Source organism: Xenopus tropicalis, chromosome 4, assembly GCF_000004195.4.
Source record: "Xenopus tropicalis strain Nigerian chromosome 4, UCB_Xtro_10.0, whole genome shotgun sequence".
In the NCBI taxonomy this organism is placed as follows: domain Eukaryota; kingdom Metazoa; phylum Chordata; class Amphibia; order Anura; family Pipidae; genus Xenopus; species Xenopus tropicalis.
Window position 1 is genome coordinate 18,904,167 of NC_030680.2, and position 72,089 is coordinate 18,976,255.

The 72,089-nt window shown below is 42.3% G+C and overlaps 1 protein-coding gene across 4 annotated transcripts; it reads right to left on the reverse strand.

Moving 5' to 3' along the window:
- Nucleotides 1-33,460: 33,460 nt before the first annotated feature.
- On the reverse strand, nt 33,461-47,359 carry rcn1 (reticulocalbin 1). Of its 4 annotated transcripts, none has more exons than XM_012961125.3 (7): nt 47,269-47,343; nt 45,488-45,736; nt 42,224-42,417; nt 40,255-40,433; nt 40,028-40,088; nt 36,420-36,619; nt 33,461-35,709 (listed from the first exon to the last, which is right to left on the reverse strand). In XM_012961125.3, exons 2-7 carry the CDS (start codon nt 45,709-45,711, stop codon nt 35,602-35,604), a joined length of 966 nt encoding a protein of 321 aa, XP_012816579.2. In that variant the 5' UTR covers nt 45,712-45,736; nt 47,269-47,343; the 3' UTR covers nt 33,461-35,601.
- Between the last annotated feature and the right edge of the window lie 24,730 nt (nt 47,360-72,089).

Consider the following 72,089-nt stretch of genomic DNA (forward strand, 5'->3'; position numbering starts at 1 on the left):
TGTTGAAGTATCAACAATATTTCAACATGACTGTTCTGCCTTGCCAGCTGTCTGACTGTAATTACTTTAATCTCAGCTTGTTATCTAATTATCACTTTTGTAAAGGGAAAAGTAGTCTATAATGCAGAGCGATTGTTTCAGATGAGGATGAGGAGCGGAGAGCAGCTGTCAGCCATTTCAGGCCTGCTTATTTACCCCGCTGAATTCATTGTTAGGGCTGATTTGGACTGAACGCACTCAGTGAGGGCAGGGACGTGTAGGGAAGCAAAGCTCTGTCTGTATCTAACTGGCAACTGAATGGCCATCATGTAGTGAGGAGAAATATTTCCCTTAAGAAGAAGGTGAAATCAGTATTAGTTCACTTACTTCTATTGTCAGGGGGATAGTAACTAAAAAAATCATTTGTGGTGGGTTTTGGCGGTGCATTTTTGGGCTAATGAATTCTTAACCAACATATAATTTATATCGGAATAGGCCACCTAGAAAAGAATCTTATCAAATTGGCATATACATATCGGTGTATTCTCCTTGAACCACCATTTTATGATGCTCTGTGTGTGTGTGTCACTCAATGATCTGACCTGACAGGAAGTGAAGCTGGCTATACCTGTAACAGGAAGAACTGTGAGAATCAGAGACACAGGGGGTCATTCATAACATTTGTGCAGTGCAGAATTCTTTGCATAGTGAATGTATTTGCCCTACCCCTGTTTATATTTATAAAGCTGGACAAGACTGGTGCATTTAATGTGCAAACATAATTGCAAATGTTTATTCACAGTTTGAAAGTCCTTAAAAGCTTTTTAAATATGACATATTCACAAATTGCGAATATTTTCGCCACAATTTTGGTGGCGGAAAAAATATTCACAAATTGCAAACACGCACTGAGGAAATGCTAGTTTAAACCGCAAAACCATTTGCAAATTCGATGCCAAGTCGCATTTCACCGCGATTTGCAAAAAAAAAAAAAAAAAAAATGGGTACAGCAGTGTAAAATTTAATTGTTTTGGGAACAAAACAACATTTTGCAAAATAAAAATGCCCCCTCTCTTTGACAATTGGGACATGCATTATATGAATATGCCCCCCTCAGTCTCCCCTGCCAGATTTAGCTGCAAATATCTAATGGCAAGCAGGGGGGAATTTATTTTTTATTGTGCTGTATGGGCACTGTTACCCTGGTTATGCCACCTATCCAAGACAATACCCCCCAGCTTCCCCTAATCTATCAGGCCATGCCTGAATCCAAACCTGGTATAGAACACATTACATAAAAAATGAAAATCCAGCATGAAACTATTTCACTGCACTACCAACCTCGACACAGTAGGAGAAAAACATATAGGAGTTTTAAACACTGCTGCACTGCACTACTTAACACACTACTCAGTTGCTGCTGTACTACAAATCCTGGACCACCCAGAATATACGTTTTTGCCTAACAAAATAATTGACAGACCTGACTTACTGGAGGAGGCTGGCTTTTGCAACATTGTTTAAAAAGAAACAACCAGGAGTTCAGCAAATGCTGCTTTCTATAGCAATTACATTTACAAATAACTTTTAAAACACTGGAATAAATTCATATTGGAAAGTTGCTTAGAATTATGTTTTCTTTTATTAGGCAAAAACGTATTTTTGGGGTTGTAGCACGGTGGATTTTATTTGTTATTAATGTCAATTAATACAAATTATTAATAAAGGCTCACCCCCTTTATTACAGGGGTTGACATTTCCTTTAAAGGTACAGTATGCCCTTTGTTCAACATGAGTGAACATACTTTTTGCCTATTGTTTTAATTACAAAAAATTATATTTTTTTATATATTTATTAGCAAAACAAGGAAACTGAAGCTGCTCCATGTTTGGCCCTTGCAAGGCAGATAATTAGATTACCAATATACAACCAGTTTATCCTTTTTACCCAGTTATACTGTTTTTACCCAGGAGCCCATTATGCAAAGGGTTTTCTGCACTGGTAGTCTAATTACCTACCTCGCAAGGACCAAACATGGAGTAGCTTCAGTCTTCAAATTGTGTGCAAACCCTATTTATTGAACTTATTTTGAACAAGGGGGCTAAACTGACACTTTAAAATACAGATGTGCTGTTCTAAAATGTTTACTGCATCCCCCACACTATGAAAGATGCTGAGACCACTTGCTCTTTTATTTCTGACGCCTATGCTTAAATATATTGTCAAGGTTAAGACATGCTGACAGCTTTAGTACAAGGTACATCTGCCTTGTATTCTTAAAACTAGAGAGTTTGGAAAAAAGTTTGTTATGTGGTTTTGCTTTAAGAATCCATACCTGATGCTGGACTAGCCCTCCCAGCATGCTGTAACCATTGATAATATGCTTGAGCTTGCTACAGTTGCATTCAGATTCCATTAGAGGCCCCATACTATATTCCTTTTTCTGTCCTAAAACAGGTTGGAAATGAAGACAAGTTTTATATATTGTATGTCAACACAGATGTATTGGGTATGGTCAAAGCAAAAGGTTCCCATAGATACAGGGCAAGTTTTGCCCATGGTAGTACATAAAATCCAAAGCTTCTATGTTGACATTTTATAAACTGCAGAACTGAGATGGGTCAGAAAGTCAGTTTTTAAAATGACAACACTATTGTCCCTCTCTGCACCCTGTAGAGTTTTAACTAAACTCATGGCAGACCAAGACCCATACCCCCTATATTTGTATGGTTTCCAAAGCAGATTTTATGCACCACAATATCATTTTAGGGTACCCCAAACCTAATTTTCACAAATGTAAAATAACGCATCAGTCAGGACCCTACTAGGCACTTTATATTCCTGGGCCCTCTGCAGCAGCTGGGTCTACTTTTATTATACCCTTCGACCTTTGGTTCTTTTAAACCACAAAAAAAGTTTCAAGCTTGATACAGGTCTAGTAACCCATAGCAACCAATCCCCAGATACCTTTTACTGGTCAGCTGTTTAAAATCAAGGATGTAACGGGTTTATATGGGTTACTAGACCTGTGCAATCTACTTTTATTGTAGTATGGCCCTATATTTATTGCCTTTCAAAATCCCCTGTTTCCAAACTCCAACTCTTCATGGCAACCTCCTGCATTGAAATTGACTTTTGAAGGAAAACTATACCTCCAGAATGAATACTTAACCAACAGATAGTTTATATCATATAAAGTGGCCTATTATATATCAGTAAATATTGCCTTTTTACATCTTTTCCCTTGAGCCGCCATTTTGTGATGTGCTGTGCGCTCCTTCAGAGATCAGCTGACAGGAAATAATGCAGCTCTAACTGTAACAGGAAGTAGTGTGGGAGTAAAAGATAGAACTTTGTCCATTCATTGGTTGACATGACCAATGTACGTGTGCCCTTGGTTTGTTTGTGTGCCCTGTGAATCCTATGATCCCAGGGGGCGGCCCTTAATTCTTAAAATGGCTATTTTCTATTTAGGATTACCCAATGGCACATACTACTAAAAAAGTATATATTTATGAAAATGGTTTATTTAGATGAACAAGGGTCTTAAATATGAGCTGTTTTATGCCATATATATTTATAGAGACCTACATTGTTTAGGGGTATAGTTTTCCTTTACTGCGGTATCCAGCCTATAAGGTAACTACAAGTTGCACAGGAGCTGATACAATAGCTTTATAGAAAAAGAATACTACTGGCTATTTAAACCATATAAATATCTTGATGACATAATATTCCTTAACAAAGGAAACTTTTATTTTGGATATGGCTTTTACAATCTTTAAAGAGTCAGTCTCTTAAAAAAAAATACATTTTACAAATCTGTATAAAGAGAACAGAAGGACAAAGTCCATATTAACCTATACAAAGAGGAACATTCTGAAACCAATCATGTTTTATCATACGTTTCTTTCCTCCAAAGAGCACATAATCTTCTCAGTATCAAGATTCATAGGTGGTTTCTGTTTCTGCTGGTGTTTCTATTAATTGGAATGTGCTACTTAAGGTCTTTATTGTCCTCTGAATTATGGGAATAAAGGCTACAATCACTGGCCCTGTGGAAGTGACAGTTATTAGTGTTTCCTCCGTCAATGCTCCATAGGGAGATTTTACAAACACATTTAAGGTAATGGCATCATTTCATGTAAACAGTCCAATAGGGTCGATTGAAAACAAGCACTCTGTAAGTCTGACCCACCCCATGAAGGTAAATGCTGGTTTGTGCAGTCTATTAAATGAGCCTGCATGGCGAACAGAGGGGAATCCACAAATGATTACAACCTCCCGTTCTATCTCGCGAGGGAGGGATTCCACTATAGCCGAGAGCAATGAAGACAGAGCTGTTTCCTGATTGGTTAAAATTCAAATATTTGAATAAAAAAATATTAAAAGATTGTTAAATAGCTATATAAATAAATAAAAATAGGTATATATTTCTATTTAAACCAGCAACTTTTTTTAATCAGTAAAAAAAATCCAAATAATCTAAAATGATAATTTTATATAATATAAACAAAACATATTTTTTTATATGTAAAAATGGCAAATAAAGTTTTTATTGCTAACAGTTTAGTTTGAAACTGACCAAATAAAAAAAAAAGCTGCGGCCCAATTTTCCGAAGGCTTTTCGGATTTTTTTTTTTTTTTTTACCGGCATTCCTGGCACCCTGTTTGTAAAATTACTCTCTTTTGTGAAACAGATTCAACCTCTTGTGCTCAGTAGCAAAATAGTCTTTTTCCCGGCGGTTACAACAAACGCCAACAAAACGATAATGAGTCCATAAATATTATGATTTGGGCAAAGTTCTCCGATAATGATATTCATTAACTCGCTAGGGGTGTGTTTTGTTTATGTAAATAAGTGCGCAATGATGATACTGATTTATTGTTAATTGTCTTTCTTTGCCCCTTAGATTGCTCTTTTCAAGAACCGTCTTGAAAAGACGTTATTTTACTTGTTCCTTGAATTAAATTTAAAGTGACTTGTGTTTAGGGCCGATTCGTGCATTTAAATACACAGCCGACTCCTAGTTCTTATCCGGGGGGATACAAAGGAACTATGAAGACTATAAATGTACTTCTTTTAAGTTTATTTTTCAGTGGAAGCAGATGGATTTATATTTAGGTGGCATGGCTACTATAATATTGCTATTAATATTTATTACTATGCAAGTAAAAAAATATCACTACAAGTAAAAAAAAAAATACAGGCCTCAATATCAGTGGTTTTACACAAAAGGCATTGTCCTGGTCTGGACTGGGAACAACCAATATAGGCCCTGGCATTTCAGGCACAGAGAGGCCCAAAGAGCCCATTCACCAGCCCACCAAATATTGAATGTCTATGGCATCTTACACACTGTTCCCATTTGTATTGCATAGTCCTAGTTGTAGGCCTGCATTCTGGCTGTTTGGAGAACCTGGAATTAACCATGGAGTCATTTAGAGCATTTATAACCTTTTAGCAAATGGAAAGGGTCTTGTTGCTTGATCCGTTCATGTTCAATAGTTGTGGTTCTAGCTCCATATGAGCCAATTGTTTGTTTGAAACTTGTTGCATTTAGACAGTCTCAGCTTGAATTGGAACATTGTATGTTTTATAGGTTAACTCTAAAATAATCAGTTTATAGATATTTAGTCATGTCTGGTTTGAAGTGGAGGGGAATGAACCCACATGTGGCCAATCAGGACATTCGAAAGTCACAGGGCTAGATAGAAATGCAGCCAATCAATGAACTAGAATGTCACAGGGCTATATAGAAAAGTAGCCAATCAAAGAATTAGAATGTCACAGGGCTAGATAGAAAAGTAGCCAATCAAAAATTAGAATGTCACAGGGCTAGATAGAAAAGTAGGCAATCAAAGAACTAGAATGTCACAGGGCTATATAGAAAAGTAGCCAATCAAAGAATTAGAATGTCACAGGGCTATATAGAAAAGTAGCCAATCAAAGAATTAGAATGTCACAGGGCTATATAGAAAAGTAGCCAATCAAAGAATTAGAATGTCACAGGGCTATATAGAAAAGTAGCCAATCAAAGAATTAGAATGTCACAGGGCTATATAGAAAAGTAGCCAATCAAAAAAATAGAATGTCACAGGGCTAAACAAACAAATAGCCAAGCAAAAAGTTAGAATGTCACATAGCTAGCTCATAATTAGCCAATCACAACACTCCAGAACATTCAAAAGGAGTCATCAGCAATAGGAATAGCAGCAAAATATGGACTAAATACTCATCTGCGGCCATACACAGTAATATCTGCTCATTTGGCGAGGTTGGCAGATGAGCAAATCATTCCCCCAATATGCCTACCTGGGGTGGGCGGTATTGTGCGAATGAGATCATTTGGCCATATGAAAAGTTGGAGCATCAGTGAGCCTATGTGGTCCCTGAGGCCTGTCGGAGGGCCCCATCCACAGGTAGATAAGCTGCTGAGTTGGTCCCCGAATCAGCAGCTGAAATCTGCCCTTGTATGGCCAACATCAGAACCCACACAGCACAAGCCACAGATTTGCACAAAATGACTACCAACCAGTTTAGGAAATGTTAACATTTCTATTGTGACATCAGAGTTTTGACTTTATTATCAGAAAACGCTTTCCTGTTCAAGTGCAACTTGCAATATTTCATGACAAAGTGAAAACATTCCTTATAGATGCCAGGGAAGCCCTCTAATAGTAATAGAAGTAAGAAGAGTTTGTACTTCCCAGAATGTACAGAATGGAATCTGTTATGGAACTTTCCAATATACAAGTATTTCATGTTTTGGAACATTATCTGTAAAAGTAATTGCTACTGAAAGTAGTATACAGTCGCCTTGATTCTGTGTAGTGACAAAAATATATCTCCTAATTTAGCTCTAACTGTAACAGGAAGTGTGGGAGTAAAAGACAGAACTCTGTCCATTCATTGGCTGATGGGACCTAGCATGTATGTGTGTCCTTGGTTTGTTTGTGTGCACTGTGAATAGTATGACCCCAGGGGGCGGCCCTTAATTATTAAAATGTCAATTTTCTATTTAGGATTACCCAATAGCACATACTACTAAAAAAAATATATTTTTATGAAAATGGTTTATTTAGGTGAACAAGGGTCTTACATATGAGCTGTTTTATGCAATATATATATATTCCATATTGTGAGGAAAAACTTATCTCCTGAATAAAGTCAAGATTTCTCTGCAGGCATCTATATTGAGTTTTTATGAGATAAAACCATGAGATACATTTTCCTTATCAAATTAAATCAGGCCCAATATGTCTGCAATTTGGTATTCCCTGCACTGATGGTACTTAGTAGAGAACTCAAGTACCATTGAAACAGTGTTGCAGTACCACTTTTACACATACGCCTGTACATTTTGTAACATGTTCTCCCACAGTAGAAACAACACACAACTTTTTCTAAATATCTTAATACCCCAGAATGAAACCGGCTGGCCACCTTGCCCACCCTGCCCCACTGTATGTTCACATGCACGTGCTGCTGAGGGGACACACATGCACATTGATGTTGCAGATGGAGCAGGGAGTGCGGGGAAAGGAACTCTGAGGGTCACATTCTAACAATTCTCCGCATGCAGGCCTCAAGCATTAAAAACGTCATTTAAGTCTGACTACAAGCATTTCATAGCACAGTCTGACTACAAGCATTTCATAGCACAGTCTGACTACAAGCATTGCATTGCACAGTCTGACTACAAGCATTTCATGGCACAGTCTGACTACAAGCATTTCATAGCACAGTCTGACTACAAGCATTGCATTGCACAGTCTGACTACAAGCATTGCATGGCACAGTCTGACTACAAGCATTTCATGGCACAGTCTGACTACAAGCATTTCATGGCACAGTCTGACTACAAGCATTTCATGGCACAGTCTGACTACAAGCATTTCATGGCACAGTCTGACTACAAGCATTTCATGGCACAGTCTGACTACAAGCATTTCATGGCACAGTCTGACTACAAGCATTGCATGGCACAGTCTGACTACAAGCATTGCATGGCACAGTCAGCCACAAGCATTTCATGGCACAGTCTGACTACAAGCATTTCATGGCACAGTCTGACTACAAGCATTTCATGGCAAAATCTGACTACAAGCATTGCATGGCACAGTCTGACTACAAGCATTGCATGGCACAGTCAGCCACAAGCATTTCATGGCACAGTCTGACTACAAGCATTTCATGGCACAGTCTGACTACAAGCATTTCATGGCAAAATCTGACTACAAGCATTTCATGGCACAGTCTGACTACAAGCATTTCATGGCACAGTCTGACTACAAGCATTGCATGGCACAGTCTGACTACAAGCATTGCATGGCACAGTCTGACTACAAGCATTGCATGGCACAGTCTGACTACAAGCATTTCATGGCACAGTCTGACTACAAGCATTTCATGGCACAATCTGACTACCAGCATTTCATGGCACAGTCTGACTACAAGCATTTCATGGCACAGTCTGACTACAAGCATTTCATGGCACAATCTGACTACCAGCATTTCATGGCACAGTCTGACTACAAGCATTTCATGGCACAGTCTGACTACAAGCATTTCATGGCACAGTCTGACTACAAGCATTTCATGGCACAGTCTGACTACAAGCATTGCATGGCACAGTCTGACTACAAGCATTGCATGGCACAGTCTGACTACAAGCATTGCATGGCACAGTCTGACTACAAGCATTGCATGGCACAGTCTGACTACAAGCATTGCATGGCAAAGTCTGACTACAAGCATTGCATGGCACAGTCTGACTACAAGCATTTCATGGCACAGTCTGACTACAAGCATTTCATGGCACAGTCTGACTACAAGCATTTCATGGCACAGTCTGACTACAAGCATTGCATGGCACAGTCTGACTACAAGCATTTCATGGCACAGTTTTACTACAAGCATTTCATGGCACAGTCTGACTACAAGCATTTCATGGAACAGTCTGACTACAAGCATTGCATGGCACAGTCTGACTACAAGCATTTCATGGCACAGTCAGCCACAAGCATTTCATGGCACAGTCTGACTACAAGCATTTCATGGCACAGTCTGACTACAAGCATTTCATGGCACAGTCTGACTACAAGCATTTCATGGCACAGTCTGACTACAAGCATTGCATGGCACAGTCTGACTACAAGCATTTCATGGCACAATCTGACTACAAGCATTTCATGGCACAGTCTGACTACAAGCATTGCATGGCATAGTCTGACTACAAGCATTGCATGGCACAGTCTGACTACAAGCATTTCATGGCACAATCTGACTACAAGCATTTCATGGCACAATCTGACTACAAGCATTGCATGGCACAGTCTGACTACAAGCATTTCATGGCACAGTCAGCCACAAGCATTTCATGGCACAGTCTTACTACAAGCATTTCATGGCACAGTCTGACTACAAGCATTTCATGGCACAGTCTGACTACAAGCATTGCATGGCACAGTCTGACTACAAGCATTTCATGGCACAGTCTGACTACAAGCATTGCATGGCACAGTCTGACTACAAGCGTTTCATGGCACAGTCTGACTACAAGCATTGCATGGCACAGTCTGACTACAAACATTGCATGGCACAGTCTGACTACAAGCATTTCATGGCACAGTCTGACTACAAGCATTGCATGGCACAGTCTGACTACAAGCATTTCATGGCACAGTCTGACTACAAGTATTGCATGGCACAGTCTGACTACAAGCGTTGCATGGCACAGTCTGACTACAAGCATTTCATGGCACAGTCAGCCACAAGCATTGCATGGCACAGTCTGACTACAAGCATTGCATGGCACAGTCTGACTACAAGCATTGCATGGCACAGTCTGACTACAAGCATTTAATGGCACAGTCAGCCACAAGCATTGCATGGCACAGTCTGACTACAAGCATTGCATGGCACAGTCTGACTACAAGCGTTGCATGGCACAGTCTGACTACAAGCATTGCATGACACAGTCTGACTACAAGCATTTCATGGCACAGTCAGCCACAAGCTTTGCATGGCACAGTCTGACTACAAGCATTTCATGGCACAGTCTGACTACAAGCATTTCATGGCACAGTCAGCCACAAGCATTTCATGGCACAGTCTGACTACAAGCATTGCATGGCACAGTTTTACTACAAGCATTTCATGGCACAGTCTGACTACAAGCATTTCATGGCACAGTCAGCCACAAGCATTGCATGGCACAGTCTGACTACAAGCATTGCATGGCACAGTCTGACTACAAGCATTTGATGGCACAGTCTGACTACAAGCATTGCATGGCACAGTCTGACTACAAGCATTTCATGGCACAGTCTCACTGCAAGCATTTCATGGCACAGTCTGACTACAAGCATTGCATGGCACAGTCTGACTACAAGCATTGCATGGCACAGTCTGACTACAAGCGTTTCATGGCACAGTCTGACTACAAGCATTGCATGGCACAGTCTGACTACAAGCATTTCATGGCACAGTCTGACTACAAGCATTGCATGGCACAGTCTGACTACAAGCATTTCATGGCACAGTCTGACTACAAGTATTGCATGGCACAGTCTGACTACAAGCGTTGCATGGCACAGTCTGACTACAAGCATTTCATGGCACAGTCAGCCACAAGCATTGCATGGCACAGTCTGACTACAAGCATTGCATGGCACAGTCTGACTACAAGCATTGCATGGCACAGTCTGACTACAAGCATTTCATGGCACAGTCAGCCACAAGCATTGCATGGCACAGACTGACTACAAGCATTGCATGGCACAGTCTGACTACAAGCGTTGCATGGCACAGTCTGACTACAAGCATTGCATGACACAGTCTGACTACAAGCATTTCATGGCACAGTCAGCCACAAGCATTGCATGGCACAGTCTGACTACAAGCATTTCATGGCACAGTCAGCCACAAGCATTTCATGGCACAGTCTGACTACAAGCATTTCATGGCACAGTCAGCCACAAGCATTTCATGGCACAGTCTGACTACAAGCATTGCATTGCACAGTCAGCCACAAGCATTGCATGGCACAGTCTGACTACAAGCATTTAATGGCACAGTCTGACTACAAGCATTGCATGGCACAGTCAGCCACAAGCATTGCATGGCACAGTCTGACTACAAGCATTTCATGGCACAGTCTGACTACAAGCATTGCATGGCACAGTCTGACTACAAGCATTGCATGGCACAGTCTGACTACAAGCATTTCATGGCACAGTCTCACTGAAAGCATTTCATGGCACAGTCTGACTACAAGCATTGCATGGCACAGTCTGACTACAAGCATTTCATGGCACAGTCTGACTATAAGCATTTCATGCCACAGTCTGAGTACAAGCATTTCATGCCACAGTCTGACTACAAGCATTTCATTGCACAGTCTGACTACAAGCATTTCATGCCACAGTCTGACTACAAGCGTTTCATGCACAGTCTGACTACAAGCATTTCATGGCACAGTTTGACTACAAGCGTTTCATGCACAGTCTGACTACAAGCATTTCATGGCACAGTCTGACTACAAGCGTTTCATGCACAGTCTGACTACAAGCATTTTATGGCACAGTCTGACTACAAACATTGCATGGCACAGTCTGACTACAAGCATTGCATGGCACAGTCTGACTACAAGCATTTCATGGCACAGTCTGACTACAAACATTGCATGGCACAGTCTGACTACAAGCATTTCATGCACAGTCTGACTACAAGCATTTCATGGCACAGTCTGACTACAAGCATTTCATGGCACAGTCTGACTACAAACATTGCATGGCACAGTCTGACTACAAACATTGCATGGCACAGTCTGACTACAAGCATTGCATGGCACAGTCTGACTACAAGCATTTCATGGCACAGTCTGACTACAAACATTGCATGGCACAGTCTGACTACAAGCGTTTCATGCACAGTCTGACTACAAGCATTTCATGGCACAGTCTGACTACAAGCATTTCATGGCACAGTCTGACTACAAACATTGCATGGCACAGTCTGACTACAAACATTGCATGGGACAGTCTGAGTACAAGCATTTCATGGCACAGTCTGACTACAAGCATTGCATGGCACAGTCTGACTACAAGCGTTTCATGCACAGTCTGACTACAAGCATTTCATGGCACAGTCTGACTACAAACATTGCATGGCACAGTCTGACTACAAGCATTGCATGGCACAGTCTGACTACAAGCATTTCATGGCACAGTCTGACTACAAGCATTGCATGGCACAGTCTGAGTACAAGCATTTCATGGCACAGTCTGAGTACAAGCATTTCATGGCACAGTCTGACTACAAGCATTTCATGGCTCAGTCTGCAGCAAGCATTTCATGGCACAGTTTGACTACAAGCATTTCATGGCTCAGTCTGCAGCAAGCATTTCATGGCACAGTCTGACTACAAGCATTTCATGGCTCAGTCTGACTACAAGCATTTCATGGCACAGTCTGACTACAAGCATTTCATGGCTCAGTCTGCAGGAAGCATTTCATGGCACAGCCTAGTCCCAGAGCATTTAGACTGTAATAGGATCGCCAATTCCTTTATTTAGAACTTTTACTATTCAAAAAGGAAGACAGGAAGTGATGGAAACACATTAGCAGGGAGTGCACATTACATAGAATATTATTATCAGTGCACCCTAGTCTCCCAGTAGATGTATGGTTTTATTTGGAAAACATTCTGATTTATACATAATTTAAACCACATTCTTATATTGCTTCTGTCTTAATGCGTGCAAGTCCATGAGGCTAGTGAGTGATCTATGGATGTGCTGCAGATTCCAGCATCATTATAATGCAATACATTCAAGTTAGTGATATTCCCTGCTCTGTAATGCGGGCTCAGTGCAGCCGCCAATAACAAAGTGCCCTGGCTTAGCAGTTCATTGTGCGGTTAGGAAATTACATTCCAGTAAAGGATGGTAATGGCGAGAGTGGAATCAGCGCAGCACCTCAAACAGACAAATTAAGCCTGCGTATGATGGGCCGTATTTGACTACACAGCAGAAATTCTAATACTGAGGAGAGAAAAACAAAATGCCTGTGAAGGGACGACTTAATGAAATGCCATTACCGGGAACTTCTTAATTTAAAGAAAAAAATTACCTTTTGCTGAAATTAATTTTACTGCTTTAATCAAAAAGGGACTCAGCGAAAGAACATCCCTTTCCAAATTGCCCCGGACTAAAATTCATAATATTTTGTAAGCGCAGTGCTGTGTCAGCATCTCCAGATTTACTGTGTGTGCTTTGTGCTTGGCAATCGCTCTCGGTCACTCGGCGAGCACTTGGGGTGAGGTGTACTAGGGATGGTGGCCATCGCTCTTCTAATGCAAATATAGGATTTTAACCATTTTGTGCCAATCCTGATTATATATAAGCACAATGGCAGCAATCTGTGCTTATAAGGTTATTGTAATGCCATTGTCCAGTTCCAAGTATCTTGATTGCACTTAATGAATATATCACGGTGATATTAAAGTTATAGAAATGAGTAATGTCTCCTTTTATAGTAACCATTAGAGATGGCCAGAAACTAGGGTCACCACATGCCCAGTTGTGACCTGGTCTGGTATTTGGAGGGCTGTCTGGGTTAAAACTACCTGCACTGCTTTCCAAATTAGGAAAAGTGGGCAGGACTCTGTTAGACTGATGTGGCAATTCAGCCCCTGACATCACCAACCCCACCCATGATGTCACCTGCCCCAACTTTATAGAAGCACAACCGTTCTGCCTTGCAGAAGGCAAAGGCCAGAATATAGTGCAGTTTTCCAGGTTTTGGGTTTTTTTTTGGGGGGGGGGTGGGAAGTGAAGCCTCCCAAAATCTACATTATTCTCCACCTATAAGTGCCTGTGGGCAATTGCACAATAGTTTATCTATTTCCTAATATTTGTGTCAGTTTGCACTGTCCACAATAGTAATTAATCAAATGCTATTTATCACCTTTAGAAAATCTAGTGTTGGTAACCTAACATGAGTTTCTGGTATAGTCTAAAGCAGTGATCCCCAACCAGTGGCTCAGGGGCAAAATGTTGCTCCCCAATCCCTTGGATGTTGCTCTCAGTGCCCCCAAACCAGGTAATTATTTTTGAATTCCTGACTTGGGGGCAAGTTTTGGTTGAATAAAAACAAGATTTCCTACCAAATAAAGCCCCCTGTAAGCTGATAGTGTGCATAGAGGCTGCCTAATAGCCAATCACAGCCCTTATTTGGCTCCTCCATGAACTTTTATGGTGCTTGTGTTGCTCCCCAAGTCTTTTTACATTTGACTGTGGCTCACAAGTAAGAAAGGTTGGGGATCCCTGATCTAAAGTCAGCCCAACATGTTGGAGAGAAAGGAGTGGGAGAGGCCCAACCATTCTTGACATTTGCTATCTGATAGAAAACCTGGAAAAGACTTTGAAGAAGATCTAAAAATTCAACCCATTCCCTCCTTCATTGGGTGGCACTTTTTGTCTCACTTTTTGTCACGAACAAACACCTAGAACGTTATTTCTTGGTTATTTATGAGAAAAACATGAAAGAAGCCACATATCACTTGCTTTTTCTTTGCTGAGCAGTTACTGTTTGTGTAACAACATTGTAGTTATTGTTTATGCAATATGTATGCAAGCTAATCGATAACAGAAAATATGGCCATTTCTTAAGAATATATGGACTGCCCCCCAGATGCATGCACAAGTAAGTGTGCGCACAAGCTTTCAGTGGCTATTGAGGAAGCAGACCCTCACGGGTAGTGATGACCAAATCTGGCCCATTTTGCTTCGCCGAAAAATTAGCGAAACGCATTTGTCACACAATTTTTTTTTTTTAGCCGGCGTCTTTTTTGGTTGCCCATGTCTTTTTTTTTTAGCCCGCGCTTTTTTTTTTGCAACCACGCCCAATTTGCTGCGGCCACACCCAATTTGCTGCGACCACGCCCTATTTTCTTGGAAGTTTCACAAAACAATTCGGCAATGGTGAATGAAATTCGCTGTGAATCCATGCCTGGTGAAAAAATTTGCTCATCACTACTCATGGGCAAACGCCCCCTGTCCCCCCCCCCCTGCGGTCCCCGATTCGACTGGAAAATCAAACCTGCACAATTGACACTTGCCCAAATTTCAGCCAGAAATTTATAGTGGAGGCCCCTTGGGGGCCCCCGTTAACAGGCAGATAAGCTGCCGAATCAGCAGCTGAAATCTACCCGTGTATGGCAGCCTTAAGGTATCTGTTCCAAACCTTATTATTACATTAAAATCATGAAAAAGCTGCATATTTTTTAATTAATGTACATTGCAAAGTTGCTTGAAATTATGTTTCATTTTCAAAAAGCTTAAGCTGTGTTTGGGTGTTTAATATGTACTGTAAGGGCATTGCAGGTAAAGTACACAGAGGAACGTTCATTCTAAAACCTTCTCTCCTATTCCCATACAGAGCGCCCGGCACCAGATGTGCCGTCATCCACCAGTGCAAGTCCCATCTTCCATGTGGCAGGCAACCAAACCTCCGGTGACGTTCACCTGAAAAGTGCTCGGCCCTCAACAGCTGCAGCGCCGTGATTACCATACCCGCCCGGGCCGGCGCCGTGCCTTCAGCTTGTATCATCGCTTGTCAATTCAGCTCGGGCCCAGCTTTGACTTGAGCCTGCATGGGAATGGTTAAAATTAATTGCTACACAGGATTAAAAAAAAGGGAAAGATAATTATTCCTGCTTCCCTGTCACAGCTCGAGGGTAGATGACCTCATTAACTTGCAGCTTGTACACAATTCAATTACTAGGAAGTGGAAAATACATTTTTAATTACCTCAGCGGATTGTGTCTCATTCATCACCATTTGCTGGATATTTTTTTTTTCTTTTTTAGTGATGTGTTCTGAAGACATGGCAGCGCCTTACTGATTGTCATCATCACAAAGACTGAGGGAGAAAAATCAAACAACTGGAATTATTTACGTTTTTGTTTTTTTGTTTTTTATTGTAGGCCAAACGTGTCAGCAGCAAGAGGCAATGGCTGTCAGTCAGGCTGCAGCTGAATTGAAAGTTCCTGCTGAGGATTCTGGGAGTTGTAGTTCTATGCTGGATGCATATACAGGTATAGGACCCGTTATCCGAAATGCTCGGGACCAAGGGTATTCCGGATAAGGGGTCTTTCCGTAATTTGGATCGCCATACCTTAAGTCTACTAAAGAATCAATAAAACATTAATTAAACCCTATGGGATTGTATTGCATCCAATAAGGATTATTTATATCCTAGTTGGGATCAATTACAAGGTACGGTTTTATTGCTACGGAGAAAAAGGAAATCCGTTTTAAAATTCTGAATTATTTGATTAAATTGGAGTCTATGGGAGACGGGCATTCCGTAATTCGGAGCTTTCTGGATAACGGGTTTCTGGATAAGGGATCCCATACCTGTACTGGGTCCTAGCATTTTTGCAGCCATTACCAGTCTGGACTGAGACCTGTAAAATAGCACTGGGGCTTGGTTGGAAATAGTCATTTTTAGACAAGAGGGGCCCCCTATCAGGGTTTTGTGGGAAGTGTAGATGGAAACATTCTCCCATGACACCTGCTTTATTTAAGGGAGACTATAAAGGTCTCTATTATTTTATTGTTATTAACATTTATTTATAAAGCGCCAACATATTCCGCAGCGCTGTACAATAGGTCTCTATGAAAATCTATTGCATAAAACCGCTCCTGTGTAAAAATTGCAATATTAAGTTCTAAGGGCCACCCCCAGGCATCATAGGATTCACAGTGCACACAAACAAACCAAGGGCACACATACATGTTAGGTCACATCAGCCAATTAATGGGCACAGTTCTGCCTTTTTGTTAGAACTGCATTATTTCCTGTCAGCTGATCTCTGAGGGAGCACACAGCCCATCACTAAATGGCGGCTCAAGGGAAAAGATGTAAAAGGGCAATATTTACTGATATATATTCCCGTTTGGTAAGATTCTAGAATAGGCCACTTAATATGATATAAACTATTATTCTGGGGGTATAGTTTTTCTTTATAAGAACTGCTTATTATAAAGTAACATCAGCTCTTTATATTGAGAACTATTAATGAGTGTCTCCTACGTGAACTTTCCAGCAGGGGAATGACTGATTACTGGGCTCACTTATTAGCACATTATTATTTTTACTGCTTTTATGAACTACTACTGACTAGTTATTGGGCCTCACAGCAAGATCTTTAGGCCCCTAAACTTACGTAGTTTATGTAACTTATGCAATAACTTCCATTTCAAGCAATGACAGCGCAGAGCAGGGGCAGGAAGGAGTGCAGGGTGTAAAGTTAGCTCAAACTTCACTGATCCCCAATGAACTGTTAATTAGAGCATTAAATAATGGAACTGAACTACTTATGAAAAGTATAGAGTAACATCAGCTGTTTACATTGCAGATAAAAGGGGCGTGGCCAAAATTCAGGTGCTGCACCAGTGTGTGTTCATGGGGGGCCCCCATATAAATAACTTGTGTGGGGCCCCAGTGTTTCTGATGGCGGCCCTGAGTTTGGGTGACATTTGATAGGGAGCCTGAATATTCCGACTGGACAGGCATGCAGCAGGTTGCTCGTCTCTTTTCTAGTTGTACATATATTCTATACATACTGCTCGCGTTGCTCTTTGATTGGGTTACTACAAGAGAACCCCGATTTGTCATTTCCCATTGGGCGGTGACAAAACTGCACCATTTGCAGCTTGCCTGTAAGGGGCTGTGAAGAACAAAATGGCTACATATTCCCTTCTGCTCACTTTGTCTCCATCTGCACAGGGTACACTTGTCAAATTCAATGTTCACATGTGCAGAAATCATTAAGCAGCTTCAGAAGTGCGTGCACACATGTGAAATGATGTCACTTCCTGCAGTGTGCATAATGACATCACTTCTAGTCACAGCACAAGACATCATGCATAACCCGGGCTGAATTTATATATAGGCACCCGTGGCCTTTGCCTACGGTGGCAGCTTTTGGGGGGGTCACTTCCGCCAACTGGGGGGGGTGCATTCAGGTCTGGTGCCTCCCTGGGCACCCTAAATACAGCCTTGTGCAAAATGCATGCATAGCTTGCTGATGTTCCCCCTGGGGTTAGCATTAGGGTTGCCACCAAATCGGTATTTGACTGGCCTAGCCAAATTGCCAGCTGGGGCTGGTGCCAGTAATACAAATTTACCAGCAGTATTAATAGTGGCAACCCTACCTATATATTTTTTTATATATAGAGACCAACCTCTGCCCCTCCATTACCCCAGCCACCCACCCATATCCCCGCCCCATTCGCCCATTCAACTGCCTATCCCGCCCATTTTTCCATCTCTAAGTAAAGTCACTGCCCACCCCCAAACCTACAGACCAGTGTTAATAGCAAAATAAGGAGGTAACCCTAGTTAGCATCTCTTCATCTTGTTCTGGGCAGCATCCATTCATGGTTACTTTCTTAAGTCTAAGAAAATGCCCTTACTCCAACTGTCAGCCAATGAGACAAGATTATCTTCATCAACCTACTCTGCAGGAGATAAAGGATAAAAATAACAGTTTAGTTCCCCTTTACGTGCTCGTTCAGCAGAGGCCTCACAATACACCATTGTGTTCTGCAGGATCTCCATTCAGGAACATCTGTGAGCGCTCATGTTCCAACCCCGTGGGGCAATTGCACCTTAGCAGGTAGCAGGGGCGAGCGTTTAACAAGAAGCATGGAATTAACTTTAGTGTCGCGCTGTCACTTAAACCGACTGGGGCGTAATTGCATTTCCTAAGTATGGAAAAGCAAATAAGTGTGTGCTCTTTTAGCGAGCAGATAACATCAAGACAGTTTTGTTTTTGTTTTTTGACCCATTAAGTGACAATTACGGTCCTTGTGTTTATTAACATCCCAGAGCTGGAATGAACTTGCCAGAAACCTGAGCTTGTTCTGCATGAGGAGACGATAATGAAAGGCGCTCGCTGTTCGGCTTTGTTTCGGCAGCCCTTGCAAACAACATTTGCAGTTCAAAGGGAACATACGCAGAAGAATATCATGGCACTAACAATTTATTCCATCATCCTCACGGAAAGGGGGAAAATAAAAAAACGTGCACGCACGCGGCTCACTGTTAATTTATAGCTTGCGTTGCCAGGCGTTTCTGCGGCTTCGGTGCCAAAGTCCCATCAAGAATTCGCACACACCAAATAATTATAAGGAGAAAAGAAGATGTTTTCTTTGCGCAGCATATTTCTCTTCCTATAAACCCCCTCTGTGCCAATGTGACATGTTCAGCGTCTTCTTCTAGACGGCTTTGAGGCCTAGCGTACAAAGGAAGGCGAATACTAGGAAGATTGTTTGGATACCTGGGCAGAAGGATATGAAAAATACATATATTTATTTATCTAGAACAATACACTCATACATTGGTCCCTTAAAGGTGCCTACTCATGATGTGGTGGTCAACAAATAGTCAACCCACACCAAACTCTAACCCGCCCACTCAAAATCTCACCCAGATCTTCTTTTTAGACCTGTGCCCACCCCATCTCTGATGTCTCAGAGGGGTTGGGGCTCTATAAATTGATGCCGCCAGAGGTGGGGCCCAGTTAGGTCACAGGGGGAAGGGCTTGGCTTGAATCTGCCCCCAAGCTGCTTCTGTTTTGTTCTGTTGTTCAGGTGTGAATGTTGGCCCAAACCAGCCTGGCCTACAGGCCCCACAGGTTTCAGGCCAGCCCACATATCATTAGTGCCGTTATACCATATTCACCCAGGTTGGTTCCATCAGCAGCCATCACACCTGCAGGTATATTTTTGCACTGTGCGAGGAAACCCTCAGGGAGTCCAAATCAGAATCAAACTCAGGACCCCAGCAAAGCAAGACAGCAGTGTTAACCAATGAGCCATCATGCCTCCACCAGATCATAAGAAGTATTTAGAGACATCTCTAGAAAACCTGAATTGGCCCTCCCTTTGCTGCTACGACAGCCTTTACTCTTCTGGGAAAGCTTTCCACCAGATTCTGGAACAATGTAGGTAGGATTTGCTTCCAATTATATATAGGGGTTTGGCATTAATGTTGAGAGATCAGGTCTGGCTCACAGTAGGCATCCCAATTCATCTAACAGGTGTTTAGTTGAGTTGAGGTAAAGGTTCTGTGAAGGCCAGTCAAGTTCTTCCTCTCTCATATCGACAGGCCAGTTCTGTATGGACCTTGCTTTGTGCGTATGGCAGTTACCATGTTGAAACAGGAGATGGCTTTTCCTGAAGAAGGAAGAACAGAATTGTTTTACTTCATTTATTTTACTGGAACCAGGAGCCCAAACCATGAAAACCATTATTCTTCCTCCACCAAGCTTTACAGTTGGTGCTATCCATTCAGGCAGGTAACATTTTCCTGGCATCTGCCAAACCCAAACATGTCCATCAGGCTGCCATATGGTACCATGTAATTCATCTCCAGTGTGTTCCCACTGTCCCAATTAGTTCAATGGTGGCAACCTTTACACAACAACATTTTCTGTATCACTAGCTGGTGTAGCTTGAGGTGCATAGATTTTTCTCACCTGGTTACTTATTCTCTTACCTGGTATATAAAAAAGGTTGGGAAGCAACACAAACAAGGAAAAAGTTCCTAGTGGTGCCCAAAAAGGGCTATTTGGTAGCCCAAAGGTTCTCTTTGGCAGAACACATGGTTTTATGCAACCAAAACTTGCCACCAATCCAGAAATTCAAAAATAAGCATCTACTTTGAGGCCACTTGGAGCAACATCCAAGGGCTTGGAAAGCAACTTTTTTGTCATATTGAATTTTTGATGCAGTTTCGTCTGCGTTTTCGCTGTCGGTGAAATTCAGAATCCATGTGCTTATCTTTACTAAAGATGTTTAACGCTACTACTCCCTAGCTTTTGTTTCCTCCCATGGGCAATCTCCTCCCCTTGATTGACACTTGGTGACCGCCCTCCACACTGTGGGGATTCTCCTAACCTTGCTTTGTGCTTTTTAGGGGTGTACTCCCTGGGCTAATGACATCTGCTTGCTTTTGGTGTGTTCAATCAACCCCTTTATTAGACACTTAAGGTGGCCATACACCAAATGAGCGGATCTTCTCCTGATATGCCCACCTAAATTGGGCGATATTGAGCTTATTCGATCATTTGGCCCTAGGGGCATAGGCACTGTGGGAGCCCATACACAGGCAGATAACCTGCCAAATTGTTCTAAAAGATTAGAATCGGCAACTGAAATCTGACCGTGCATGGCCACCTTTAGACTGGGATTGGTCTGTGTTGAGAGGCCAGAGAGCATGGAACCAATCGATGCTTTGTACACGGTGCCCTACAGAAAGGGGAGGCAGTTCTATGTTGTTGGACAGTGATACCCAACCAGTAGCTCACGAGCAATGTGTTGCTCACCACCCCCTTCGATGTTGCTCCCAGTGGCCTCAAAGCAGGTCCTCATGTTTAAATTTCTGACTTGGAAGCAAGTTTTTCAGGCATAAAACCACATCTACTGCCAAACAGAGCTTCCTGTAGTCTGCCAGTCCTCATTGGGCTACCAAATAGCCAATCACAGCCCTTCTTGGGCACCCCCTTGGAACTTTTTTCATGCTTTTGTTGCTCCCCAACATTTTTTATATTTAAATATTGCTCACTAGTTAAAAAGGTTAGGGACCCCTGTTGTAGCAAATGGAGTAGAGAAAGGAAAAGTGATCTTCTGATGAGGTATACAAGGCCATATAGCATATCTTGGGGGACTGAAGTCAAATGCTGTGATAAGTAGGGGTATGTAAAAGAAAATGGAAGGTGGAGGAGAGGGAAAAATAAAAGAACAATGGAAGTTGGGGTATGTGGCGAGAAGATAAGAAATAGGAAAGTGCATAGAAAAGTGAGAGCAGAAGAGAATGGAACCAATCCAAGAGGGTAGAAAAGGCGGCAAGGAGGAATACAAGTATGGGAACCCCTTATCCAGAAACACGTTATCCAGAAAGCTCCAAATTACGGAAAGCCCATCTCCCATAGACTCCATTTTAATCAAATAATTCAGAATTTTAAAACTGATTTCCTTTTTCTCTGTAATAATAAAACGGTACCTTGTAATTGATATTGATATTGAATGCAAATCAATCCTATGGGGTTTAATTAATGTTTTATTGATTTTTTAGTAGGCTTAAGGTATGGAGATCCAAATTACGGAAAGACTCCTTATCCGGAATACCCTTGGTCCCGAGCATTCTGGATAACGGGCCCTATACCTGTGTAAGGTTATCCCAAACTTAGCAAGACTGAATCATCTGCCTACCTTGCCTTGACTATGTGCTTACTCCCTGGTGCTATATTAATGGCCTGGGCAATGGTGGGGTGGGGGGAGATTGGTGGTTGCTATATTCAGGTGGCGCCACAGATCATAGCGACCTGGTATAAATGATGAGAATCTGGGCGCAGCGTTCCGGGGGACCATTTCAAGGCGGCCTCCCTTTGATCGGGCTCTCTATTCCAAAGCAGCATGTTAAGTAATCAGACCAAGCCAGAAACGAGTGTCTCTTTCTGTGATTCTAAGAAGCCATTAAATTATATTGTTACTAGAAAACAATGCAGGCGCTAATCACACCCGGCGCATGTGCCTCCTGATTTCCCCCGAGGTTCCCCCATGAATTTTTACCAACATGTTAATTCCATGTGTTAATCAGTTGCTGTGGGCTGAATGAATGGATTGACTATGTAAAATTGTTTGAAATTAAAACAACTCCTGTTGACCCTCTCAAATTGGCTGCATTCCCCCAAAGACGGTTAAAGTTAATTAAGCACTCAATAGGTTTATGGTGTTTAAATTAAAATATATTACTGCTCATTGTTTAGTCATCAAGCGAGAGGATCATTCTCCTCCTGGCTGCCGTGCTGGCTAATAGGCTTATCACAATGCATGATGTAATAAGGAGGATTTCATATCAGGACAAGGATGTTAGAGAACGGGGCTGTCAATCACCCCGCTGCGCAGTGCTCTCGCAGCCCACTAGGGGGCGTGAGGTTTCCACGAATATATTTCAGGCTCTGAATCACAGACAAAGCGATTGGGAGAGAAATAAGAGGATTGAAGTTTTAGGTTTATCTGTGTTTAAGAAATGGAACCAGCTCAGGCTGAATAAAAACACTGGTCCCTATTGCATTCTGGTCAATTTTATTATTAACCTTTTGGGGGGTGTTTGTGTGTATATTATACTTATATTATAGTGTCACCCACTGTGACCTACAGCACTCATACTACATTTGCCTATTTGTGTCTGTTAGTTACCCTCCCATATAGATTGTAAGCTCTACGGGGCAGGGACCTCCATCCTCTTGTGTCTTTGACTCTTAACTTATTACAACTGTATTAATCTTGTATCTATCTGTATTTATTATTGTACTTTGTATTTATCTATTATTATCTTAATAACCCCCTGTTTGTATTAATGAATTCTACTGTACAGCACTGCGCACATAAGTAGCACTTTATAAATAAAGATATACCTACATGGGGGGGGGGGGGTACCAGAATAACATGAGGAAACCCAGACAATTAAAGGAGAAGGAAAGGCTAAATCATTGGGGGGTTGCCAAATGTTAGGCACCCCCCTGTAATTGCTTACCTGAAACCCCCGGGTGGTGTTCCTGTTAGGAGAAAACTGCACAGGCCGGGGGTATATGTAGGCGAGCGATCCTCTTCTTTCCTTCTCCTTTTAACAATATCAAAAGCGGCTTTTTTGTTAAAGTTCGGCTTTTCCCTTCATTGCACATATGGGAAGACTGAATAAAGAAAGAGGATCGCTTTGTCGCATACATGCGTCCGCTGCAGTTTTCTCCTGGGGGGTGATTTTTTTTATTTTTTGGCACCCCCACCCCCCAATGATTGTAACTTTCCTTCTCCTTTAAGGGCAGAACATAGAAACTCCTTGAAGACAGTGCCCAGGCAGAACTGAACTCAGGACTCCGGTGTTGCAATAAAAACTGCTTACTATTAAGCCAGAACTATATCCAGGTCTATATGCCACCCTAGGCTCAGTGGCATAACTACTCTGCATCTGGCCCCTCCACAAAAAACTTTGAATGGGATTGGCACAGAGAAGCAAACCCTACCCTGCCCCCTTCCCCCCACCCACAGGTGCCCCCTGCCCACTCACATATGCATTCCTGCTCCCTGATGCTCTCTTACCCAGCAGCAGGCCCTGTGTTCCAGGTTCCCCTGTCCCCTTGCACCACTGCTAGGCACCAAATCACAGCCCGCCCCCTCCTCTTGGCACATATGCCAATCACAACAGAGACACATAATCCCACTTACCTCCACCGCCACATTTAGCCACAAGTAACTGGCAGCGAGTTTGGGGAGTTTTTTCCATATAGGCCCCCGACGGTTGTCCCCCTAAAGCTGCCACCCTAGACAGAGGCCTATGGGTTTCTATATAGTGAATAAGGCCCTGAACTGAGCCACAGTACTATATCTATCTAATCTATCCATCTATCTATCTATCTATCTATCTATCTATCTATCTATCTATCATCTCTCTATGTATCTATCTCTCTATGTCTCTCTTATCTATCAATTATCTATCTATCTATATCTATCTATCTATCTAAGTCTCTATCTATCTATCGTCTATCTATCTATCCATCTATCATCTATATATCTATCTGCTACTATTTATCTATCTATCTATCTATCTATCTATCTATCTATCTATCTATCCATCTATCTATCTATCTCTCTATGTATCTATCTCTCTATGTCTCTCTTATCTATCAATTATCTATCTATCTATATCTATCTATCTATCTATCTATCTATCTATCTATCTAAGTCTCTATCTATCTATCTATCTATCCATCTATCATCTATATATCTATCTATCTGCTACTATTTATCTATCTATCTATCTATCTATCATCTATCCATCTAGCTATCATCTATCTCTCTATGTATCTCTCTATGTTTCTATCTCTCTATGTATCTATCTCTCTATGTATGTATGTATGTATGTATGTATGTATGTATCTATCTATCTATCTATCTATCTATGTATCTATCCATCTATCATCTATATATCTATCTGCTACTATTTATCGATCTATCATCTATCTATATATCTATCTATCATCTATCCATCTAGCTATCATCTATCTCTCTATGTATCAATCTATCTAGTCTCTCTCTATCTATCTATCATCTACCCATCTATCTATCTATCATCTATCTCTCTATGTATCTCTTTATGTATCTATCTCTCTATGTCAGTGATCCCCAACCAGTGGCTCGTGAGCAACATGTTGCTCCCCAACCCCTTGGGTGTTGCTCTCCATGGCCTCAAATCAGGTGTCCATTTTTGAATTCCTGGTAAGAAGGGAAAGTTTTGGCTGCATAAAAACCAAGTATAATGCCAAACAGAGCCTTTTCTAGGCTGCCAGTCCACATAGGGGCTATTAAGTAGCCAATTTATAGCTCTTCTTGGCACCCCAGGAACCTTTTTCATGCTTGTGTTGCTCCCCAACACTTTTTCCATTTGAATGTGGCTCACGGGTATAAAAGGTTGGGGATCCCTGCTCTATGTATATCTTTATGTATCTATCTCTCTATGTATCTATCTCTCTATGTATCTATGTACATATCTATCTATCATCTATCAACTATCTATGTATTATATGCCGATACCCTGTGTCTGTATCTCTATAGAAATGTGTATCTGTTTGTCTAGTCATCTCATGTGTTAGTGAGTGCAGTGCCAGGAACCCCTATTGCAGTTGGGGTACCAGAATTGCTCCCTGTATGCCCTGACAGTAGAAGGTAGGTTGGATCTAACAAAAAGCATATGCTCTTATCTCTCCAGCACAGAAGGGGTTAATGTAAGGAGAAGAAGAAGAGACTGTACATTCCCCTCTCTCCAGAGATGTCTCAGTACCTTACACTGTCTCATTCCCATGGTACTTTGGTTGTGACACCGCTGAAGGCACATTTATCTCTCCCTATGTCTGTGTCTCCATCCATTTCTGTCTCTTTGTCTATGGCAGACATGGCAGCTGTTTGTCTGGGTGGTGGGGAAAAATCCTTAATGATGTCTTCAGGGGTGGGTTTGAGTGTACTGGCCCCTAGTGTGTCCAAGGGCCCCAAACATCAGCAACTGAATGCAGACAGATGTATAAAAGGTCCAGGGGAACCTGGCACTATAGAAGGCTCAGTGCAGCACTGATAAGCAGGAAACTGCCCTATCAAACATTGGGGGGGGGGTAAAAATAACTACGGAGCCAGTAACTACGTTGTTAATCTTGACATATATGTCTTGATAGGGCGTGATAATTTGGAGGTTGCGGGTTTTTTGTGGTGGTGGTGGTGGTTTTGCCAATTTTATCTGTGGGGTAGCATGGGAAGGCTTGTAAGAGGTAGAAAGGGTTATGGTTCCTTTATTTTATGCAGGAATCTTGTTGAACACCGGTCCCAAATCAGTGATGTTGCCCTGCCCTTTATTAGCCCATCCAAACACAACTGCGTTGGGTTATTGGCATAGTAGGCGGTCCGTTCTTTCCTGTGGGCAGGGACACACATTTTGGGGGTCAGAATTAACCACTAAATGACTAATACAACTGTGTTAGCAATGCTATGGCTGGGATGCTTGTGTGTTCAGTTGGAGTTTCCATTTGGGGAAACAGGCCATAATATCTCTAACTCCAGCCTTACCGGGGTGAGGTCACCAAATGATATGATTTGATTGACTAAAGCTGGCCATACACACACCGATAATATCGTACGAAACCTCGTTTTGTACGATATTCAGTGCGTATGACAACTTGCCGAGGTGACCGATATTGCAGACGACTTGCCAATCGAGCGGGTTAAAAGATTTTGATCGGGCGCCATTGAAGATGCCTGAGCAAAATCTACGTTCAGGGCTGAATCGGCAGAAATCCTATTGTTTCTATCGCCATATCAGCCCGATGGTCACACGAAAGATCGAAAATCGCCACGTGTGGCCAGCTTTAGCCAACCAAAGTGGTGGGACAAATCCAGACCATGTGATAAGTGGGTCACAAAACCCGAACCCATCCCTAACCTGCAGCTAACCAAGCCTGAAGTCCTCTTCTACTTTATGATCCACAACGGACTCTAAACTGAAGACTCCTATATTGGTGGGATCAGTCACCATAGCAGGGTGGTCACCACTGTTACACCACCAAAGCCCTGCTTATAGTTTGACCCACCAACCACCTAAACCCACACCTGGGGCTCACCTTCTTGACCCAATTTCACTCAACACATGAGTAAATCTGCGGGTCCCACAGGTTTCAGGTCAACCCACCTATCACCTTACATTAATGTAAGCGCTGAGAAGAAACATTCGCCAGCGTCTCCAACCTGAGGGCCAAAGATCAGTTAATATGTTCTCCTTTAGTGAAACATTTCCCTCTAAGTGGCGCCCCATCGCTCACCTCGGTGCCATCTCATTTGCTTCTTGGATCCGCCCCCCCAAGAGTTGTTGTCATCTTCAAACGTTTCCCGGCAAAGACCCATGTAATTTGCTGATATGATATCAAAAATAGCATTAAGGTAATTACATTTTGTGCCGGCACTACATCACCAGGCAGGATTCACAGGGAAATTGTACCTCTTCTCTCGCCCCCCCCCCCTGCATTTTTTTTTCCCATGACGGCGATGAGACTTACTCAATGGGTTTTTAACATGTGTTCAATTTATAAACGTGTTCATTAACTCAGCCCTTTGCCCGAGGTTAAAGACCGCCGGCTTGTAAATATCCGAGAGCCTCAATCAGCCGCCTTCCATTGTGTTATTGCTCCGAGCCGACAAGAAGCCGTTTAGACAATTTGCTGACTTTTATTTCTTCTCTTTCTTTGTCTCCTCCACAGAGAAATTTAGTAAAAATGACACAAAAACTGTCATCTCTCAAGCTTTGGATACACGCCGGTAATTATAAAATTCATGTCATTTGCACAGACTGCAGCTCTGCCTTGTGAGATCCGACGGTGACACTTATATAAAATACATGTTGGGGGGGGGGGATAAAGGGAAATAGATCTACCGCTATTTGCCATTAGCCAATTTCACAGGTTTTGCAGAATATAATAAGCCATTACAATAAAGTCTGTGGTTGCATCCACACTGCAATAAAATCCAGTACAGGTATTTAACCATTAAATAAACCCAATAGGGCTGTTCTGCCCCAATAAGGGGTAATTATATCTTAGTTGGGATCAAGTACAGGTACTGTTTTATTATTACAGAGAAAAGGGAATCATTTAACCATTAAATAAACCCAATAGGGCTGTTCTGCCCCCAATAAGGGGTAATTATATCTTAGTTGGGATCAAGTACAGGTACTGTTTTATTATTACAGAGAAAAGCGAATTATTTAACCATTAAATAAACCCAATAGGGCTGTTCTGCCCCTAATAAGGGGTAATTATATCTTAGTTGGGATCAAGTACAGGTACTGTTTTATTATTACAGAGAAAAGGGAATCATTTAACCATTAAATAAACCCAATAGGGCTGTTCTGCCCCCAATAAGGGGTAATTATATCTTAGTTGGGATCAAGTACAGGTACTGTTTTATTATTACAGAGAAAAGCGAATTATTTAACCATTAAATAAACCCAATAGGGCTGTTCTGCCCCTAATAAGGGGTAATTATATCTTAGTTGGGATCAAGTACAGGTACTGTTTTATTATTACAGAGAAAAGCGAATTATTTAACCATTAAATAAACCCAATAGGGCTGTTCTGCCCCAATAAGGGGTAATTATATCTTAGTTGGGATCAAGTACAGGTACTGTTTTATTATTACAGAGAAAAGGAAATCATTTAACCATTAAATAAACCCAATAGGGCTGTTCTGCCCCCAATAAGGGGTAATTATATCTTAGTTGGGATCAAGTACAGGTACTGTTTTATTATTACAGAGAAAAGGGAATCATTTTTAAAAATGCTAATTATTTGATTAAAATTGAGTCTTTGGGAGATGGCCTTTCTGTAATTCGGAACTTTGAGGATAAAGGGTCCGATACCTGTACTTCAAGGGAAAATGTTATTCACTGGCAAAGCCACTGGATTGTAAACCCAAAGACATGAGCCTCAAGGTTCAATCTCCAGCTTCCTGTGACTTAGACGCCTATATTAGATTGTAAGCTCTATAGGGTCAGAGCCAATGTGTTAATGGTAGGGATGCACAAAATTCAGGCTTCAGTTCAGGACTAAGGTGAAACACACTTTTTTGATCCAATTGCATCTTTAGTGTTTAGAAAAAACAATTCCAAACCCTTAAAGTGGCAGTATACACCCTTTCTTCAACATGAATGCAATGAATAGGGCTAAAGGTTCTTCACCTTTCAACTAACTTTTAGAATGATGTAGACATTGATATATTGAGACAAACGGAGAAAAAATAATGAATACCAATTGCAAAGTTACTAGGAATAGAACATAACGTAAGCTAACTTAAAGATGTCCTGGTTCTGCAGAGAATCACCAGTTTATAGTTTAACTCTCTCCATAATGAGCTGCTCCTTATCTCAAACACTAACAAATCCTGCATCCTAGGGAAGGGTGGGGTTTGTTTATTCAGAGCTCCTTATCTTTCTTTGAACAAGTTTCCCAGTTTTTAGGGAGAGAGGAAGAGCTGTTCAAAACGCAGGCTGATAAAATCTGGCACTTATCAGCCCGTATATAGGCACACAGGACTGCCTGTATGACTGATATCTATTGGGCAGCTTTGAAAATCCTATCAGGCAAGGACTGCAAGTGTGTGAAAGTGGTCCTTGCCCCATGGGTCTCAATACTCAATAAGCCCAGGCCAGCAATTCAATCAACCAATTTGGGCGGCAAAAAGGGACAGGGAGCTGCTCTTTTGGCAACCTCACCAAATGGCAGAATTTGCATGTGTCTGACCTGCTTAAATTGGGGGGAAATACATTTGTGCTTCATGATCGCAAAAAAAATGTTCAATTTCTATGTATATATTACAAAAAGGCCAAATCCCCAAATGCAATCCTGGATTCAGTGCATCCCTAATATAGGTATATAGTGCCCCATCAAGGCATATGATGTTAAACCTACAGAGCATAAGTATTACTCATTTATAGGAATGATGCAAATTGTGCTTGAATTCTGTATTTGGACTTTAAAGTGATAGATCCGGCTCAGTCATAAGTCAGAATAAAACATTTATAGCAGCGGTTCTCAACCTGTGGGTCGGGACCCCTTTGGGGGTCGCACAACCCTTTCACAGGGGTTGCCTAAGACCATCGGAAAACACATATTTCCAATGGTCTTAGGAATAATTTTATGGTTGGGGGGTCACCACAACATGAGGAACTGTATTAAAGGGTCGCGGCATTAGGTAGGTTGAGAACCACTGATTTATAGCGTCAAATATTCCATCACATTCAAACAGCACCACATCACTCAACATCCGAGCCCCACAATATTCCAAATTTAAGAACCAACTACTTATTGGGACAAACTGATATATCTATAGTGTTTTCATTGACATAGTAGAACAGAAATACAGGGTTATGGGCAATAGTACTAGTTGATCCAGGGACTGGTCCGATTGCCATCTTGGAGTCAGGAAGGAATTCTTTCCCCTCTGCGGCAAATTAGAGAGGCTTCAGATGGGGTTTTGCCTTCCTCTGGATCACTAGCAGTTAGGCAGGTTGTATAGACATAAAAGCTTGAACTTGATAGATGAGGGTCTTTTTTTCAACCTATCTTACTATGTTACTACAAGTAGATATGGTGTACGCGCAGAAAGGACCAACAGGGAGGTAATGTAGATGCTAACCAAGATGGCTCCCACATTAGTGACAGTGTTGCCATATCTGTTAAATCTCAGGGTTAGGTTAATAGTTATGGCATTTTGCAAAAAACAAGCCATGGGAATTTATGTATATTATTATATTTACTTCTCCATTAATTACTCTTTTCAAAAAGTAATTCAGATGAAGAACAATGAGATTGCTAGTAGGGATGTGCCAAAACTAAATTCTATCCTTCATTGGCATAGTCTAATCAGAGAAAAGTTATAAAAATGCATCCATTTTGGGCAAAATAAAAAAAATTTCAGAGAGTTAAAGTAATGAATTTATGGATTTGCCTAAACACAAACCGAATGCCATGTTTGGACCGGACTCTTTGAACTCAGCTTCCTCCTTGGTCCAGAGTATTAACCCAGTAAGGGCCACGGGGCCTTGACAAAAATATAACTAGGGATGCACGGAACCCAGTTTTTCTGGTTCGGCCGAACCCCCAAATCTATTCGGTTCGGCCAGGACTGTGGATTCGGCGAATCCGAACCCTGCCAAAAAAGGCAGAATACAGAACCGAATCCTGGATTTGGTGCATCCCTAAATATAACAGAATATACTAAGCTAATAAGGGAGAGCAAGTTACTCCACTAAATTAAGACTATTGAATTAAGTATAAAACACCATAGGCGCTTATAACAAACAAAGGAGAATCATGACATGGATTTTCCCTTTAATCCAAGTGTCACAATTTATATTTAGGTAAACTAAGGTTTCTCCGATTTAAAAATAGCTCTCAAGGTGTTCTACCTTGGCGTTAAAATAAGATGTCATTAGGTAAAGTTTAATTCTCCTTAGCACCTCAGTGTGAGCCGGAGGCAAAGTGGATATGTCAGCGGATTTGCCATTGCATGGGAGACAAGGTTATGGAGCTCAGCAACAAACTTTATAAAAATATTCCTAAAATCACGTGCAGAAACTGAAGACAATCCCCATTCTTCAGTTAACAGTACAGGTATAGGGTCCCTTATCCGGAAACCCATTATCCAGAAAGTTCCGAATTACGGGAAGACCATCTCCCATAGACTCCATAGTAAGAAAATAATTCTAATTTTTAAAAATGATTTCCTTTTTACCTGTAATAATAAAACAGTACCTGTACTTGATCCCAACTAAGATATAATTACCCCTTATTGGGGGCAGAACAGCCCTATTGGGTTTATTTAATGGTTAAATGATTCCTTTTTCTCTGTAATAATAAAACAGTACCTGTACTTGATCCCAACTAAGATATAATTAATCCTTATTGGGGCAGAACAGCCCTATTGGGTTTATTTAATGCAGGGGTCTCAAACTCGCGGCCCGCGGGCCATTTGCGGCCCTCGGTACAGTATTTTGAGGCCCGCACCAACGCCTTCTCAAAAGCAATGAATGGACCGCGATTTTTATTGCAATTCAAGGGATAATGCAAGGCACGGCGGGCGGGAGCTGCTGATTGCGGAAATGACGTTATGCCATCATAACAGTTATTATGGGAAGACGTTCTGTGTGCACAATTAGCTGCTAAGGAGCTAATTTCTGCACACAGAACGTCTTCCCATAATAACTGTTATGATGGCATAACGTCATTTCCGCAATCAGCAGCTCCCGCCCGCCGCGCCTTGCATTATCCCTTGAAAGCCAATTTTTTGTGAAATCCCTTATGCGGCCCAGCCTCATCCTGACTTTGCCTCCTGCGGCCCCCAGGTAAATTGAGTTTGAGCCCCCTGATTTAATGGTTAAATGATTCCCTTTTCTCTGTAATAATAAAACAGTACCTGTACTTGATCCCAACTAAGATATAATTACCCCTTATTGGGGGCAGAACAGCCCTATTGGGTTTATTTCATGGTTAAATGATTCCCTTTTCTCTGTAATAATAAAACAGTACCTGTACTTGATTCCAACTAAGATATAATTACCCCTTATTGGGGGCAGAACAGCCCTATTGGGTTTATTTCATGGTTAAATGATTCCCTTTTCTCTGTAATAATAAAACAGTACCTGTACTTGATCCCAACTAAGATATAATTACCCCTTATTGGGGGCAGAACAGCCCTATTGGGTATATTTAATGGTTAAATGATTCCCTTTTCTCTGTAATAATAAAACAGTACCTGTACTTGATCCCAACTAAGATATAATTAGCCCTTATTGGGGGCAGAACAGCCCTATTGGGTTTATTTAATGGTTAAATGATTCCCTTTTCTCTGTAATAATAAAACAGTACCTGTACTTGATCCCAACTAAGATATAATTACCCCTTATTGGGGGCAGAACAGCCCTATTGGGTTTATTTCATGGTTAAATGATTCCCTTTTCTCTGTAATAATAAAACAGTACCTGTACTTGATCCCAACTAAGATATAATTACCCCTTATTGGGGGCAGAACAGCCCTATTGGGTATATTTAATGGTTAAATGATTCCCTTTTCTCTGTAATAATAAAACAGTACCTGTACTTGATCCCAACTAAGATATCAATAATCCTTATTGGTGGCAAAGCAATCATATTGGGTTTATTTAATGTATTATTGATTTTTAACAGAACTGTGGCCTGGTGATCCAAATTGCAGAAAGATCTGTTATCCGGAAAACCCCAGGACCCAAGCATTCTGGATAACAGATCCTACACTTGTACCAAAATGTGAATGAAAGAAAAAGTACAATGCCTTAGAAAGATCATTTTATGTACATGGCAAAAGGTTAAAATGAACAATGAACACAGGAAGACGTGACTGTTACAGATGCATCGTTCATTACAGCCCCCCGGGGCGCATCACTTTCCCACCGGGAACCCCAAATCCTGCATCTTGGCACTGTACTAGCATCCCATAAAAGACCACTTACAAAAAAATAAAGGACAAATGAACGTTGGACTCAGATAACGAGGTGGCACTGGGATATATGGGGGAGGCCAGTGTGCAGCCTGTAGCTCCAAGAAACACCGGCACCAAAATACATATTGCACTAATACTGGCTTATTATTCACAGTTTTCTGCACATACACAGTTTGAAGCTAAAGGAAATATATACCTTATTTATAAGTTCTCTTTTATCTTCCATTGATTTCCTATAGGATTCTATTAGGGAACTGTTCACATTTGGCTTGCCTTTGATAAGACATTCTCCATGGACCCTCAAGGACTATTACCCCAATTAGGGCTTTATTTACACGACTTTAGAGGGCAGTCAGGTCCGGAGTGAGACTCAAAATAGGCCCTGGCATTTCAAGTACGCAGAGGCCCAAACACAGCTTTGCATTGTAGTATTAAAGGGGTTGATCACCTTTCAACTAACTTTTAATACAAAAAAGAGAGTGTTTGCAATTGGTCTTCATTTTTTATTATTTGCCGTTTTTAAATGAAAGAGCTTTCTATTCTGAAGCTCTCCAGTTTGGAATTTTAGCAACTAAAATTGGGTCCAATTTAAACCTAGCAACCAAGCCGTGGTTTGAAAGAGAGACAGGAATAGGAGAGGCCTAAATAAAAAGATAAGAATTAAAATAAGAACAATAAAACTGTAGCCTTGCATAGGAATAGTTTATGGCTGCCGAGGTCACTGACCCCCCATTTGAAAGCTGGAAAGAGACAGAAGATGAAGGCAAATGATTCAAAAACTATAAAAAAAAGAAGACCAATTGAAAAGCTGCCAAGAACAGGCCATTCTAGAACATAATAACAGTTAACCTGAACATGAAGCACCACTTTAACTCAGAGTGGCCCTGAACTAGGACACAAAATAAGCCCTGGCATTTCAAGTACACAGAGGCCCAAACAGCCCCCCCCCCCCCAGCCCAAAAAATAGTGACTGTCTATGGCATCTTACAGCAGCCCCTCTGGCATTTGCCAGAACCCATATTTTTAGGTACTAGAAAGTGAACGACCCCCCCCCCCATTAAAGCTTCTGCCCTATGCATGGGTACTTTGGTGCCTATATACAATATATATCAGGTGTCAGGTGATATCTCATGGATTAAAAAGCGAGAAACAAACAAACAAAATAATGAATTTCAAAGCTATCTTGGTAGATCTGAGGCTTCCGATCGATCCGACATCGGGATTGTGAAAATGTGATCTATGCAAAGTTGGCCAACCAATGAACCAATCAGTTAGCTCTGACTTGGACCTTCCATAAACGCACACCTAAGGAAAGTCTTACCCATAAGGGTAAATACAAATATACAGAAAAGGGACATTCTACACAATATTCTATATTGTTATGGCAACTGTATTAGTAATTATAGACCCCAAGTCATATGGAGTATCTTTTCCCCTTATAAAACTGCTTTGCCCCATCCCAAACAGTCCTGTTGAATCAAGACATGAAAAGAAGAATGATAAAGGCACAGAAGCAACTTATAAACCCACTATATATTCCTTTTAAGTATATTATACCTTATATACTATTTTAGAAAAATAAGATTATCCTTTTGCCATTTCTAGCTCCCTGCTTTGCTTGTGTGTATAGACTGCCACTAAGTGCCCAGCAGCCAGCAGTTAAAGGCCAATTTAACCTTTATATTATACAATATATTCTTGCACAGAGCAGCAATTTGTATTCTGGTGTAAGTTGTCCCTGGAACTCTCTGGAGCTGATTTTTTTTCCCTGCACTTTACATTCTTCAAATAATATTCTACACAGCAGGATTAGTTCTAGTATGCCCATTAGTATCTCTGGTAGAACGCTTACAAACGCTTAAAAAAAGGGTATCGTTACCCAACTTGAGGTAATAAGAGTGTTGGTGCAAATGCAAGGAACTGTGTTAAGAGTCGTAGAAAAGAATTCCCAGTCTGTACAGGCTCCTTGCTCACAATTCATCGTGGTTTCTTGTGAGATCTTCTCCATAGTTGGTTGCTTGACTTCCAACAAACATGTTCCAGTTCTGCAATACTTCCTCCTTAGTCAGCACTTTGTCCTGCAACAAAAATACACATTTTAAGGGAACTATGACTGAATTTTAAATGCAATGAGTTAATGTCACAGCTCAGTGTTTTGTTTTTTTTTGTTTGTTTTTTTTTTTTTTTAAATGGCACCAGGTCTGAAAAATAGGCCCTGGCATTTCAAGTACACAGAGGCTCAAACAGCCCAATAAATAGTGACTTTCTACCAGGCCCCGACTGGCAATCTGTGGATTATGGCAGGGGATTCTGTAAGATGCCATAGACAGTCACTATTTATTGGGCTGCTGGGGGCCTGTTTGGGCCTCTGTATACTTGGAATGCCAGGGCCATTTTGAATTCCAGCCCAGACCTGCTTTCTATGGCATCTGACAGCAGCCCCTCTGGCCAGAATCCACAAATTGCCAGTCCAGGTCTAAATGACACCCTTTTTATTTTATAAACCATCAGTTTTAATATTAAGGTGTACTCAGACATATGGGTTATCTATAAACACTGGGCCAATTTTCTCCTGGGCAGGAACACATTGCAACCCTTAGTAACCAATCAAAAATTTGCATTTTTTAGACAGATGCAGGTAGAAGATTGCTAATTGTTGATTGGTTACTACGGGGTACTGCCCAGAAGCAAATTTGCCCAGTGTTTAAATCCCCAATTGGTTTCACGAGCTCTCTCAATTACCCATATATTTTATATAATTTTCCCAGCTACCGCAACAGTTTTATACCTTATCTAGGTCTGATTCATAGATTAGATGTCTGGCTTCGGCCTGTGCGTGGTCATAGTCCTGAGGAAGAATCCAGTGCCTGATCTCCTCTTTGTCCATTTTCCCATCTTTGTTGATGTCACGGAAATCTGCAAATTGCTCCCGTTCTGTGGCTACCCAATTAGGCTCAGGCTGACCTTCTTCGTGGGAAAACATGTCCGCTGATAAAACAAAAATCAAATTTTCCTCAAAACAAAGCTCCTACTTATCTCAATACAACAGGACAAGAGCTGTTAAAAACAGCAGAACAAATTGATAGATCTTGGCATACGTTTATTAAAGGGGGCACAGATGGCAAAGCCAATGCACAGCTGCTTGCCCCCAATAAATCTGGTTAAAAGGAAGAGGTGCAACTACTGCCTGCATGAAGAAGCCATTAACTATATGGTTCCATTTTGTATAAATTACTACATCAGCTCTGGAAAAGCTTAAAGAAGGAAGGGAAAATAATAGAAAAAAAGAGGAAGAGAAATAATTTCCTCTTTTTTTCTACTGTTTTTTTTCCTTTAAGCTTTACCAGCAATGATACTGTAATTTGTATCTCTGTACGGAACTGTTCAAATATTGGCCTAGGAGGTTTTTCTTTTGTTTATTTTCCAACAGATTCCCTGCAGCACATCTGAGCTACGTTTGAACTTCCAATCCAATGCAACTATTTGATTGGTCTCATTTTTTAATTATTTGCAGTCTTTGAATAATTTAGCTTTTTGATCTGCAGCTCTCCAGTTTGGAATTTCAGTCGCTATATGGTTGCTAGGGTCCAATACAATCTAGCAACCACGCAGTGCTTTGTAAGAGAGACAGGAACATGAATAGAGGAGGACCTAAATACAAAGATAAGAATTAAAAAAATAACAGTAAAATTATAGCCTAACAGAGGCAGAGTTTATTTTTTTGGTTGCTGGGGTCAGTGACCCCCCATTTAAAGGCTGGAAAGAGTCAGAAGATGAAGACAAATGATTCAAAAACTATGAAAAATGACCAACTGAAAAGTTGCTAAGAATAGGCCATTCTGTAACATCCTAAAAGTTAACCAGCCCTTTAACGCAGAGTGGCCCCCTGGACTGGCCCAGACTAGGATTCAAAGTAGGCCCTGGCATTTCAAGTACACAAAGGCCCAAACAGCCCTCCCAGCCCAATAAATAGTGACTGTCTATGGCATCTTACAGCAGCCCCTATGGCATTTGCCAGAATCCACAGATTGCCAGTCTGGGCCTGGCCCCGGACATGAACTGATCTTGTAGTATTCATGCATACTAAGAGACATAGCATGCAAAAGGACACACATAATATGGCTGCTTTTCTATTTTCTGATCATTCTAGAACAATCGGAAAAGTAGGAACTGAGGAGAAGCTGCAGGTCCTCATCTGCTGATACACTGGCCAACATGGTACGTAAGTTGATAAGGTTTTTAGACCTTCTCTATCCCCAAGCAACCGATATCCACAGGACATGGATATCTGTTGGGATCAGTGGGCCACCATACAAATCATTGTATCTGTCTATGTACGGCCACCTTCATATGAACTCATATGTGAAGGGAATGGACAATACAATATATACTGTCCTCTGAATGTGACATTGAATATGAAGAAATGCTTTCCCTTTATGCAAAAAAGTAATTGTACTGAAATATACTACAGTCCTACCCACCAAAAGCTTCACAAATCAGTAATTAACGTTAAGCTCTGCAGACAGGGTAAAGTTCAATCGATGACTTTCTTTAATGCAACAAAACACATTGTTTTTCTAAATACATCTGCGAGTGCCATCAGTGCGCCGGTGATGATCGGAATGGCACGGTAACAGAGACATGAGGCGGCATTCGCGAGACCCGGAATTTACACAATAATGAAAATTGACAACCACCTTGTAATTATACGTGCGTAATGTCACCGTACTGAACTTTAATTACGGAGGAAACTGTAATTCTTTATTCTGATCAGACACTGGGAGCTTTCAAACTTCTACACAAGTAGCGTTTACAAGTTAAAAAAAAAAAAAAAAATACATTACATGGGAGATATGTGATTGGATAAAAATGCAGAATATCAGACTGCGAAGAAAGGTTTCATTATGTCAATTTTTATTTGACATAAAAAAAGTGTAAATGTCACATACCTAAATGTCTATTCTCCCCCCCTCCCCCTACTGCTGTGAAAACGACATTCACGAACAACACCTAAATTAAATGACTTTACCTCTCTCCATTAATGAAACCATTTGGGAAACGCAAATCCTGTCATTACGACGCGGGAAGTTGATTTCTGCAGGGATGTCACATTGTACACAAACAATATACACAAATTGTACCACTTTACTCTAGCGGAGCGAACAGCGGGGCGGCGGGGGAAGCGCCAACTGGGGCCCAACTTTGACCAAAGAAACATTTTAATTGCCAAAAACCCATTAGAACATCTCAGGAGACCGTTTGCCTTTTTCTTATATTCAGATTTGCTTCTGCTTCATTTCCCTCTGCACAAAAGGGCACAATTATAGGTCTATTTTAAGCGCACCTGCATTATTTCAGATCAGATGTATATAAAAACCCAGAGGTTTGACTTCCACAGTGGGAAGGGAACTGTTGTGGCTGAACTTTTATTTTTCCCCTTATTGCTCTTTAGCAGTCGGGAATAAAAAGTTTTGCAACTGGGCAATAACAAAAAAAAAAAAGTGCAATAGCAATTATAACATTCTGAGCTTTACAGGCAAATTTGAATGATATCTAAATATTTGTTACAGTGGGAAAGGGTATATATTTAACATGTACTTCATCTGTTTCATCTATGAATGTTACTTTTGCTTGCTTGAGATGTACTGTTAGGCTACGGTCAGACAGGGTTCATTCTCAGCCTGTGTTGATCAGCCAATCCACTGACCTCTGCTCCCTTGTGTCTGATCGAGATGCCTAGGTGCAGATATATGGAGATAATTTTGGTGCAAAAATGCATACTTGTGTGTTTTAGCACCAAATCTCTGCGTGTCTGCACCCAAGCCAACCCAGTGCGGACAGAGCAGGGAAGCCAGCGGACGGGCTGAAAACACAGGCAAAGAATAAATCCTGTCTAGCAATAGCCTTAAAGAAGACATATTTTGTAAAAAACAAAAAAACAAGAATGTGTCAGTGCATAATACTCTTAAATATAGAAGGAACGTGTTTAGGGCAGGAACCGTTAGGACACACCCACCCGTCATCAGAAACCAAAGCAGATCTATAGGGAGCTCCAATGAAGTGGTCTTTTTTTTAAAGATAATATTAATTTTTAGCCCAAAGTGAAACCAGCTCCATATATAATTCATTATATCCTATATAACTGGAGGGGTTTTTAGTTATGCTAGATCTGCTTTAAGTGTGACTGTGATGCAATTAGGTGCATAGAGGTACAAAAGTTTGGCCGGCAGTTTGGATGTGCCCTAAAGGAATGTAAACACTATTGACTATGTAGCATAATCGTGACTAGTTATTGCTATATTATATATTTATATATCTGCAAGGATCCAACATTATAATCCTAAATCCGAAGACTCTAAGACAGGTAACAGGACAAGAGGAAACAACATTTCTTACCAATATATTCATCTTGGTCCACAAATCCATCCCCATTCTTGTCTATATCTTCCAGTGTTTCCTGCAAAAGATTATTGCATGTTAGCACAAGAAAGAAACTGGAAACCTGGAACTGGAATAGATTTTGTAGACCCTATGACCCCTTTTTAACATTCTGTATGTTGCACTGTTCCCAACTATCTGCCATACCCGGATTTATTCTATACAATCTATATTCATGTTCTTACCAATATCACAATGTCCTTCATGTGTTCAAACTCCTCTGGGTGGAGAAATGAAGTGAACTCTTCCCGGTTTGCTTCTAAATCCCCATTGAGATCTGCCTGTTTGAACCTCCTTTCGTCTCTGGGCAGCATCTTCTTGAAGCTGAACTGTTCGGCCGCATCTTGGAACTCTTCAGGGTTTGCTGAATTGAGACAACATAAATCAGTTGCTTTTACAGCTTTAAAGGACACTATCAGAGGTTGGCTGTCTTATATTCCTATGATTCTTTGAAGGAGAATTAAAGGTGAAACCAGTGGGGGGGGGGGGCAGCCAAAAGTTAGGCACCCCCAGCATGTATTTACTTACCTAATACCCGGTGGCCCGGTTAGCAGAAAACTGCCCCAAACCTGGAGTTCTTCTCACCATGTAGTGATCATCTTCTTCCACTGACTTTCTTTCCGGTGCCAAAGAAGCAGAAAAAGGATTGCTCCGCATGGTGAGGAGAACCTCGGGCTTGGAAGTTTTCAGGAGTATTGGCCCAGGGTATCAGTTAAGTAAGTACAATCACAGGGGGTTGTCTAAATTTTGGTACCCCCCCCGCAGTGATTTCCACCTTCCTTCTCTTTTCTATATATGTTAGTAAAGCAATGTTCCCCATAGAACCTGATCTCATGTTTCCCAAAGGGTCAATACTGCCTGTGACAACAATAATAAAAAAAAATCAAGAGAAAACAATTTTTGGGAGCAGAACAGATGGAGAGAAAACAAGTATATGTTACATTCCCTTGGGGAAAATTAAGAATTTTGCTATGTCAGAATCAAGACCGGACTGGCAATCTGTGGGTTCAGGCAAATGCCAGAGGTGCTGCTGTAAGATGCCACAGCCAGTAGCTATTTGTTGGGCTGGTGGGGAGCTGTTTGGGCCTCTGTGTACTTGAAATGCCAGGGCCTATTTTGAATCCCAATCCAGATCTGATCAGAGTAACAGTCCATTCAATACAATATTCAAGTAAGCCTAGCAGAGTAGGATTATAGAACGTCAGTGTGAAATTGGTGTTGATAACAGAGCTCTCTTAAAAGTGAAAGCACAAAGTCATTCTAAGATAAGGCTAAGGCTTCACTTACCCACATTTCCTATCAATGTCGACAGACAGGAAGGTTGTGATAAAAGCTATTCATTTGATAGCCACAAAATTGCATGTAGTGTTATGGCTGCCCAGTTTTTCCTAGGGAAAGCTCTCTTTATACCAACAATAGCACTATTATCTGATCTAATGTTCAAAAGGGCCATTCTTTTAGAAAACAGCATATTGTAAGCCTGTGTGATGCACCAGTGGTCAGACAGAAGAGTAGGTTCCAAACAGAACCTATCAATGAACATTTATTGTTCTAAGGGCTCTGGCACACGGGGAGATTAGTCGCCCGCGACAAAACTCCCTGTTCGCGGGCGACTAATCTCCCCGAGTTGCCTTCCCCTGCCATCCCACCGGCGAGAATGTAAGTCACCGGTGGGATGGCACACGCAGCGGCGCGATTTCCCGAAATCGCCAAAAAAGACTCGACTTACATGTTCGCCGGTGGGATGGCGGGTCATGACAACTCGGGGAGATTAGTCGCCCGCGAACAGGGAGTTTTGTCGCAGGCGACTAATCTCCCCGTGTGCCAGAGCCCTTAAAGCTGTCATTGCAATGAAACTACCAACTAAACAAGAACATAAAGATTAAATGGGGAAAAAAACAGCTTTTTTATGGATACTGAGTGACGTCCAGTAGGAATCTTCCTGCTGGATTCCAGTAAAACTAGAGACCAAGCACTACACCTAGTTGCCCGTAGCCACCAATCAGATTTTCTCTTTTGTTGTACATGACTTGTATTCAAATCTATTTGCTGATTAGTTGCTAGTGGCAATATCAGTGGTGATGTTTGTCTCCAATGTTAATAAATATGCCCCAAAATGTGTCCCCCTTACAACACAATAGGAAATAAACATACCCAGGTAATACCCATACGTGGCTTGCTTGTATTCTTCCCAGGAGATTGTATTGTCTTTATTAACATCGTAGTCTTTCCACACCCTCGCTACATTCTCGTACACGTATCTCTTTTGTACTCGCTTGATCCAAGCTGTTAGCTCCTCTGTGGTAATGAGTCCATCACTGTCGCTATCAATTCTATTGATGATTTTTCTAAGACGTGAGTAAATTAAGGAACAGATCAAGCCACTGACAATCATATTTATATCCAAACATTACTGTACTAAATTCAGACTTTGTAATAATGCCTGTTTTCCGCAGGAGCAGTAACAGTGCAAAAAGAAACCCAAAACACCATTTCCACCTGAGGCGCCCCCAAAATTTAGGAATTTTTAATTTGAAAATGCAGTTTCCCTTTAATGTGCAATAATCCACAAATAATGTATAGATAGAACAGTGACGGTCTGTAACTTGTAACAGGACTCTAATGAAAATAGCTGTTCTATTTTGGATTTGTTTATTTTTAGGCTTTGGAAATTTAAGCAACCATGCTCCTCTTCTGTGAAAAATGCATCAGCCCAGGGTACATTCTATGTGAGTGCCACCATCTTTGGTTAATCAGTCAGAGATTCCTTGTGATTATCCAGGACTTGCATAGATTGATAAACTTTAAAGCCCAGCTGGATGACAAGAGGGAGGCGAGTGTTAGGGCTCTGGCACACGGGGAGATTAGTCGCCTGCGGCAAAACTCCCTGTTCGCGGGCGACTAATCTCCCCGAGTTGCCTACCCCTGCCATCCCACCGGCGACTTACATAGAGCAAGGACAGCATTTGGTTTGTTGATGCAGTCGTAAATGGGGCTAAGGGCTCTGGCACACGGGGAGATTAGTCGCCCGTGGCAAAACTCCCTGTTCGAACATGTAAGTCGCCGGCGGGATGGTAGACGCGGCGGCGCGATTTCGCGCAAATCGCCGAAAAAGACTCGCGAGTCTTTTTCAGCGATTTCCCGAAATCGCCCCGCCGCGTCTGCCATCCCGCCGGCGACTTACATGTTCGAATAGGGAGTTTTGCCACGGGCGACTAATCTCCCCGTGTGCCAGAGCCCTTAGCCCCATTTACGACTGCATCAACAAACCAAATGCTGTCCTTGCTCTATGGGATTTTCAAACCTACCCAAAAGATATCTGGCTACAGTTGGGCTGACCCTTCCAAGGGCCCCAGACACGATCCAATAAGCTGTTAAGTATTTGATCGAATCCTTTGTAGAGCATTTGGTGCATCCCTAATTATTTGGTTATATTGGCGGCGGGCAATAGACTCCATTTCAACAGCTTCACAGAGTAAGTAGGAAGTTTGGGGCATTCAATCCTGACATTATTGGAGTTTCCTTAAGAAAAACTGAGCATTATTTTTTCTCTATAGGGATGTTCTATAGTGATGAGTACTTCCAGAATGGGCCGGGGGTTCTGGGAAATGGCCAGTTGGCTGCAGGGAAGCAATTATTGCAATGTATAAGTTGAACAAAGCAGTCAGGCAGGCATCACGGACAACTGGAATATTAAAAGGTACTGGTTTAAATTGGACTATTACAGATATGTACTGTATATCAGAAAACGGTTTAGACTGATATAAGGACAGGCTTGTATTTTAGGTGAACATGTTACGATGTTGGAGGGGTGGAAACTCTGTAAATGACTGCAGCCCTCCATGTCAGGAGATAAATATATACATGTTAGGCCTCTGGCAATTACATGCTGGAAGGCTACAGCTGCCACAGAACAGGTGGTATTTGCTATGGTGGCTGCACATACCAGTTATACTCCAACCAGTCAAAAAGTGTCCATGTAAAAAGCAGCCATATCAAATAGCTGCCTGCAATGTACAGATTTACAGGGAATCTGGGTTAAAAACAAAAAGAAAAAAGACAACAATTTTCACCAACTTTAGGTCTTTTTTTTTTATTAATAATAAATATCTCCTCTTTTCTATTCTACATGTACAGCGGAAAGAAAATGTTCTGGGTCATGCTTCTGGGATTAAACCTCAAAGAACAAATATTTGCACATGCTTTGTCTGAGTACAGAACCTGCAAATGCAAATGGCCAAGAGTTTGCTTTTTAAGTGTCTCTGTTTAATGAGTTTGCTGTTAGAGCGTATCAGTGATGATTGTATTGGTAAAATAGTGGTGGCTGAGCCCATTATATATAACGTACCCCCTGCTGTAACTTGTAAAGATATTAAAAGTCACCAAGACATTCCATGGCCACATTAAAGGTACAAGGCTGCAGGCAAAGTGGCTTTATACAGGTCACTGAAATCTGAGGAGCAGTTCATATAGCCCAGTGATCCAGTGGCTCGGGGGCAACATGTTGCTCCCCAACCCCTTGGATGTTGCTCTCAGTGCCCCCAAACCAGGGAGTTATTTTTGAATTCCTGACTTGGGGGCAAGTTTTGGTTGAATAAAAACAAGATTTCCTACCAAATAAAGCCCCCTGTAAGCTGATAGTGTGCATAGAGGCTGCCTAATAGCCAATCACAGCCCTTATTTGGCTCCTCCATGAACTTTTATGATGCTTGTGTTGCTCCCCAAGTCTTTTTACATTTGACTGTGGCTCACGAGTAAGAAAGGTTGGGGACCCCTGATATAGCCCCAGGGGCTATTTAATATAAGAAGCCAAGTTACAATTTGTACCTGGCAAAAAATACGCAAGCTGAACCCCCCCATTCTGGGCAAGTTCTCCAAGACATGCGAGCATAAAAGTGAAAGTCCGCCCACACCTGAGGCTCTCGAGGAATTAAATTAGTATTTTAATTAAGAAGAAAATAACAGAGCTAATGAGTCTGCCTCCTTCCAAAAAGCTGGGTTTAGCAGCTTGGTTTAAAGTTTACACAAAGCACAAAGGCTGGATCTGCCCTGCAGGTATGATCCCAGGGGTCTGTTCAGCTCATTCTTTGAATTGAGACCATTGATGCAGTGCCAGAGCTGACAGTTTTAGTACTCAGTGTGCCACGTTATCAGTTCAGTAAAGAGGAACACTCCTCTGTCATCTGATCACTTGGGAGGAACAAACTCTTAGTGTCAGCGTCGCCATACCTCCATACCTGGTGGCTGGCATTGTGGGTATCTCATATAAACAGGCCATCACATGTTAATAGCTAGCTAGGCAAGTTGTTACTCAAAAGAGCTTACAGTAATAAAGGTAACTCAGCAATGACAAACCTGTGCCATTAGCCATACACAGACTGTTGGTGGACATTTGTGAGTATGTATGACATTTCTTACCCCAGTCTATCTTTGCTTTCCTCGGGGGTCAGCTGATCAAAGGTCTTGGCATCGTCTTTTCCCAGGAAAGCCTCATGGTCCTGTTGGAAGCTCTGATTCTCCTCGGGAATCTGGTTGTTAAGTTCTGGGTCCAGTCGGATCCTCTCCTTTCGGAAGGTGGGCTTGCAGAGGACCTCTCCAGTGCACAGGACTAGCAGCAGGCACAGGACACTATGGGGATCCATCTTCCCTTACACAGCAGAGCAGCACCTGTAAGGATAACAACAGCTGACCTAATGGCGCCCACTGTCCTGCTCACGCCTGTGCTCGCTCATCTGCCACTTAGACTCTCACACAAATACATGGAGTCACAATCACACTCAACCAGTTTTAAACAGAGATCTATATGTCCAAAGTATTAATTCACCTATACCTACAGAGTATCTTCATTCTCACACCCAGCATGCACTTACTCTCTAACATGTACACATACACACTCACCCAATGCCGTACTTCCACTCTCTAGAACCCCCTGACTCTTGAAACTCACATATAACCACACAGACCCCATCATCTGGTCTGCTGGACCCCACTATCTGGGCTCTTACCTATCCATAGCCCCCACTATCTGGGCTCTTATCTATCCATAGCCCCCACTATCTGGGCTCTTACCTATCCATGTCCCCCACTATCTGGTCTCTTACCTATCCATGTCCCCCACTATCTGGTCTCTTACCTATCCATGTCCCCCACTATCTGGGCTCTTACCTATCCATATCCCCCACTATCTGGCCTCTTACCTATCCATGTCCCCCACTATCTGGGCTCTTACCTATCCATATCCCCACTATCTGGCCTCTTACCTATCCATATCCCCCACTATCTGGCCTCTTACCTATCCATGTCCCCCACTATCTGGGCTCTTACCTATCCATATCCCCCACTATCTGGCCTCTTACCTATCCATGTCCCCACTATCTGGTCTCTTACCTATCCATATCCCCCACTATCTGGCCTCTTACCTATCCATGTCCCCCACTATCTGGGCTCTTACCTATCCATAGTCCCCACTATCTGGGCTCTTACCTATCCATAGCCCCCCACTATCTGGCCTCTTACCTATCCATAGCCCCCACTATCTGGTCTCTTACTTATCCATAGCCCCCCACTATCTGGTCTCTTACTTATCCATATCCCCCACTATCTGGGCTCTTACCTATCCATAGTCCCCACCCCCCAGGGACTGCCACCCAAGCATTAACCCTATATTAACACTCACACTAGTGCGGGGGGGGGGGGTATTGTAACTATACAGGAAGAAGACCCCATGAATGCTGGAGGGCCCAGGAGACAGAAGGGAGTACTGATTGCTATAAACTCTGTCTGCCTTTATGGGGAACCCAGAAATGATTTTGCTGTGGGGCCCAATAGCTGCTGGTTCTGCCCAGGCCCCCAGCTAAGTTACCAGGTGGCTAGTAAGGAGTTGAGCAGTGCTGCCTTGGCTGCATATAAATGCCCCCCATTTCTCTGAACCCCCCTCCCAACTCTATTCCCACTCAGCTGACTCTGTTTAGACCACAGGCCCCACAGTTTCCCAGAGGCTGCTCCCCTCTCCTGTCTAATGACACCCCAGCACTGCCAGCCTCTAGCAGAACCCCAAGCACTCGCCTCTCTCAGTCAGGAAACAGGGTCCCCCCAAGAGCAGCAGCAGCTCCCGTTACCGAGCCCCTGGGCCTGCGAGCTCACACAAGCTTCCCCTGGGGGGGGGGCTACCTACACCCAGTCCCGGCAGTCCCACTCACTCGCTTCCACGCAGCGCTAAAAAGGAGAATTTCAAGCTTGGCACTTACTTAGACCTGTAAGTGATGAGAGCCCAGCCTGGCCAGTCCCGTTAAATGTTACACTTTAACCCTCCTCTGTTTCGCAGCCTCCTATTGGCGGGGTGGGCGGAGCGCTGGGAGGGGCGAGGTCGCCACGTTGCAGTGTGGGCACTAGTATAAGGGATAGGATTGGGGCTGGTGTATTGATATGTATAGATAACGGTGGGCACTGGGCAGGGAAACAAGTGAACTGGTTTGATTTAGGGTTAAGTTCTATATCTTCTGGGAGCTGCATTTATTTGTATGCGCAGTTACTACAGCCGCTTTTAGGGTGAAGACAGAGCTACTAGTAGCAGCAACTTGTCATGGATACTAAAGTAGATAATTGTCTCTATCTATGTTTTAGCAGAGACAGCTCTCAGTATTGTCTATGGCAGGGGATTTTCTGGCATTTAGTAGCTGTGAAAATGTAGCTGCTACTAGTAGCTCTGTGTGTCTTCACCCTTAGTAATATATTGGTGGTTCTGTATGTGCTGCGTGCTACTGGTGATCTTAGGGCAGTGGCATATGGGGAGAATAGTCGCCGCAATAGTGAAGATTTATCGCAGGTGACTAATCTCCCCGACGTCCATATGCATTTTGGTAGAAATAATATAAACGCAAACTATCTACTGAATGGTAGTGTGTTGGGGGTATCCTTAATGGAGAAGGATCTAGGGGTTTTTGTTGATAACAAGTTGTCTAATTCCAGGCAGTGTCATTCTGTGGCTACTAAAGCAAATAAAGTGCTGTCTTGTATAAAAAAGGGCATTGACTCAAGGGATGAGAACATAATTTTGCCCCTTTATAGGTCCCTGGTAAGGCCTCACCTTGAGTATGGGGTGCAGTTTTGGGCTCCAGTCCTTAAGAAGGATATTAATGAGCTGGAGAAAGTGCAGAGACGTGCAACTAAACTGGTAAAGGGGATGGAAGATTTAAACTATGAGGTGAGACTGTCGAGGTTGGGGTTGTTTTCTCTTGAAAAGAGGCGCTTGCGAGGGGACATGGTTACTCTGTACAAGTACATTAGAGGGGATTATAGGCAGTTGGGGGATGTTCTTTTTTCCCATAAAAACAATCAGCGCACCAGAGGCCCCCCCTTTAGATTAGAGCAGCGTTTTTCAACCGAGATGTTGACTGGTGTGCCGTAGGCAGGGCCGCAATTTTTACTTTCAAAGGGGGCCCGGCGATGCTACAGTTTTTCTTAGTAGCTCGGGCCCCCTTTAATAAAATCCGGGCCCTGTCATTGGTTAGGCCCCGTGTGTACGGGTGATGTCAGTACGCACGGGGCGCAACGTTATAAAAGGGCCTGTGTGCGGTCGCGTGTAGGCAGAAGTGCAGAGGCGGCACGCCTGAGGGATACGAAGATGCTGCTGAAGCCACCGGAGAAGCCGCCGAAGAGCAGAAGTAAAATGCTGCTGGGCACCAATTTATTAGGGGGGGCCACGGGGCACACTGACTTATGGGGGCACTGCTGCTGGGCACCAATGTACTAGGGGGGCTGGCTCTTGGCACCAATGTAATAGGGGGGCACTGCTGCTGGGCACCAATGTACTAGGGGGGCACTGCTCTTGGCACCAATGTACTAGGGGGGCACTGCTGCTGGGCACCAATGTACTAGGGGGGCACTGCTCTTGGCACCAATGTACTAGGGGGGCACTGCTGCTGGGCACAGAGTTAAATTTTTTTAACATTTTCTAATGGTGGTGTGCCTCGTGATTTTTTTCATGAAACAAGTGTGCCTTTGCCCAAAAAAGGTTGAAAAACACTGGATTAGAGGAACAGAGCTTCCATTTGAAGCAGCGTAGGTGGTTTTTCACGGTGAGGGCAGTGAGGTTGTGGAATGCCCTTCCTAGAGATGTGGCAATGGCAGACTCTGTTAATGCCTTTAAGAGGGGCCTGGATGAGTTCTTGAACAATCAGAATATCCAAGGCTATTGTGATACTAATATCTACAGTTAGTATTAGTGGTTGTATATATAGTTTATGTATGTGAGTGTATAGATTGGTAGGTGTGGGTTGTGTGTGCTGGGTTTACTTGGATGGGTTGAACTTGATGGACTCTGGTCTTTTTTCAACCCTATGTAACTATGTAACTAACTATGTAACATGCCATTCCACCGGTAAGAATGTAAATCTCTGGTGGGGTGGTATACGCATTGCCTCTCAAGGAAACTTCAGGGGACTTTGGAAAACCAAAACAACGCATATGCTGTCCCACCAGCGATTTACATTCTTGCTGGTGGGATGGCATGTCAGGGAAATTAATAGCCTGCTATAGTGAAGATTTATTGCGGGCGACTAATCACCCCGTGTGCCACTGCCCTTACTGATAAGAGTAAAAAGTGTATAATGTAGACAGTAATGGCCCTGCTTTGTATCTAACGTACAGCATTTTCTCCCAGAATCCCAGTGCAATTGCGGGTATGAGGCACTAGCAGCTGCAATTTAGCGAGTCGCGGGATAGTGGCAAAAATTACGTCTATGCAATTTGTGCAGTCCGCACACACACATTTTAATTCCCCACCTTTTTTAACGTCCACATTAAACTACATCTTCACAGGTGTTGGGTGCTATTTGTGAATTATTAGACCTGAAGTCTGCATCATTTATTCATTTGAAACCCATGGTGTTTAAAAGTATAACCTGGTGGGACAGGCAAGCTGTATATTAGTGGGAGGTACATTAGTTGAAATGAGTTTTAGCTGTTTTATAGAAAGGGTTTCTACAATGACCACTTTGACCAAAGTGTAGTGAAGTTTATGCTAATATGGCAAGAAGTGCTGCATAAGGGCGTAACAAATCCATTTGTGTGGTGACTAATTACTGGCAGTATGTTTTGGAAGCACTTTGGATTATGTTTACTTAGGGAGAAGACACACAGAGCTACTTAGTAGCAGCTACTTTTTCACGGATACTAAACCCCAGAAAATACCCTTCCATAGACAATACTGAAAATTGCCACCCCAAACATTATACAGTTTGAGTAGTGGGTATTGACAATAAAAAGCACGTAACATGATAATGAGAATCCAATGCCTATAGTAGCAGTCGGGATCATAGCCTCTGGGAAGGGACTGTGGCTGTGGGATAGCAGGTATAGTAGGGAGAGATGGTGCCTATAGTAGCAGTGGGGGGATAATAGCCTCTGGGAAGGGACTGTGGCTGTGGGATAGCAGGTATAGTAGGGAGAGATGGTGCCTATAGTAGCAGTGGGAGGATAATAGCCTCTGGGAAGGGACAGGGGCTGTGGGATAGCAGGTATAGTAGGGAGAGATGGTGCCTATAGTAGCAGTGGGGGGATAATAGCCTCTGGGAAGGGACTGTGGCTGTGGGATAGCAGGTATAGTAGGGAGAGATGGTGCCTATAGTAGCAGTGGGAGGATAATAGCCTCTGGGAAGGGACAGGGGCTGTGGGATAGCAGGTATAGTAGGGAGAGATGGTGCCTATAGTAGCAGTCGGGATCATAGCCTCTGGGAAGGGACTGGGGTTGTGGGATAGCAGGTATAGTAGGGAGAGATGGTGCCTATAGTAGCAGTGGGGGGATAATAGCCTCTGGGAAGGGACTGTGGCTGTGGGATAGCAGGTATAGTAGGGAGAGATGGTGCCTATAGTATCAGTGGGGGGATAATAGCCTCTGGGAAGGGACTGTGGCTGTGGGATAGCAGGTATAGTAGGGAGAGATGGTGCCTATAGTAGCAGTGGGAGGATAATAGCCTCTGGACAGGGACTGGGGCTGTGGGATAGCAGGTATAGTAGGGAGAGATGGTGCCTATAGTAGCAGTGGGGGGATAATAGCCTCTGGGAAGGGACTGTGGCTGTGGGATAGCAGGTATAGTAGGGAGAGATGGTGCCTATAGTAGCAGTGGGAGGATAATAGCCTCTGGGAAGGGACAGGGGCTGTGGGATAGCAGGTATAGTAGGGAGAGATGGTGCCTATAGTAGCAGTCGGGATCATAGCCTCTGGGAAGGGACTGGGGTTGTGGGATAGCAGGTATAGTAGGGAGAGATGGTGCCTATAGTAGCAGTGGGGGGATAATAGCCTCTGGGAAGGGACTGTGGCTGTGGGATAGCAGGTATAGTAGGGAGAGATGGTGCCTATAGTATCAGTGGGGGGATAATAGCCTCTGGGAAGGGACTGTGGCTGTGGGATAGCAGGTATAGTAGGGAGAGATGGTGCCTATAGTAGCAGTGGGAGGATAATAGCCTCTGGGAAGGGACTGGGGCTGTGGGATAGCAGGTATAGAATCGAGAGATAGTGCTTATATTATTAGAAGTTCAGTGTAAAAAAAACTGGGCAAAATAGAAAATGGTTTCAATATAGTTAGCTAATCTATAAATGTTGGAGCAAACGGATGTCTAACATGCCCAGAACACTCCTTTACAGCTCTCTAAGCTGTTAGCAGTCAGTAACCAATCAGTGACTTGAGGGGGGGGGGCATATGGGACATAACTGTTCAGTTAGTTTGGTTTTAAATCTGACCTGCGTGCTCACAAACTAACTGAACAGCTATACCCCATATGGCCCCCCCTAAAGTCACTGAATAACTAAGAGGTTAGAGAGCTAAAAGCAGGAAGTAGTGTTTTGGCTATTATGTTAGACATCTGCTCACTCCAGCCTTTATTGATTACATTTTTGCCTAACTAACTATGTTGGAAATCTTTTTTATTTTGTGCAGTCTGTCTTTTTTAACCAGTTTCATTTTTACACTGAACTGTTCCTTTAATTTGATGTTTAAGAACAATTTCCAGCATCCACAAACACCCAACCATACCATACCATTGGACAGTCAAGCTTTATCAGAATACCATAATATGGCTATGTGTGACATGACCAGAACAACTTCATCTTATAAGTGCCAGAAAAGGGCACACAGAACACATCAATAATGACGAACTCTCAGAACATTGGCCAATTTTATTTAACACATGGGCTTTTCCTGCACACCCTGGTTACCAGCTTGTTATATCAAAAATCTTATATTGTGGCAAACATGCAGTCATTGGCCAGTTTGGTTAAAAGTTGACTACACTGGTCTGGGTGACCACAGCCGAAGAGGAAGGGTTAATAAAATGAGTGGGTGCTAATGAGCACAGGAATGGTTTCTTTCCTGTTAATTTCTGTCATACATCAGCAGAACTCGTTAATGGTAAATGCATTGCTAGGGGGCTGAGGTGGCTTTGACCCAGATCTACAGTATATCATGAAATAATAATAGCTCTCCGTCTATATGCTGTTCTGCCTATTTCAACATATAGCAATAATTGCTAATAAGGATGGAGGCTAATGGCCGAAGCATTTAATATACTACTATAAGTCAGAGGCACAAACCGCTAATAGACCAATTGCTGGGTCCCTCGCTTCCCCCAAGTCATCATTTTGTGCAAAGAATTAATAATGTTGTCATTTATCAATTTGCTGTTTCATCACTTATCTCTTGCGCTAAACTCTGGCATTACTGGTGGGGACAGAGCATTAAGAAACGTGTGAAAATGGAGATAACGAGAAGACACTTTGCTGAGTCCGGGATTCCCGAAGGTAAACACAAGGCACCAAAGGGGGTAATGTCATGATCATGTAATATGTTTGCTTCAGTTCTAGTAACCCACGGCAACCAATCAGCAGGTAGCATTCACTAGTCTGCTGTTTAAAAGCACAGATCTGATTGGTTTCACTGGGTTACTAGACCTGAAGCAAACAACGTATGCAAAGAAGCAACACCACTATTTAAAGCCTTGCTGCAGGATATACTATTGTGAAAACAGGGAAGATTAAATCATGTCTGTTCAATTAAAATAAAGTCTATGACAGGCACTGTAGAAAATGGTGTGGGGGGGAGTATATTTTGATGCAACATGCTGGACTGAAAACATTTATTGCATCCCATCTGCCCACTTGCATTCAAAAAATGTGAACTAGGGGTAAAAATTCTTGGGTTGGGTTTGGCTATCCCAGTTTTATGTCATATGTGTCAAGTCTGGACCAAGTAGGAAGTGAAGTTCAGACTAGCAGAATAAGTTCCGAATGGGGTCTCCAAAGGGTTAAGACGGTCTTAGTGGAATCAGAGCTGTATTTAACTACTACAAGCCTAGGTTGTGAAAGTGATGCTACGTTTATGGGTGCATGACGTCACTTCTTCTATGCATCAAATGCGCCCGTGATCATTGAGGGGAACCTTATCCACCCCAGTTCCACTGCCGGATTTAGCCAGGAAGCATCTGGATAAAGCTGGAGGGGGGGGTTTATATATTTTTTTTAAATTATTGATTCTACAGACACCTGAGGGCTGCCCCCCTAAGACTGCCACCTTAGGCACAGGCCCTCGGGTACCTATATATAGATACGGCCCTACGTGGAATTCAGGCAAAGGGCAGGAAGCAAACAGAGTAGTCAGAATAAGATAGTAAATTCAGGAACTGGAAGATTAGTCAGAAAGAGCAATTCAGAAAGCACCCAGAAACATACAGAGTAAGATCTATAATAGGGCATTGAGCCTGGGTCCTAAGCCTCTTCTATTCTCAATTTGGCACCAAACCACAATGTAATGACATCACGTGTTGTAATTACATTGGAACTGGGGCAGCCTTGGGTGCTGCCATCTTAAAAGCCATGTGGGGGGGATAGGACACACAGAGTGGAGCTCCTTACAATGTTATGACCCCAACTCTACTAAATTTGCATTATAAGTTGTGGCATGCGTTTTTCACGTTCAGCTTGCCATCTTACATTGCCAGCTTACATTGTTAATAACGCCATTAGTATCAGTATCTGGCCGGGTTGCCGGGACACTGGAAAAATACCCGGTGGGCCCCAGCGGCCCAGACTATTGCCGCTTCCCCAGCCCACTGATGTCCTCCCCTTACGTGTTTCACATACATGTGTTCATGTGAGTGGTGGGGGACGTGGCCGGTGGAGGCACCTTGGGGGGTGCGTCGCCCCAGGAGCGGTAGCCCTGGTGAGCTCTGCACCCGCCAGTCCAACCCTGGCTTAGGTTGACAAGAGGCTAAGGGCAGGGGCACGCAGGGCGTTTTAACCACACATTTTTAAAAATATTGCCAGTGGCATAAATACGCACACAGAAACCCACAGTGATGTTTCAGCCAGGTGTATCCTCATGAGAGTTTTACCACCATCTTTTAACCTGTAATATGCAGTTTATAACGGCCTAGCGTATCCTCTACATTGCGAATTCCACGTTGTTCTGTGGATAAGCATTTATGTTGTGTATTGGCATTTCCGCTGAATAAGGTGAAGCTTTGCATATCCTGGTGGGATTACAATGATGCATAACCTATCATTGCCTATGGGGCTGTATTTTGGGGCATATTTACGCCACTGACCGCTTTTCAAAAAAGCATCAGAAATAGGCCCCCTGTGCCCTTGCCCTAAGAACGACGGCAACAACAACTATTTTACTCATGGTTTAAGTAGAGTGAGTGGTTTCAAGCTGTGGGTAGGCCTAGGAATCTAATATGGCTGCCTTCACAATATGGAAAAATATCACAGTATAGAATAGTCTGTCCCACTGGCTTGTATATGGCATGGTGCTCACACACAAACCAAGGACACACATAAATGTTAGGTTACATCAGCCAATAAATGGACATTTAATTTACTTCCACACTTCTTCTTGTTACAGCTAAAACCTGCATTATTTCCTATCAGGTGATCAGTGAGTGACACACAGAGCAACACAAAATGGCGCCTCAAAGAAAAAGATATAAAAGGGCAATAATATGTTTATGTCGTTTTCATATGTCGCTAATTACGACATAAATTATCTTTTCCTTCAGAATGTATAGTTCTTTAATGTTACATTTTACCTATTGCTTTTTATTCTTTTTTTTACATTTTCTCCTCAATGACAAAACGCAAAGTAATCATGTTAATAATAATCATGCATTGTTGTTATGTGTCAAAATAATAACGTTGCTTTATGCACTGTTTGCTCTTCACATTACCCCCCCCCTACTCGGTTTCTGAAGAGAAATATAAAAGGGAATGTATGTTACACCGCGCTCTTAACCAAGATAGCTAATACTGATGTCAAGCGCACTTACATCGTTAAGGGTGATGGACTGTTCTCCGGAAAGTTCTCTTCATACCCTAAATAATTATTCAAGTAACAAGAAAAGGCCAGAAATATATTAGGTTTTTATGTTGAAATTAACATAAAGTGATCTGAAGACATCTGCTAAGCAAGTCCAAGCAAAGCTGCACTATCTCTATGCTCTGCATCAGTGCTTTAAAATAACAAGCAGCGTCCGGATTAGAGCCGCACTTTTCCTCGTTAGTAGGTAAATGACATCGTTTGCACAATGCAGACTGCGAGTGCCCTGGCCATTAAGTAAACTGACAAACAGAATTGGATGTTGTGCTCTCAGGTATTTCAGTAGAGTTTTTAACTATGCAAAAAAAAAAAAAAATGAAGGCGCTATTAATTAGAAAATTGCTGTTGTGGCATTCAGGGGGAACAGAGAGAGACGGGAACTGAAAAGCGAATCAATGTAACCGAAATTGCCTATATTAAAGGACAAATAATAGGCACGTTTTTGTTAGGATGTGTCCAAATCACAGTAAATGTGTGTATATATCATCATATTTACAAATCAAGTGCAGGCATTTTGACAGCAATAACAATGTATTAAAGGGATGTGCATTAAATCAATGATTCATACTATATTACATATATATATATATATATATATACAGTATATTCATTAATGCATGTGTCTTTACACATGCGTTAACTCGACATAATCATTGGTATGATCCATTGCAAACAGCTAACTGCACTATTTATGAGAGTGGGTAATCTTCATTTTATACCAGACACAGGAGATGGCACTATCATTTTATGCTGCTACAGAATTGAAATCAAATAATGAAATTGTGGTGTGAGATTGCTCAGTAAAAATCAGCAGCACTTTGCATAGTTTTTATGCTCTCTCCGCAACACACACTTACACTGGGGTGCACATACACCAAAATGCCTTACACAGATGAGTAAATGCTACACAGGGTTTTTACACAGTGTACCATAGAGGTAAAGTGACAAAGCTTGGTATTTTTTCAAAAGAAAGAGAAAATCTTGGGGTGGGGGGGGGTGCCTTACAAACAGAACCCCCCTGTACTAGTTCTTTTGGGCACGGCCCTCTTTACCTCTTGTATTGGTTATTGGTTGTTTTGTATGTTTTCTTGTATGTTTAACTATACACCCATTTATTTACACTGCTTAATATGTTGGTGTTCTAGAAATACATGATAACAATAATAATAATGAGTAAAGTGGTACATTTTACATTATAATATTTAACTTAAGGCTGATGCCACACGTGGCGTAGGGCTGATATTTTTGGCAAGCGGAAAAATGCTTGGCGAAAATTCAGCCCTACGCCTGCTACTTGTGCCTGCACCCAAATGAATGAGATACGCTCGGGTGCAGGTACATGTAGCCGATATACGCATGAAAACGCGAGTGAATGCAAAGTCTTGCGTTTTCATGCGTATATCGGCTACATGTTCCTGCGCCCGAGCGTGTTCCATTCATTCGGGTGCAGGCACACATAGCAGGCGTAGGGCTGAATTTTCGCCAAGTGTTTTTCCGCTTGCCGAAAATATCAGCCCTACGCCACGTCTGGCATCAGCCTAAGTTAACTGGCTTGGGAACATCGGTAGGGTCAAGGGCATTTTTAGTCTTTTATTTTACCCCTTGGTTGAGGTAAATTATTTCTTTTTATGCATCCCTAACACTGAAGGAGGAAGGGTAAGCGGGAACCATGCTGTGGACCAGGGTATTTCGTTTTCATTATTTTGATGCCCCCTGGCCCCTGTTAGCCAAGGTCAAAAGCGAGGCAGTTCACCATCACCCTTCAGTGCTTGGAGATGACCCAAATATCTGTTAAAGAGTTGAAAATTCAGCCCTTAAAGTTACCAAGGGGGTACTGGGGAAGAGGGGGGGGGGGGTCAAACGCACCACTCAGGTTTAGTGCTCCCTTTAGGGCATTTACATATCATTTTCTATGACTTACCAATGCTCCTTCTCACACAGCTTAGTGGAAGAGTAATGTTAAGGGCATACTCCCTCTGCTCCTCTATAATTAATTTTAGGGTCCCCACACATTTTCATGGAGAAAAGATTCAGGGTGCAAAGTGCAAAGCATGGGTGCAACCTGGCACGATAGCACTTTGCTCTCTCCCCTGCATGTAGGAGAATTTACAGAGCACAGAGACCTGCGCTACCTCATGAATACAGTGCTATCTGCATTTGGCAGCACTGTATTCATGCAGTACAATCTACCTGTCAAGGACAAGGAAGCACTGGCGAGTGCAGAATGTAGTGGGGTCTATTACTTCCCATTGCCCTATAGCAGGGGGTAAGACAGTATCTTTATTCCTGCTAATGCTGTGCCGGATTTTTGAAGCAGAGTTCATTAAGACCCTGGACAAAAGTCCTTTTTGAACGAGCACTATGGAGTTTGCTTTTGCACCACATACTAATGCACTTCTGTCCAGGGTCTATGGAAATAACCCCCTTTTGTTCATTTAATAGCTCTATAGTTTCTATGTAGCACCGTCGTTTCTAGCATCCCCCTATGTATATTTGCCAGTCATTATCAATGTTTCATTATACAGTAGTTAAAATAGATGGCGTGTATGTATGTATAGAAAAGAACATTTATTAATATGCCCAAGGGCTCTGCTGCGAGTTCCGCTGGCTCACAACCATTTAATAATGAATAGAAGATTCCTTTTTTTTCTTCTGATGGTTCAAATGTCATCGCAATGATTATCAGCGGAATTTCTGAACTTTCAAATCATTTTGCTGTTATGAGCAGTAAATGTACTCTGCTTAATGAAAGCAAAGGAGCGCACACAAAAAGGCACAGTCAGAAGCCACCAAAAGCATGCAAATTTAAACAGAAAAAATGCAGCCACTTGACCAAGACCCATTACATCTATTGATATTCCATGACAGTTGAATGCAGGAATAATATCCTTCAGTGTTTTGGTCCAAAGAGTGAAAAATTGAATTTTCTCTATTAATTTAAATAAATGCATGTCACCTAGGAAAAATCATTGGGTGTGGGTTAAAAATGCACTGACCCAAGGCTAATAGACATTATAGAATTATAGGAAGGAAGGGTTCTAATGTTCAGAATGCAAGAGTTTTGTTACATTCAATCAGTCAAAGAGAGTAAATATAATGGCACACTGGATTTTTGTTCCGCCATTGTCATCAGGCCAAAATGCCAGTCTACTACTATCGCCAGTTGTGTTGAACTGCCACAAACAGGTAAACTGCAACTTGCAGCATCTCAACTGTGTTAAATGGTTCAGTGGCAGAGGTGTGGGTATTGCCAATAAAGGATAGAAGGGGCAGTGTTAACTTAATCATTCCCTTGCAGTGGAATGCATAAAAAAGGCACGTATGGGAACACAAGGACTTGTGGGTTGGGTGGGTTTGGGCCAACATCCACATCTGATTTGTGGGTTGTGGGCAGGTTCAGGCTAAGCTCTTCCTTACACCCTCCAAACCCACAACCTTACTACGACTTCTTCTGCCTCCGGCAGCTTCTATATGGACGCACCTGTCTGCCCCGCCTTCTTTATGACACCACAGATGAGACAGGGGGTGCAGATTTATAAATTGAGACAGATTGCCTAGTCGGGTTGGGAGCAGGCAGGGTAGGGTTGGGTGAGCATCAACTTTTTGCTGACCCGCAAAACTAGAGTGAACCTTAGACCAGACAATAAAGAAGAAAAAAAACTTAACAAAAAAGTGGGGTAGAAATGCTGCACATTATGTTTTTAGCTCCCTGTCTTCTTTTCTGCTGATTCCCAGCACATGCTCTGGGCTGCTGTCACTTACCTGGGCTTAGGGACCCATTCAAAGTGTATATATTATATAAATGTCATGACACAAGGCTGAGTAATGTCAGCAAACAATACATACATACAGGGAACCCAACAACTATGTGCATAATATAGTGAGTCTTAATTGTTGCAATTAATTGTGTAAAATATAGATATCTCATAAATATATATATATACTGTATATTGGGGGTAGGTAGGAATATAGGCCCCCTAACTTGTAAGGCATTTAGACCCCTGCTGCAGGAGCCCTTTCCTAATCACCTTCCACAACATGCCTCCGATGTGCCCAACAGGACTATGGTCTGCAAGCGTCAGTGCCCAGTTATGGCCCAGGAACAAGTGTTCTCTGCATTGGCCCAAAGGGCACAATGTTAAGCCCCTTATTGCTCGTGTGTTTGCATCCAGTGCAAAGGCAAATGACAGCTCTTGCTAGTAAATAAGGGTCAATTGATCTCTAATAGCCTTAAGCCAACTCATATGCTTCTGAATATGCTTTATCCAACAGATTTGTGTTTTTTTTAATATTTGCAAAATATATTACTGTGGATGTATTTTCATTAACTTTTCATTACATTTTTATAATTGTTTTAATTTACCATTTCTAGGTTGAAATTTGGTAGAAATTATAGTTGTTTGTACTAATTTACAGATGTACTAGCACACGCTACTATACCTAATTTCTGCCTTGATTTTACTGCCAAGCTATTCAGATGTCTCTGTATCTCCACCTGCTGGATAAGTGCTATCATGGCATAATAAATCCATTATGTGTTTTCGCCAGCATCTACAATGATCTTGCCAGTTTATAAAAAGCTGTTCATATAAATGGAATGGTATACTGACAAGGGATATTAATGATATTTTAAAATAATCGTTGGAATGCTATCCTCAACACCCACGTGCCATGGGCACATTACACACGTTTATAAATTGTCCTTGTTTTTGAATCTTGCAGCAATAAGAAATAAAATAAGTGCCATCAGAATGGCAACCTTTTCACTATACTGGCATGTTATTATTATATGGCAATTTATAATGTGCCAACATATTCCACAGCATTGTACCAAAGGGTACATAACAAGCAACTTATAGGCAAACCAATGCAGTAGGTGTAATGGGTTTCAGCAGAGCTACTACATCTATACAGAGTAGTCCTGCATTTTATACTTTCCTGCATATAATATTTTATATTGTGTAGTATTATAAAATAATTTTTAGGTATCTGGACCAGAAACATTAACGAGGAACAATAAACCTGCCAGTTTGTACCAAAGCATAGCCACATTTCTTTGTCCGCTACCAATTTCTTCCTTACCAGAGCTTCCATTGTACCTGCTTCTACCTTTGTCTCTCTGATCTATTTCCTCAAACATCAAGTTTGCCTTTTTTCAGTTTTGCATTTTTTTTATGTTCAGAGGGGCCCACACTCCCCAAACAATTTTTCCATTTCTTTTCACTCCACATTTTATTTTCCCTTCTCCCTAGTTTAACATTTCTAAAGTAAATGTAAACCATCAAGACAAAATGAATATATAACATTACCCACAGCGCACTTCTAGGCACTTTTGCAGTTTACATGAATTTTTTTCTACTTTTCAAGATATTAGCAGTTTTTACATTAATATAATGCATTTGAAACAACAGCACCACCTGCTGTTTATTTTGACTGACACTCTAAAAAAAAATCATTTTAGGAGAAAAGGAATGTCTTGTGATGTTGCTTTGCTTAGAAAATAAAGTTAATGAGCAGGGACACATAATCTGATGTCTCTCTGGTCAGTTCTAAGCAGAGACACATCCCAAGAAACAAGTTTTTGTATGATATTCAGTGCATGTATAATAGGTTGATGAGGCAACCGGTATCAGCAAAAGCCTTGGATATTGGTTGTCTCGTCAATCAGGCAGGGTGAAATAGTTTGATGCGTCCTAATATCGGCAATAGGTTAATGCTGAATTATCAGCTAGGGCAGGGGTGGGCAAACTTTTTGGCTCACGGGCCACATTTACTTACCCCCGGGCCAGACCGGGGCAGGGCCAGGCCAGCGTTATGCCCCCTTAGTCTGTTTAATTCCGGCCCGCCAATGAAACCAAGTCTCGCGTGATGAGACTTGGCGTCGTCGGCGGGCTGGATTAAAAAGGCCAAGGGGCAGGATGTGGCCCGCGGGCCGTAGTTTGCCCACCCCTGAGCTAGGGGCAGAATTCTATTGTTTCTACCTGCATATCGACGACTCATTCTTAACATTAGTGGAGTGAACAAACAACCAATGGTGGCAGGAAAGATCGTTATTGTAACATGTTTGGCCACCTTTAGGCCCGGACTGGAAATATAGATTTTGGCAAATTCCAGAAGGGCTGCTGTAAGATGCCATAGACAGTTACTATATATTGTGTGGGGGGGGGCTGCATACCTCCCAACATTTTAAAAATGAAAAGAGGGACCACACCCACTTTTGTGGCCACGCCCCAATTACCACACCCCATTCCATTTTTTTTTCAAAAAATTTTATATAGTAGAAATGGCAGGATCAGGCGCAAATGTGCTATACCCTCATACTGTACTGCCTAAGGGAAACAATATAGCAACTCCTACATATAAAATACAAATATAGAGAGAAGGCAGTGAGTTATAACTATGTACCAGTTTGCCCCCCCATACACAGTGCTCCCAATAGCCTAAAAGACAGTACTACCCATACACAGTGCCCCCATACACAATGCCCCCCATACACAGTGCCCCCAATTGAGACAGTCCCCCCCATACACAGTGCCCCCAATTGAGACAGTCCCCCCCCATACACAGTGCCCCCAATTGAGACAGTCCCCCCCATACACAGTGCCCCCAATTGAGACAGTCCCCCCCATACACAGTGCCCCCAATAGAGACAGTACCCCCCCATACACAGTGCCCCCAATAGAGACAGTACCCCCCATACACAGTGCCCCCAATAGAGACAGTACCCCCCCCATACACAGTGCCCCCAATAGAGACAGTACCCCCCATACACAGTGCCCCCAATAGAGACAGTACCCCCATACACAGTGCCCCAATAGAGACAGTACCCCCCCATACATAGTGCCCCCAATAGAGACAGTACCCCCCCATACACAGTGCCCCCAATAGAGACAGCCCCCCCCCCATACTTGGGGGCACTGTGTAATACACAGTGCCCCCAATAGAGACAGTACCCCCCCATACACAGTGCCCCCAATAGAGACAGTACCCCCCCATACACAGTGCCCCCAATAGAGACAGCCCCCCCATACACAGCTTCTTCGTCACCCGTGCGTAAGGGTGCAACCTTATAAAAGGACCTGGGACCGCCGCAGAAGGAGCTGCATACACTGAGGAGCCGCTGGGGAGGAAGGAGCGCCAACGCATCGCGCTGTCCCGGGTAAGTCAATGAATGTTCCGCATTTCCGTAATTTATTACGGAAATGCGGGACATTCATGGAACTATCCGGGACAGCGGGATGCGCTCTAAAAACCGGGACTGTCCCGCGGAAAGCTTGAAATGCCAGGGCCTATTGTGAATCCCAGTCTGGAACTAAAGATGGTGTTTCTCTCAATTCATTGTATTAGCTGTTTAACAACTGCTAGCATCTTGAAAGCTAGGAAAGAAAAATAATTTAAATTGCAAGTTCTCTTCTCTTCTGTACCCCTAAAAATATCAGCTTTTTGATATAAATGACTTATCGGTTTAACTAGTCCAAGGTGGAGCTGTTTATAAATGTAGGGGCCTGAGGTTTTATCTTGACTGAATCTTAATTTTTTTTGCAACTGAATCAGTTGTAGTATCTGCATTTTGCATAGGGTTGCTCCCTTTTCAATATGGTAAGTCCAGGCAGGGGATGACAGGGCAGTGACGTTTCAGGGGGTCTGGGTAGTCACATCAGGGTTGGAGCTGTGACGTTTCAAGGTGGGCGGTGCCATCAGGGGGCTATAAAGCTACAACTGGCGATTTGCTGATCACCGTGTCATTTACTTCAAAGACCTGGACAAACAGTTTTTGTTTGGACAGCACTTCGGGAAACGCTGGCTGTCCTGGTAAAAACTGGACAGATGGAAACCATCATTTTTATATGTCACAAAGCTTTCTGTTTTGTTCCTAATGCCTGAATATTGCTCACTTTATGTCAGTGGCAAATGAGAGTACTTGTACAATGGCCGCAGTACAGAATTTGTGCCTTGGCCAACTAGTGGTTCCTTTCTGAATGGCAATCAAACCAGCCCTTGCAGTCCCCATTTTGGATAAATTCTGGGCCACTTTCTCCTTTGCACTTTGGTCACGCTGTCAGAGGTCAGTGATGACCACCAGCCTTTGTATCATAACTGAGATATTAATTCCCTTCATTAATTTAGTTGCCTTTCTCTGTACTCCTTCTCTAATTCTAGTCTTTTTGTATACACTCATTATTGCCTAATGCATCCATGTCTGGAACCACAACAAAAGTCCCCCCCTGCCAATATTCCAGGACCCAGTAGCAGTTAGAACACCTCCATGTTACTCCCTTACTTACCCAGCTACTCACATAGACGTATATACATTTAATTGTGTGAAAGGACAAAACAAGAGCAAATAGCTAAATAGAGGCCAATCTGCAAGAGTTGCTGAATCGCCTTTTTCCCCCCAAAATAAATTCTACTCATTAGAAAAGTGAACGTATGGCACGGCTGCGTGAGCACCATGTGGGCACTAATTTAATGAACCAAAAATATCCTGTCCTTTTATATTTTTGTCAACAATGCAAATTTCATGCCTTTTGGATTTCGTTTACAAAGAAGGTAGGGTGAATTTGCGCCTGAAAAGAGGAAAATAAGCAAGGAAATGTCCGTAAGATAAAAAAATAAAGTCATTTAGGAAAAACTGGAATTTTAGGAATAATAGCCAAAGAGTTTATTGTATATCCTGTTATTTATTTCTATAAAGTGATTGAATGCTTCTCCACACTTCACTTAAAGGGGAAGTACACTTTCATATTAAAAGAGAACTAAAGCTTTAAGAAAAACTCATAGAGGTTCTCCAGCAGAATTCTGCATTAAAATTAATTTTTTAAAAGCATAAACAGATTTTTTTATATTTAATTTTGAAATTTCACATGGGGCTAGCCATATTCTTCATTTCCCAGGGTGCCACAGTCATGTGACCTGTGCTCTGATAAACTTCAGTCACACTTTACTGCTGAGCTGCAAGTTGGAGTAATATCCCCCCCCCCCTCCCCAACAGCCGATCAGAAGAACAATGGGAAGGGAGCAAGATAGCAGCTCCCAGTAGGTATCAGAATAGCACTCAATAGTAAGAAATCCAAGTCCGGCTTGGGACTCCTCCAGTTACATGGGAGCAGGAGAAACAATAGGTTAGCTGAAAGCAGTTCTAATGTGTAGCGCTGGCTCCTTCTGAAAGCTCAGACTCAGGCACAATGCTCTGAGATGGCGCCTACACACCAATATTACAGCTACAAATACATTTGTTGGTCCAAGAATAAAAGTTTAAATGGCAAAGGGAATTATTTGCTATGTAAACAGTGTAATTCAGAAATTAAAAGTACACCATAAAAATCATGACAGTATCCCTTTAAGTGAGGTCCTCTCATTAAAACCATAAAGTGCATCTTCTTGCTTCTCTTTTTATTTCTATTGGGGGTAAATATATACATATATACTTAATAAAAAGATACAAGCACCTTTATACACACAACCTTAATGTGCTATCTTTTTTTAAACAACAGGATGGTATATGCGTCACCTCCCCTTTAATATGAAAATATAACCAGTAGAGATACAATCAGATAGAATTTTGTTGTAATCCTCTCATTCATTCGCTGGCTAAATTGCTTAGATGTTGAGCATTTACGTTGCCGAAAGGTTTCTTCATCATGTTGTGTTTATCCATTCTGACTGTAACATCAAACACACAAGGATCCTTCCATTTAATGCAGTAAGCAAGTGACACGACAATACCAACAGTGTCAATTGAATTATAACGCTGCACTGAGCGCAGAGCCTCGTACAATGCATGCTCTGCAGCGCCTTCCGCTTGCTTTTATGGGCCTTGCGTTCATCTAAAGGGGGAACTGTCATTACGATAAGAAATTGCATTAACTTGACAACAAGGGCAAAAGAGGTGATTTACTAAAAAATGTTTCTCCGCACCCTAATGGAAGTCCTGCTTAGTTGTGCCTGTAATGGTTCATCTGGGGCAAGTGAGCCCTGTAGGTATCCCTGAATATGCTCTAAATGCCCTAAGTACAATGTTCTAAAGACCCTTCCATCCCATGGCGTTCTGTGACAAACAAGCAAGGGGTGTGCAAGGGGATACACATAAACCTCAGGCCCGGACTGGGATTCAAAATAGGCCCTGGCATTTTAAGTACACAGAGGCCCAAACAGCGCCCCCCCCAGCCCAATAAATAGTCACTGTTTATGGCATCTTACAGCAGCCCCTCTGGCATTCCCAGAACCCTGAGACCTCCGGTGTGCTGCCCCTCGTTTATGCCCCAGTGGCAGGCACAAGTAGGGTTGCCACCCAGCCAGTATTTGACCGGCATAGCCAGGAAATCGGCAGCTAGGGCCAGTGCCGGTATTACAAATTTACTGACAATATACTTGCTAGTAAATTGCAACAATACCTATAAATCTCTCTCTTCTGTGACTGTCTCCGTGCCCCATTAGCCCCTTTTAAAAAGAGACAGCATCTGCCCCACCCATTTCCCCCCTCTCACATGTCCATTTCCCGCTTTACATGCCAATATCCCTGCCCCCTATGCCCATTCCCCCACCTATCCCACCCATTTCCCCACCCAGTGATAATATTGCCCCTCTCCAAGTTATGTTACTACCTGCCCCCTAAACCCGAAGGCCAGTATTTTAAAGAAAAAAAGGTGGCAACCCTAGGCACAATAAGTGGCTGCATAGAGGCAGACACAACATTCTGTGCTTTATTCTGTCTAGTTATAAATCAGGAAAGTAGTAAGGATAACTATTTTAATGCATATTGACTTTTTCCCTTAATATTGTTACAGTCTATTTCAAAAAAGTGGTTCTTATCCATTTTGCCCAGGGCCACCATCAGAAGGGCAGGTTAGAACTCCTTTCAAGGCCCGTTTAAGGCATAGGGTGTTTGGATTGACATGAAAAAGACAGGCAAGGATTAGATATTGGTGTAGTTGGGACAAGGGCTGCAGAGGGTTAAGAAAAGATTGAGGCAGCAGGGTTTAGTGACTCCAGATGCAATTGCAGATTTAATGAAGCCAGAGTGGCTAAGAAGCGACCTCTGAAATTTCAGCCACTGTGTGGTTGCTAGGGTAAAGTTTACCCAAGCAACCACACTGTTGTGTGAATGAGAGACTGGAAGTTGAACAGCAGAGATATAAAATCAATAGGATAGGGCATTCTATAACATACTAAAATTTAACTGAGAGGTAAACTGCAACTTAACTTTGCCCCACATCTTATGTTTAAATAAAAAAATTTTTTATTGTTTTATACAATGAATAAAGTACCACCTATTGTAAAATATAAGAATATTATAAGTCACCAAGGAGTTCCATATAAAGGCACAAGGCTGAAGGTGACTTCTAATATCTTCATATCATACAACAGGGGGTACATTATTTGTTATAATATACATAAGTTTCAGTCATGTGACATAAATTACATCACTAAACACTGATTAGAACAGGTGACATCACTAGACAGCGATTATAACTGATGACATCACTAAGCACCATTCATAAGGATATCATTTACAAGATTTTCATGGCCCTTGTATTATAAATTAAAATTTGGTAGCAAAAAGAACAGATTTAAATTAGGAATTTGCACCCTATTTACTTGCTTCCCCCCCCGCCGCCCAATGCGCCAATGTTGTCTCCCTGCTACAGGGACATTCTTCCCCTTCAGTGGATAATTCGAACCAGGCGTTAGTGGCGCATTATTCTCCCTTTTGTACACGAGGAAGTTCAGCCCCCCCCACCGTTAAAAACCCCAGATAAATATTCATTTTTTTTATTCTTAATATTGGTGAAAATGGAATAACAGCAATTTGGAGCGGGGAAATAACAATTATTCACCAGCCTCTTTTCTTCACCTTTCATTAAAAAAAAAAAAAAAACCCTCGGACTTTAATTACTCTCGTAAAGCGAAACAATCAGTGGTTCCTCGCGTGACATTTTCCCCCGTTCTCTGTCCGCTCTGCTTACGGGTAACAAATGGGTCTGCCGAGCTCCATCTAGATGGAGATTTTCATAAAGTCATTACTTCTGTCAGCGAGACTATTTCCAAATTGAAAAATCTGAAACAATAAACGGAGGGGAAGCTGTTAATAACTGTTAAGAAATCACATTTAGAAAATTGCATTTAAGCAATAACCTTTCTCCCTGTAATTAAATGACAGAAAGGTCCTGGTTTTAATTAAGTCAGCAATTTATAGTTATGAAGCAGTATTTCACTATGCAGATTAGGGAATGATAGGTTACACAGGACCCTTCCAGCGGATAAATTTTTTTTTTCTAAAGTCGAGCCGATCTGGTAATTACTGTACTGTTCGCTGGTGACCACAGTGAACCGTATCTCGTAGATTAAACAATTTCCCCCCCCCTCGCCCCCTCGCCGCTTCATGATGTATAACTAGGACGAGTAAATGTACCACTAGGACTGCGGCGAGCATCTTTAAATGAAAATGACTTTTTAAATGAGAGGGGACGAGGGGGCGAAATCCCCCTTAAAAAGAAAAAAATAAAGGGTTGAAATGAATGGACCACAAGAGTAGGCCGTAGATAGAGTAGCTATATATATATCATTGTTGTGTCTGGCTCGCCAGTCAGATTTACGAGCGACTAAAATGCTAATGTGGGTGTATTTATAAACATATGATGGGGGCTTCATGGAGAATTTATTTGCAGGCTTCGGATGATGCCGCTCATAAAAAGGCAAATGAAATGTTATGTTGGACAGGAAAGGGCTTCATTAATAGCGCCTTCACTTTTTATTGCGCTCGCCTTGTACATTGATGATTACACTGTGAGAACGATTTGAACACCGGCACTTTAGGGCCCTCGGCCCAGACACTAGACGGGCTGCTTGGGTGTTAGCTAAGTGACTTATTGAGGCTAGCAAGCCGTGGTTTCAGGGCCCAAGGGGACTTATGGTCCATTGTTTTAGAAACTAATATGATCCAAGTAGTGGGGCAGTTCATTTGCATTGAAAGTGTCCAATAAGTGCGCGTTCCAGCTGACGCAAACGTTGTGACTCCACAAACAGCTTATTATGAAGTATCAGTGTTGTTAGCCTTTAAAAAGTAGTAATGGTTTATACAAGGATCTATTTTTCCATATACTATTTTTAGGTATTCAGGCCACTGTCGGACTGGCCCACCGAGATACAAGGAAATTTCCCTTTGGGCCCAGATTTCAGTGGGCCACCTTTTGACCCAGTCTTCTGAAGGGCTGTCTATGTCAAACCTGCCTCCACGGTTTTCCAAATTAGGAAATCAGAACAGGACTCTTCTTGACTGACATGGCAATTAGCCAATCGCTGATCCTGCCCTATGACATCATGGTCCCGCCCCAGCATCACTAATCCTGCCCTGTGATGTCACCACCTTGTCCTTCAACATCACCAGCTGCCCCCTGCTCAGAGTTCCACACACTAAAGCCGGCCATACACGTTGAGACTTTAGTTTTTATCGGCCATATGTTTAAATGCAACAATATAAAACTAAAATTTAGACAGAAATTGTAGGATAAAGCCCTAAAAATAACATGTTATAAGCATGAAATAGTTGGCAGGCACCAATCGTATGAAAGTGACTTCCATTTTAGGTCCCCAGAGGATATCATCAGATACACAATACAAGATTTTATCGTTACCTGACCAAAATTTTGTAACCTAGTCGACTAAACAACCAATGGGCATGGTACGAAAATTATCGCGTTGATAATTCTGAGCCCACACATGGTCTGAAAATCGTACAAAACTGGGTTTCGCTCAATGTAATCAGTATGTAAGCTCTAAAGGGCAGGGACCTCCTTCCTACTGTGTCTCATACCACATGGCACTTATATATATATACATATATGTATTTATTGTATTTATTTATTATATCACTCGTCCTCCCTGTGTGTAATTTTGTATTCTGTAAGACTGTACAGCGCTGCGTACCCTTGTGGCGCTTTATAAATAAAGTTATACATACATACATACATACATACATATACATGTGTATGGCCAGCTTAAAACCCTAGTCCTTCTACTCACCCAACCATTTGCCTTGGCTACATTTATAGCATATTCATTCCCCATTTCTATGTAAGAAGCAAGAGGAGAAAGAAAGGACGGATAGATACTAGTATACTAGTAAGGGGAAGGATTTAAGAGAAAAAAGAACATGAAAATAAAGAGAGACAGAACAATAGCTTGGAAACAGTGGTGTAACCACTGGGAGAGCAGCACCCAGGTTGTCCCCATTCCCAGTAGGGCCCATTGGAACCACTGCGCGTGCCACCGAGGGCTGAAGGTGAGAGCATGCGTGCAGCACATCTTCCAGAGGTGGGAGCCAGACTGGAGGGGGCAGTTTCATTTTTGTACCAGGGCCTGTGGTCCAGTAGTTACGCCACTGTTTGGGAAGTGGGCCTGCAGTCTAATATTTCCTGATTGTCCCTGGGCACTTCTGTCTGACACTGATTCAGGCTCATTTACTGTGTGCAGGGCAATGTGGCAGGGCACAAGTGCTGGAGGAATACAGGGAGCAGAGTAGTACCCCTAAGACACTATACTCTTAACCCTTGCTCCCCTAACCTTGGTTGGTGCTCTGAAATGATAATATGGCCCAAAGTGGAGGCTGCTGCTTAACCAGGTGCAAAGGTGCCCTGTTTAAAGAACCACTGGCACCTAATTGATTTAATCAACCTGTTGGTTGTAGTTCAGAAATACTCTTCCTCCACTAAGTCCATGAGGGCCCATTCCCATGTTGTATTTGTATGGTTAACAACGAGTTTACTGGAGCACACAGCACCTCCATTTAACTATTGCTTACAAGTACAACCCCAAATATAGCTTAAACACAGAGAATTGTACACTCAAACTTAAGTTTATATGACTACCAAAAATCTATAACAGGTTATACCCCTTACATTTCAAATGGGGTTTTCATTAAGGATGTGTTTTGTAATTTTTTTCCCCAAGTAAAGATCTCATTTGGGGTTGAAGTGCATTGGAAGCTTTTATAATCAATATGTGTTGACTGTGTTTGCTATGGGGGTTATACCTGTATATGCAGTTGGTAGTTAGGAGACTGGACTGGTGATTGGAATCATGTTTGAAATGTGCAATGTATGGGGGGGCTAAACTGTGTGATAATACATTATATACATTCAGATTGTAGGATCATTGTCAGCTTTTGTGTGGGGAGGTTGCAAGGGTAAATCAAGGTCCAGATTTTTAAATTGCCTTTTTGGCCATTCCCCCATTCCAGAACACCCACTCAACACTGCAGCTACATATCTTTATCTTAATATATTTCCATAAAGCTCCAAAATAGTTGTAAAAATGTCCTTCCTTCAACAACAGTTGGGGCAGGAAGTTTGGAGGACATGGGAAGTGGAAAGAGGTGACAGTCACTGCTTCCTTCCTCCTGTCCTGTAATAGCAACGATTGGCTGGGGGGTGGCTCTCTTGCCATGGGGATAGCTTTCAGAAGCAGGGACGCTTGCCGGGGTCATTTTTCTGTTTTCCATGGGGACAGGGAATCTGAAATGGGGACAGTCCCCCTGAAACGGGGACTGGTGGGAAACATATGCAAGGGAGGTTTATAGTTTAAATCCAAGAGTGGTTTGGGGACATATCTGTAGATAAAGTTGTTGAAGTGGGCTTTAATAAGTAGATTCAGAAGTATAATTTTGATTTAAAATATTAAGAAGCCAATGTATTCATTTGCAGATCATTTCTTTACACTAGAATACGTTTTTTCATAATGACTGTCTATGTGAAACCTCGACTCAGGATATAATATACTGTGTGCAAAGACACAATTGTAGCTAATAATAAAGGTAAAACTATTGGGAAAATAGACCAATTCATCCTTTTTTTCACCGGGACCACACAGGAAAAAAAAGCAGAGCCCTTTTTCACGGTAAGTAATTTAGCCCATGAGTTTTATTTTTCTGTCAGCTCCAGGCCCTTGGTGAGCCGCGGGGTTAATGTAACCCTTCATCTGCTGGAGTCGCCTGAATAAATTGTGCTGCATTTTTTGGTGCCCAACATGGGGCCGCAGTGTAATTGTCTACTCTAAATATATTTGGAGATGGCCAAGACCAGTGGTAATTTCAGGGTAGTAGAGAGAGAGAGGGGAGCAAGGTCAGATATGTTTATGTACATAGGACATACTAGTAAGCTTGTATTAATATATGGCTCTCCTGGTTTGGCATGGGGTAATGCATCGTCTTTAATTAATGATTAATCGCCGGAGACAGTGGGGGTTAAAATTAGGTCGGGGGAAACAGGGTCTCTTTCTTTAAACAAGTGATCCCTCCTTCCAATCCTTCCACCCCTCAGCTCATCTCTCTGTCCTTTCGGGATTGAGAGTTTTCAAACGTGATTAATGAGTGTACTTATCTTCCACTTAACTGCCCCTGGCACCCACTACCTGTGTAAAACATTACGGCTAAAATGACATTAACATTAATCATGGCTGCATACATATTTATCACTCGAACGAGAAAGCTGCTCGGAAAATAGCTTTTAGGAACAAAGTCATTTTGCAGTCACAACAGAGGCGGCCCCCGAACTTTCACAGCCAGTGATCTCTATTGCATGAAATAATGTACAATAATCCGGGAGGGGGATAGGACTGTGGCAGCCATTGTGTCTGTGGCAGCAGTTACAGGGGGG

Bases quoted from the DNA above. Each gene is read 5' to 3' on its own strand.
- rcn1 (XM_012961125.3), bottom strand. From the start codon at position 45,711: ATGGATCCCCATAGTGTCCTGTGCCTGCTGCTAGTCCTGTGCACTGGA. The intron at 40,434-42,223 runs GTATGTTTATTT...GTCTCAATTCAG, and splicing joins CACGTATGGGTATTACCTGG to CAAACCCTGAAGAGTTCCAA. The intron at 36,620-40,027 runs GTAAGAAATGTT...TTGTTTTATCAG, and splicing joins GGACCAAGATGAATATATTG to CGGACATGTTTTCCCACGAA.